The sequence below is a fragment of the Cryptomeria japonica genome, chromosome 1, assembly GCF_030272615.1.
Source record: "Cryptomeria japonica chromosome 1, Sugi_1.0, whole genome shotgun sequence".
Classification (NCBI taxonomy): Eukaryota; Viridiplantae; Streptophyta; class Pinopsida; order Cupressales; family Cupressaceae; genus Cryptomeria; species Cryptomeria japonica.
Genome location: NC_081405.1, coordinates 650,998,787 through 651,070,875, shown reverse-complemented (window position 1 = coordinate 651,070,875; position 72,089 = coordinate 650,998,787). Strand labels below are relative to the sequence as shown.

Genomic DNA, 72,089 nt, shown 5'->3' with positions numbered 1-72,089 from the left:
GTCTAGGACTTGACAAACCACATCCTTCGTAACTGGCCCAACTCTGAGAGGTAAGGTGATTGTACCCTTGGATGAACGCTCTTCATCATCATATGCTTTGATAGTAATTTTGTTTGTAGAATTCATAGCTTTGTCAAAATATCCCAATTGTTTAATAGTGCTCAATGTACAAATGTTTAGACTTGCTCCTCCATCTATCAGGACTCGTTTCATTCTATATTTGTGTATGAAGGCTTCAATGTGTAATGGTGCATTATGTGGCTAACTTACAGAGGCATCATCGGTGTCTGTGAATGTAAGGGAGTGTGGAATGGAAAGGTATCCCACCATGGCTTGAAACTGGTCCACGTTCAGATTAGTAGGAACGGCAGTTTCTCTCAAGATTTTGTCAAGAATGGATTTATGTGCAGGGGATATGCGTAAGAGCTCAAGGATGGAGATGAGCGCGGGTGTCTTCCCTAACTGTTCTATAAGGTCATACTCAGGTTTGGTTGATGAGGAGGCGGTGTTCTTGGCTGGAGCACCTTGCACAGTGATTTTACCTCGACGGGTTGTGACATGACATTCAGAGGTAGGTTCAGAAGAAGATCCAACGCCTTTTAGGACAATCCTGGGTCTCCGGGTAGAATTCTCAAATGTTTTGTCCTTGATGATAATGGTAGAGACATAATTGTCCATCGAGATGTGATTGATAGTTGAATCATAGTTGTAGGATGCTCTAGTATAGTTGGTTTGATCCTCTATGGCTTTAGCTTTTCCCTTGTCATGTTTTGGGAATGGTTCCTTAAACATTTCATGTTCTTGATTGGATGAGTGTCCTTCAATCTCAATGTCACCTCTATCAATGAGATCTTGTATGATGTTCTTCAGTCAATTACAATTTCCTGTCTTATGACCCTTGCTCTTATGAAATTCACAATATTCATCATCATTCCACCAATTTGGTTTAACCTTTGGCTCATATGGAGGAAAATTTGGAATAGTGATTACTTTGTTTGCCACTAGCTTCTTGAAAACTGACTCAAGTGGTTCTCCCAATGGGGTGTACTTCCTTCGTGATCTGGAAGTTGTTTGAGTATTCACTTGGTTGTTTGTAGAGCTTGATCCCGAAAAAATGAATTTGGGTCGCACTGTGTTGGCATCAACAACACCATCATTGACTATGTTCTTGTTTTTATTCCAAAATCTTGGCTTGTCTTTTCCTTTAAAGTCATATTTGTTTTCCTTGAATATCTTGATGACTCCTTGTTCAATTAGGACCTTTTTTGTCGCTAAGCCTTTTTCAATGACATCCTTGAAGGTGGACAAACAAGCTTTCCTTAGATCATAGCCAATGTCTTTGTTAACATTTTGTGTGAACATCTCTACCATTTGTTTTTGTGGAATTTCACAAGAGCATCTGCTAGCTAGATTTCTCCATCTTTGTAAAAAATGATGCAAAAGACTCTCCCTCTTTTTGCTTGGTGTTGCACAAAGTAGTGACTGATATGTCTGTCTCTATGTTGTAGGAGAAATGTTGAATAAATGCCTCTGCTAAGTCACCCCATGACTTAATTCCAGGTGGAAGTTGAGAGAACCATTCCATAGCTTAATCACCTAAGCTTTGTGGGAATAATCTCATCAAATATGTCTCTTCTGAAGCTACCTCAATGCAAGCTGTGAAAAATTGTCTTATGTGTGCCTTAGGATCCCCTTTTCCTCTATACTTATCAAATTTAGGCGTCACAAAGTGTGTAGGAAAAGGAGGCATTGGAATGCTCTTGTCAAATGGATAAGGACATATGTCTCTCATTGTGTATGTTGGCTTCGGTGTATTTATGTCCTCCATTTTCTTTTGCAAGTCCCTGATTTGTTGCTCCAAATTGTTCTTAGGTGGAGATCGACTTCTTGGACCATACCCTATGCTTGAGGCACCAATTGGAGGAGGAGCATGTTGCATATATGGATGATATTGATCATACACATGTTCATATGGAGGAGGTCTATAGTGATGCTGCATATATGGACCACTTGGTATAGATTCATGTTGAGGAACGAAATATCTATTTTGTCCATGTATACCATACTCTATAGGCATGTCATGTTCTAATGTGTTGCCCCCAAATTTGACGCGTGGTTTCCTTGTGTCCAAATTTTGAGCATGCCTTTGAATATCCAATTGCTTTGGTGGTTGATCCTTAGCATTGATATGTGATTGAGCATATTTCTCTGCATAAGACTTCCATAATGGTCTACGAAGGTGAGTATCATATGCTTGACCATGTGTATGTGGGACCTCTAGTTTTTGAAACAAAGATGATGGTGATTCAGGCACAAGATGTGGTCTTCTATTGCCTCCACTATTAGGCCTCCTTTGATCCATGTTGGAGTGAGGTTGTTGCAAAGGTCGATTCTCTAGTATTTGAGACATGTCAAAATCATGAGGTATCTTGGCTCCACTTTGTGCCATCATTTGTAAGAAGTATTGTCTATCCCTCCTCATTATTTCCTCAACCAATCGATTGAAACGGGGATCCATAATGGATTCTTCCACTTCTGCTGAATGTACAAAAAAGTTGTCCATATTGTCATTGTGTGTATCATTGTTGTTTGTAGTGTCCATGTTCTCAACATTTAGAATGTTTCTATAGGCATCCATGTCAGGTAATGTAGTATGATCAGAATTGAAAAAGATATCATTATCATACTCATAAGAACTCATGTTTGCGGACTCTTGAGCCTCTTTAGTTTCTCTCCTAGATTTTTGAAGAGGGGTTTCAACCATGAACTAGGTATTGACCGAGATGTGTGAGACTAGATGAAAATGGAAAAAGTATGGAAGACCAAGAGTTGGATGGAATGTAAATGAATCTGAGGTGTACTTGCAATGTCCAAAGTGTAAGACCAATTATGTATGTAGTAGAGTAGGTGTGACTTCCAAAGAGAGGATAGTTTCTCTTGATGAGGTAAGTTGACCTTGACTCTAAGTAAGACCAAATGAAACCCAAAGGTGATAGACCTTGATGAGGGACCACTTAGCAAAATGTTGTTGTATGTAGTGTGTTGACAAAGTATAGTGAGGACAAGCAAGTGACCTTTTGACTCAAGTTTAGACAAATGTGAATGTAATGTAAGGTGTAAAGCAATGATGGATTTTGTGAGACCCAAAGACAAGTTGAATGCTAGATGAAAACCTGGAGAAATAACCTAGGAAGCTCAAGAATTCTGAAACTGATTGCTCTTGTTTGCTGGACTATAAAATTTTTCCAATTTGTGAAGTTGTTGGTTGTGACCAAATCTGAATGTTTGACTATTTTTCGTGACAAGAGGACACAATGTTGATGAGGACTCAATGTTTGCAAGTGTTTAGACTCAAAATGACTCCAAGAAAAGTGTGTTGTTTCATGTAAAAATGTTTTGCATACACTTGAAGACATAAAAGACACAATGTTTTGCTGTTTGGTCTTGAATGTTTTGAATGTTTAAAATAAGTCAAGCACAATTCTTATGGCTGGCCAAGACAATAGTTGTTGATCCCACATGAGGTTTTACCCTCAAGGCCATGCTATTCAGAGCGGATACTTAGATGCTTGACCTCACTGGCTCCACCCTCGGCACTCACTTCTCGGGTCAGCCAAGCATCAGTCCCCACGAAAACTCCCCGTGGCGAACTTTGTATCTCTACTAAGAACCGTATGTGTGTGGGCCGCTACCAGAGGTCCGACCTCTTGCCCCAACAACTAGAAGGATTTGGGCTTCTAAAACAAAAAGGTGCTAGTAAGGGCATCCGCTCGTGTGGCCATACATGTGGCACTTTCAGCTCTATAAATACAGAAGGCTCCCAACCAGTAGGGGTTACGCCCTACAACTGATCAAATAAATTTGATCAAATGGGTTTATGGGGAGACATAGTGTCGGTATGAACTAATCAGCACAGGTTATCCATAGTTTTCACCATGAATACAGTTGTTTATAGTGGTTCAAAAGAGGTGGGTTTTCCTCGCTGCCACTTGGGTCGTTCTCTTCTCACTAGTAGTCCTAATGACCATACGGGAAGACAGACCCTCTAAAGATTAAACAAAAAGAGCCTATTGCTCAAGACACAAAAGACAATGATTCAATTTTAATGCACCAATTGAAGTGTTTGCTAGTCTATGAAAACAAGGCACACAATAAAAATCCAAAAACCCTTGCCAAGGACCTGCAACAAAGATTTATTAGTAGTTTGGATTGTTTCAAATGATCACCCCTTCCTGCAAGCACACAAGTTAGGTAAATTTTAAATCCAAAAGACTTTGTGAAATAGGGGCCTTCAACAATGCGTTTTGTTGACCAATTCAAAGATCCGATTCATCATAAAAAAATAGCAATTGTAAAATTTCAAGAGATTTCCAGAAATGTAAGAAAATCCAAAAAAATTGCTAATTTGCTCAAAAAATTTGCTAATTTGCTCCAAAAATTAATTTTTTATGAAAAATCATAAAAAATTCATATAAAATGCAAAATCGATCCAAAAAATCTGAAATTTTTATTAGAGAGTCCTGATAGTCTTCCCAATTCGTATAAAAAAAATTCTGCAACAAATCCAAGCAGTTTGTGAGATATGAGTAAAATAATGCAAAACCCTAATTTTCAAAGATCTAATTTTTTAGGAATGATTTTTCATCAAATTTAAAATCAAAAAGAATAGATCCTTTGTATAATTCTTAGATATTTCCAAAAATGTAAGAAAATCTGAAAAATTCGCTAATTTGCTCTCAAAATTAATTTTTTATGAAAAATCATACAAAATTCATATAAATTTAACAAGTGATCCAAAAATTCTAAAATTTTTACTGAATCTTTCTAATACTTTTCCTAATCTGCACAAAAAATTTTATGTCAAAATTCGAAGCCGTTTGTGAGATCTGATTAAAATAAGAAAAAACCCTAATTTTTAAAGATCCGATTTTTAGGAAAATATTTTACATCAAAATTAAAATCACAAAGAACAGATCCTATGTATAATTATGAGAGATTTCCAAAAATGTAAGAAAATCCAAAAAATTCTCTCATTTGCTCTCAAAATTAATTTTTTATGAAAAATCATAAAAAATTCATAGAAAATGAAAATGTACTTCAAAAATTCTGAATTTTATATTGAGAGCTCTTGATACTTTCTTCAACCTGCAAAAACAATTTGGTACAAAATTTCCAAGCCGTTTGTGAGATATGATCGAATCTCTCCAAGATCTTGATTTTGTGTCCAAAACCCTAGCTGCACAAGATTATTCTCCAAATTGTTTTACAAAACAGCAATATAGGGTTAGAAAAATCTGCAAAAAATATAGATCTAACAAAAATCTATGTCCCACGGGGCATGCCAAAATATATATGGTGAAAATGGATAACAATAATAACGATATTGAAAGGCTAAATGAATTCAACCACAAAACCCTAGCCTAACAACAACAAAGATCCACCATAACATATGAAGATTACCTAAGACAATGCAAATCAAATGAAATCACAAAGATTATACCATCACATGTCCAATAGGGTTTGGATCTTTATTCTTCCTATCTCCATTGATCTTGTTTGATGTATTTGCTCTCAAATTTTATGTGCACAAGAGCTCAACAAAGAATGGAATGTGGTTGCAAGTAGGATCGTAGTGTAGTCAAGTCATTAAGATCATTGATTAGAATACATAGAACGATTAGGGTTTGATAATGAAGGAAGCATCTCCTTATATAGAAGACATTATATGAAATGGAGGGATAAGATTGAGAGGTGTAAAAGGAGGTCGGCTATGATTAGAGGGTAGGTAAAAGAAATAATAAAATAATGAAAGGGGTAGGTAGTGTATGAATTAAGAGATGAATGACATGTGTCATGGGTAGAAAAGACTAATGAATTAATTAAATAAATAAATATTTATTTAATTAATAGAAGGAGTGTGATCAATTAAATAAATAAGATATTTATTTAATTTAGGAAAAGGATAATTTAAATAAATAAATGTATTTATTTAAATGAGAAATAAGGCTAGAAGAGGATAAATGAATTAATTAAATAAATAAAAATTTATTTAATTAATAGAAGAATTAAGCTTAGATAATTAAATAAATAAAATATTTATTTAATTAGACATGACAATTTTGGGTGTCTACACATTGTATTGGATTTAATAATCCATTTTCTAGTCAATGTGACTCTTTATTGAGCAGTGAGCTCTATGCTGTTGGCCTGCCTGCATGTGCAGGCCCCTCATTGTAAGTAGTATTTATTCATTGGCCAGTGAGTAAATATTGTGGGTCACAAATCCCACCGAGATAAGTAGTATTTATTCATTGGCCAGTGAGTAAATATTGTGGGTCACAAATCCCACCGAGATTTTTCCCACACCGGGTTGCCTCATTAAATATCTTGTGTTATGACATGTTTCTATGTTGTCTCTATTATTTCTGTTTATTGCAATAATTCTTATTTACCGGTACATTGTTTTGGGATGCAAAGTTATTAATAAGTTTAAATATTCTGTAAACCGGTTAGACACTAATTCACCCCCGTCTCAGTGTCTTTGGGACTATTATTGAATCTAACAGTCAATTAACCTGTAATGATATTGTTGATATTGTTGTTACAATGTTGTTCTATAACTGATAGGTGAGTTTGTGGAGTGAACCAATATTGATATGTATTAGAGAGTTGAACCAATAAACCCTACTTATTGATTTGATAATCCTAACCGATTAAGTTTGGTGAATTGGTTATATTGGTTTATGATCTGATGATGAGCGGTAATGATTATGACATGTATGATTATTGTATGAAGATGGTTTCAAAGTGATTATGGCGCATTGATGTAACAATTTTTGTCTAGGGAATGAGAAAGTATATTGCATGTAATGCAAAGCACGTGATGAGTTATAGAGTTCAATGAAGCGGTGATCAAGGAGCGGTTGAGGTTTTCTTGATTGATGTGCAGAGATTTCTATGTAATCCAATGGTCATACTTGAACCGACTTGTTTGTAATCTCTATGAGAGAATTAGGTTTTTGTTGTGTTACCAACCTAATTGATTTGTTTATAAGGTCGATGAGTTGTTTAGTTTCAGAGTTGGCAAAGTTTTAGTTGAGTGTGTGGTTGCCAAACCAGATGATGTATCTGCAATTTGAGTAAAGGCAGACAGGAGTATGAAAAGGATCTGAACAAGCAAGTGTAGTGCTATTCAAACAAATCAACAAACTCATGTTGTTTTCTAACAATTACAGCAGATTTAAATCCCCTAACCGGGTAAGCTCTAACAATCTTGGTGCTATTCAAATCCTCTAACCAGGTGATCCATTAGCTTGGATTTCAAATCCTCTACTGAAGTTACTCCTTATAGGGTATTGCTTCTAACAAGGCATTATAGTCAATCCCTTAACCGAGTGGTCCCTAACAAGATTTGTTCTTAACAGGACTTTTGTAAAGCTTTAACAAGCTAGGCTCCTAACAGGGCGAACTTCAGAAGAGTTCAGATAGTTATCTTGTGAGTCTCATCTCACCGTGGTTTTTCCTATTTGGGTTTCCACGTCAAAAATATTGTGTCAAGTGGGGAATGTTTTTGTGGTTATGTTCTTATGGTTGATTTTCTTAACTACTTAATCCACTTTGATAAATCATGATAAGCGGAAGCATTGTGAAATGAAATTTTACTTATGTCGGTAAAAGCATTTGGATGTTTATGAGTTTGAAGTTGTTTACTATTAGTTTGTTGTAATAGTCAATTGGTTTATCTTGAAGGTTTTTATCTTGACAGTGACATTGCATTGATAGTTCTATGTTTACTTTGAGAGATTGATTTTGAGATTGGTGAAGTTAGTATCGGTTTTTCTATCTACTGATTCACCCCCCCCTCTCAATAGTTGACCAGATTCTTATTCTTTTATCATACCATCACAACATACCCTGCATATGTTTGTACATTGTTTCAAAGAATTTTCAATTGGAATTAACTTCTCCTCAATCTTTTTCTTCTCTGTCTCAACGATCTAATCAAAAGCGGCTCTCTTATCCTGAGTGAATCTTTCAAGTGCTTGTCGGTTAGAGATCTGTTGTAAGGATTGAAAGTCTTTTGATATGTGCTTAGTGATTACCTTAAGCTTGTCAAAAGGGCTCGCTTCATTTTCAATCTTACATTCCAGGACCAATCTATGTAGAACAGTGAATGATTGATCTATAATTCCCTTGTCTGTGGATCCCTCCTTCATCAGTTTCTGAGCAGCCATCATCATCAGTTATGTGGGACTCGTCTCTATGATGGTTTTCTTTTCTACTAGAGAAGTGTCAGTTGTCAATAATGATGGACTCCCAACAATTGGTTCCCTGTCGGATTCCCCTGGTTTCTCTGATGATTTATCCTTTATTACCTCATCACTTGCACTGGTGGCTTCGCTACTTGGTTTAGTCTGTGTAACTATCGGTTCCTCTCTAGGAACAGTATACACAACCTGTACATTAGTATTCGGAGGACAATTGTCCTCAATGTTAGTATCTTGTACAATGTTCTTAGTATTAATCAGTGTTTCAATATTTATATGTGCATTTGTGTTTATTGGTGGCTCAATTTCCACTATCTTGATATTTTTCAAAACTGAGGGTGGAGTACCCATAATCCCTTTTCCTTTCCCTTCAACCGGGGTATCTACAATGTCAATCTTGGTCTCCGGTGAAGTAAATAATCCTCTATGTTCTACCAAAAATTTAATCCAAGCTTTCTAAGTTTCCTTTATTACTTCATTCATTCTCCCTAGCATCAGGCTAGTTATCCTATGTTTGCTATTAAAAACTTTCTATCTGCAACCTCAATTGCCTTATCCATTTCATCTGGAGTTATACTAACACATATAGCTAAAAGTTCTTGCATTTAATGTGTTTATCCTCTTTCATAGAAGACAACCTTCTAGATCAAACATGTTATATAACTCAGCCGATATTTGATTTTCTATCTCTATTAAGGCTTTCTTGTATATATCTAAGTATGACAGGACTGCTTCCTCTACCTCTCTTTGTTCGTAAACCTCTAATTTATCATAATAAAACTTAACATTCTTCAACATGCCATCTTTAGTTATTTCATCAACAATATCTGCACAAGTTTTGGGTGGTATGATAGTTACATTACCGGTTTCAGGTGCCAAATCAATGTCACTCTTCTTTCTCCTCTTGACAGTATCGGATGCAGCTGTAGGTTTCACCTTAGGTGCTTGCTTCTGAGCCGGTAACTTGATTGTGACCTTTCCAATCGGTTTCTTCTTTTCTTCTACCTTAGGTTCTTTCGGTTTCTTCCTAACAACCCTCTTGAATGCTAACGAAGTGTTATCCTCTAATTTAGAATCTGCAGTTACAGGTTTAATGTGAACTACCGGATCCTTCCTCTTTCTCCCTTTCTCCGGGATAGCATCAATAAGTGCCTTTATGTCCTTTGAGACCTCCTGTACAAATTTGCTTGCTTTTCCTTCTTGCTTTTCCATTCTCTTCTCGTTGAACTATGTTTCAATCTCTAGAGTCTTTTGTTGTGCAATTCCACAGGGCTTCTCTACCTCATCTATTTCTACATCAATTAGCATTTTTGCAAAAGCATCAAGAATCTGTGCATCTACCTCATATCCCATTTCCTCTATCCAAATATTTCGAGGCTTGACTACCTCCATGAGAGTCACATCCTTCTTAACCATGAAACATATGTCAGTAGAGTATTGCTCTACTATATGCTCAAGTATTCTTATTCTAGACCTCATAGATTTTTTAAAAGCCTTGAAATAACCTCATATCTTATCATCTCTATGACTTCCTAATGCAGCAATTGATTGTTTTAACTGTCTTCCTACGGGGATGTCAAAAGACCATTGCTTCCTACAAGAACTAGGTGTATCATTCAGAAAGTATAACATTAAGAAGACTAACAAATTTCCATACAAGAAGGTGCCCTTCTTCTCACCTTTAATCTTTCCTAAGTTGATCAATAGCTCTTCAAGCATCCAACCACAAAGATCTAACTTTACATTTTCTCTCATCATCTTATATGTAGCCAAAATAGATGAACTGGAAACAAAATTCAGTCGGTTTGACTGAGTTACCTTGTATCCTATAACCATGCTACCAAATTTGATGTCGGTGTCGGTGATAGTGCTCACTTTCATCGATCTCTTGTCAAATGTGGCGTTGGTGATCTGCCTCACGAAGTCATTTGACACTTTCTTATCTGGATGTTTCCCTACCAATGGCAAACCATTAATTGCCCCGATGGCTTCCTTAGTGATTTTATAAGGTTTGTCCAGCCATATGAACTCCCTATGAACTATGCTCAGTACATATATGATTATTTCATGCCCACACTCTAGAATATCCAGAATATCTGTAAACCCTAGATCTTCAATATGTTGATATGTCGGTTTAATCTTTTCAGATTCTCCCATTAGTTTATTCATATACATCCCCTTGATCTCTGAAGGTCCTAAGTCCTCTATATGATAGTGAATGTATTCCCTAACATCTTCTACATACACCACTCCCTTTGGAACACGAGAAAATGCTCCAACCAAATCTTCCTTGGTAGCCAAATGTGCATACCATTTGAAAATTGGCCTGGGGCAGTCCTTAACCTCCACTACAGTTGGATTTGCAACAAAAATAGGAACAAAAGATGATCCCACTTCCATGTTTCAAGAAAATACCTTTAGATCGCTCTCGATGAAAGCCTTCAACAAGTTCTTCCAGACGCCGGTATGATCGCTCAAGAAGAAATATGATTGCCTCTGAATAGCCTTTAATCACACTTAGTTACTCTGAATTGCTCTGAATGCAGGGTGATTAACAATGAAGTGTATTCGACCTTTTATCCTTCGACAAAAACCCTAATCTTCCATTGATATAAATGACTGCCGGTGAAAGATATCAGATCTTGCTCAGAATATATCCATGTTGGATAATCCTCTCCAATATCTAGAACATCTTCCAGGACCTCTTCCCAGGGCATATGCAACATCTTCATGATTTTTTCCTACCCCTAAGGCATCTGCCTTAGTTACCAGATAAGCTTAGTACCGGTGTAGGAGCAGCCTCTTCTGCCATATAGGTAACCAGGACATTCCCATCTGATGATTGTTCCTCAGTCTTCCTAACCCATCTCTAAGTGTGATCATGTCGGATTTCACCAACCTTCTCTTTTCCTTTTTCATTTGGTCCTCCATTACTAACCGGTGGATTTATGCTTCTACAAAACTTAGCAATATGTCCAATTTCAATACATGCATAACATGTAACATTGTTCTTCTGAATTGCTTTGCTAAAACTGGTGAAATTGCTTGAACTACATTGATTAGCCATATGTCCAAATTTTCCACAAGCATAGAATTTTACATTCATTCTGCAATCTTCTATCTTATGACCAATTTTATTGCATTTAGAACATTTATCGGGAGTAAACTCAGTGTTCTGATTTGCTCTATTTCTACATTGCCTAGCCATGTGACCAAATCTATTGCAAACAAAACATCTGCCATTGAATTCATAAGCATTGAATTGTCTTACCGGTGCCTTATGGTTTTGATCTTCATTAGCAGTACCAGAACTCTGTCCTTGCTCAAATCCAAGTCCACTGGAATATCCAATCTGCCTCTATCTCTTCAACAACTCATCAAGTTGTGCTGATCTTATCTTGAATTTTTCTTTGTACTCACTTGCAGCGGTTAAATCTTCTCTTAGTATTATCATTTGTCTCTCAAGCTCTTGTGAATTTCTCTAGGATTGTACCAAATCAGTTCTCAACATATCATTTTCATGAACCAACCTACCACATTCTTCAAACTTGTTCCGCAGGGATACAACAAGATTTTCTTCCTTTTTCTTTTTGTCCTCAATCTCCTTAGACATCCTCATAGTTATAACTTGCATTTCATTCTTCCTAACCATGTTCTCCTGACTCAATTTCTGACATTGTTCCTTAAGTGCATTTTTATCTTCATCATCCTAGTTTTGCAAAAGTGCCTTCCTCCTAGCTTGAACAGATGATAGCCTCTCTTGTAGGATAAGAATGAATTCCTTAGCATAATTCAACTCATGTTGTATCTTTAAGTTCTTCAATCTTTCAGCATCATAATCTTCAAGTGTCATCTCAAGTTGCTTCTCCAAATCCATATTCAATGATTCTGGTTTCAGGATCTTCCTCAAGCTGTTAAATTTCCTCTAAGGCACAAGGCTCGAATACCAATCGTTGGAAACCAATAACACTGAGAGGGGGGGTGAATCAGTGTTATACCAGAATAATAGATTTTAACCTTAACAAAACATTCATGCACCAACCGGTATTAAAAAAATTGAAAGAAGTAAAGCAACCAATAAGCTAAACACATAAATGAGAACCATAACACACATATTTATACATGGAAAATCTCAATGAGGAAAAACCATGGTGGGATTTGTGATCCACAATATCAATCCACTGGCCATATGAAGAGATATTACAATATATGATGGGCCTACACTTGTAGGAAGGCTTATAGCCTAGAGCACACTGCTCAATCACAATAGGAGCCTCATTAACTACATAAAATTCTAGACAACAATCCAAAGAAATGTGAACTGCTAAGATAGCATCTTCTATGCCAGAATACAGTTCTGGTTTAAGCTTTGTCTGTTCCGATTGAAACCCTAAACCTCTTTACCGAAATAACCCTTACAATAAATTCCTCACATACATAATCTCTTTGTTATATCTCGCATCATATTACATTTACATATCCATTACATTGCATCCCTATCATTATCTTTCTTATTCTAAATGATCTAATCAATCTGCCCTGTATACCCTATACAAATTTATGCCTTATGTTGGCTTACAAAGATATACACAATACTAGATTACATGTCGGCCATATATCATAAATGAATAAACATTAAAATAAATTGTCGATGTCGGATCCAAGATAAGTCGGCCTCCAACCCAGATAACCTTTTCTATACCATGTCGACCTACATTGTTGGTGACCAAAGAAATCTTTTTGTCTTGCCAGTGTCGGTGCCAGTGTCGATGTAGAATCTGTGAAGTGCCTACCGGTACATCATATGAAGCCGGAACCCAAAATCATGTTGCCATCAATGACAACATAGTGAAACCAACCAATAGAATGTCAATTGCCAACAAATTCAAGATCAATTCTCTATTTTCAACAATCACAATCAATCACAACAATTACAAATTTTGAATCTTTGTTCCATTTGTAGGTTACCAATGCAATATCTGAGAGTCATCATACCACAGAGAAGAGAAGAACAATGGAAGCCATATGCGATCATGGAATAGGAAGTTTTAATTGAATATTTTATATTCCCATTGCTTTTTTTTGCATTATTTTATATATATAGTTGTAGAATATCAAATGAATCTACTTACTAATCCTTGAGCATACATATGCAATTTCTTATTATGTTGAAAAAATACCATATAAAATCATGGCCAGCATTTTACAAACATTTGGTTGGGAAATTAGACAACATTATTTAGAAGTGCAACTAAACATTCAAGGAGACATTCAACTAAGATTGATTCTATCATTAATCAAAGATACTACAAACATTACAAATGATTATTACACACCTAGATCATTACAATACATATATACCTCTACATAGAACTAGAATTTGAAACCCTAAGCTTCTTGAAAGTATCACTATTTTGCAGGCTTTGCAACTTCTCTTTCATCACTCTTCTCTTTTTCCTTTGTCCTCTTCTACCATGAAGTTTTTTCTCTTTTTTATTCATTTTCCAGTTTCCAAATGGAATTAGAGCACATGAGAGATCAAGAAGTCTTAACCTTTGGCACAATGAATCATGTGTAGACAAGTGGACTCGTCAAATATGATTTGGGCAACCAACAAAGTATGATAAGATGTCACTCCAACCCATCCATGTCTAGCATTGATGAATTTCAAGTTTGAGTGCAAGGAAGGAGGAAATCACCAACAAAATCAATTATCTGAAGAATGATTTTGATAAAGGATGAGCTTGCAACCCAATCATAAGATCCCTAACAAGAAAATTTAAGACCCTTTTGCAACACCCAAGAATCAAATCTACTGCTTGGAGGATTTTTTGTGCATTAATGGAACTTTTGTATTGAAAATATGTCTTCACATGCCTGTGATAGGAGTTTGAGGTCAAGTATTTTATCATGCCATATAAGAAACCAACAAAAATCCACATCCATGAAGAAACTACACCCATTGGGGGCAAGGCCTTAGGATGTCACTGTATCGCTTGTCAGAAGTGGAAAAAATAGGAATAAAGGAATCCCAATAACCATGGGTCAAAAAGTAAGAGGATGCATTAGGGGTTAGAGATCAGGCCTTCAATGAAATAATATCTTGCATTGGGAAGAGAAAACTTTGATTGTCAAAGGTCAAAAAATAAATCTTTGATTTTCCTTATTCAGTGGAAGTGTCTTTTAGTGTACTTGCAACCAATGGAATTGGAAAATCAATAAACTCTTGAGTTTGATAAGGCCTATGATAGGGTTAAGTGGCATCTCTTGCATAAAATTATTATAGCCTTTGCTTTTAATCATGACTGGGTGGATTGGACTTTGAGTTGTGTTACTTCTTCCTCTTTCTCAATCCTTCTCAATAGTGAGCCATCATAGCTATTTGGGGCTTCTAGGGGTCTCTATCATGGGGATCCTCTATCTCCCTATTTGTTTATTATTATGGAAAAAGTCAAGGAATATTCATTGGATCTTGGGTTACCCAAGGTTTGATTCAAGGTTGGAATTGGGATAATGGTTTTCTCATTCATTATCACTTACAGTTTGTTGATGATACTAATTTAATGGGTGTAAATCAAGTTTAGGGAGTAGAGAATCTAAGGAAAACCTTAGATGTTTATTTGGCTACTTTAGGACAAATAGTCAATAAGAATAAATATTCTATATACTTTTTTAATACTCCTGAGCCTATTTAGATAAGGATTGCCAATATTTCTATATTTCAAATCAAATCCCTTCCTTTGGTTTATCTAGATATTCCTTTGGCTATGGGTGGACAACTTAGGGGGTACTAGCAGGAGCTATTGGATGTTACATTGAAAGTTCAATCACTAGACTCATAGATGACTCTCCATTGCAAGAAGGGTGATGCTTTTGGAGTCAGTGATTTAGGTTCTCCCTATTTATGGGTGCTTTGTTCAAGTGGCTCCTTCATATTTCATTAGGGAATTTGATTCTCTTTCTAAACAATTCCTCTAGAGTGGCAATTTGCTTGCTTCTAAGTGGAGCTTGTTTAAGTGGGAGACTCTTTGTTAACCAAAGGGTGGTTGTATTGCTTGCAAAAATACCCTAGAGAAACTAACCATCAAATATGCAATAGAGATGAACATTTTTTTATTTAAAACATCTACTAATGCAACATAATCAACTAGCTACTCATATGCATTTAACATCCATTAATAATATAAACAATTAACCATGATGAACATATTCACCAAAGTACTATATGCAAGTGGAAATAAATATAACTCTACAATTAATATTCCCTAGGGTATCTAAACGTCATTACCTAATCCATCCATAGAGCATAATCAAATTAAGAATATACCATCATAAGCATAACATCATCATGATTACTATCATCATCTAATGCATTTTAACTCAACTATCATTATCTCTTTCATCCATACATTAGATTCTTTGCTAGACTACCTATCATGATTCCATTCCTAAGAATGCAAAAGTCAATAACCCCTTAGATTCATTTTAAAGCACCAATTCCAAATGTTCCTAATCCCAATCACTTATTCAACATCCTAGCATCGTTATCCCGTTTCCAATACTATTTACCACATTACTAATCCATTTCCTTAATCATCATAGACATTCACATAACACTAAATACATATCCATAGAACCAATTCCATTAATGAGCATTATCCAAGATACAAAAAAGATACATCATTATGTTCACCTGATATATCATCTACCATTTTACATCAAGGAGCATAGCTCTAAATACATCATGAATTATACACATATATATGCCATATGAATTATAATACATCAATTTGCTACAAGTATCCTTCCATAGCTGAAGAGAGAAGATTCCACATCATGCATAATAGCATCCAATGAAGAACATCCCAATAAAAGAAGGCATCAAACCACCTGACCATGTGGACCCACAAGGAACCACCCCCCGTTCTAAGAGATGACACAAGATCCCACTCACACTATAGATCTAGGTTGACACATAACAACCAAGAATACAATCAAGACCACATAACAAGGTTGAATCAAAGAGCAAGATATAACTCAATACCTCCAGAGGCAACACACCAAATTAAGATTCGAGGTGTTAGGACCTAGATGTAGGGAAACGGTTTCATCGCAAGCAATCATAATGGGAACCTAGGCACTTGTCTTGGCATCCAAGATGCCCATGTAGAGCCATCTCAACCTTGAAGGAGTAAGGGAGATTAGCTTACCTAGGTCACCAAGGTCTACCCAATTCTATCCTGTATTGCCACCCTTGGGCAATGGCATTGGGGCCACCATGTCCATTCCTTATCTTATTAAAATGAATTACTAGTAACCAACCCTTCTAGAATTAATTAATTAAGTTGTCACTTGATTACAAGATAAACTCCTAATGAGATATTCTGGCGGTCCAAACCTCAGGTAACCTGTTGTCTACTCCTCACAACCCGAGTCACTCACTTAGAAGCCCATTTCCCCTAGCATGCACCTAGACCTTAGGGTGACAACACATAAAAACATAATTTAACATGACCAAGGGCTCTCTATAAGACATAGCCTGTTTATCCAAGGTTCTCAATCAGATAAATAATATCAAATGCCATCATAAAAGCCTCATAAATAGTACACAATCAAATCCACAATATCAAGATTATATCCAATATGAGCCCGAGTAAATAATTACAAATAATCCAATTCAGTCAATAAACCAGTCCTAGGATAGCTCATGAATCAAAATGACAGCCTCTGGAAACTCAAAATCCAAATATTAAAGGCTTATATCTGACTCAAAAAGTCAAAATAGCCTCAGACATGAAAATAGAGTAGAATAGCGCACTTGACAGATTTTGTGGCGCATATGATAAGTTCTCCAAACCTTTAATGCCCAGAATGACACATTTGACATATGTTATGGCGCTTTTGATAGGTATAATGGTTCCTATAACACATACTATGGCACATATAATAAATTTGGTAGCACCTATAGCATATTAACTAGCACATTTGACCCTTTTTGTAGTGCATCTAAGACAAAGTTCTAGAAACTCAGAAAATGGAACTCAGACATTCATGAATTAAAATAAAATTGAACTAAGACACAATCATGGTCTCAAATCGACCCAAAAGAGACATAATATCAATTAAAAACCCAAGGACTAGATAATCACTCAATCAATTATCGAACATAGCACAATCAAAATACTATTCACAACACGACAGATACAAAAAATTACTGAAGCATTCACAGAGAGTCGTTCACAACAAAACACAACAATAAATCACAAAATACCATAGTCTCCTCTCATGAAATATTTATCAGTTTTATATTATTAATCTTATTGCAAATTCAATATCCCAGCCCCGCAAACAATCTTTACACAGGCACAAAGCAAACATGCTTTCAAAATCAAATGCACAGAGGAGAGCATCCAACTTGGAAAATGAAGAGAAGGTCTAAGAAAATTGATGAAGAGCAATCCACAGCCAAGTCAAGCTCCAACAAACCCAAAATCCTCAACTCATAGAAAACAACAATAGTATTCCAAAAAACTCACATAGGCCAACCCCACAATAATCATAGAGAAACCAATAAATAGAGAAACAAACCAAAATCATGGAAAAATGTTGGCCAATCAAAATAACAAATTAAAATTATTTCTTACCAACCCTTATGCAAATACCAAGGCAAGAATATGAAATATTATTTAATTTACCCCCAAAATATCCGGCTAATAGTACAATAGGGTAGGTAAAATAAACAATATATTAATTGTAGCGTCCTAAAATTGCGACACTTGCAATTTTGACTGCATTTGGGTCTTCACGATGGCGGCGCAACGTTGAACCTGAATGGAGACCTCGAAACCTGCTTGTGACACCAAAAACTGCATTTTTCTGCACCTTGGCATGATCCCTCCTTGCACCTTGCTGTCCCGGGAGGTGGGACCATGGCGCCCAGCGCCCTGGTCCCTGGCCCTATTTTGGGCCCGGTCTCTTTTGGGCATTGGGTCTTTAAGTTTGCAATTCGGGAAATAATGTTTCCTGGTCGGCCTAAGGTCGGAAAAATCAGTCTCTCAACCCTAATTGACAAGTATATAAACTACTTTTCCTCTCCTAGAAAGGGAGGAAGGAAATAAGCAAGGGCAAGACGTGGAAGCGATATTCAAACATTCAAGCATTCAAGCATTCCTTCAAGCAATTGAGCATTCTAAGTCTCCATTCAAGGCTAAGTGTTGCATTCAAGACAAGGATTCAACCATTGAAGAGGAGATCACATACAACATACAACATACAACATACATTACACCTTCGCATGTAAGAATACAAACATTCTTACAACAAGGTATCAGTACTTGTTTACATTACAAACATTTACATTTACAGCATTCTCATTTCTTGGTTAATTCCAAAACCGGGGTTTGACCTAAAGGCAAACCCCTAATCCCTACCCCCCCAATCATCCTCTCTTTTCTGTGTGTAGGTTGCAGGTACGCGGCTGTAATTGAAGATCTGGAATCCTTGTGCAGAGACGAACAGGTCCCCCTTCGTTTCGCGGATTTTTCGGAGGACCGTGTGCACGTCGGGCGCCATTGTCCTGTCAACTTTCGCTCAAATTTGTAGAACAGCATCATCTCGACATTTTACTGCTAATTCCAGGTCCGCAGCTTCATCCCGTATCCCTATCTCTGTTTATAAGCGAATCTTTCTTACTTTACATGCATTCCTAGTTCAATCTTTCTATCTACATTCTTTACAAAAGAGGGTATCCTTGATGTCTTAACCCTTGAAACTCATTTAGAATCCGTTCCTGCATTGTGTGGGATTGGATCTTGTGGGTTTCAACTCCTCTTTTGAATGTAAAGTCCCTCCTAAGTGAAAACCATCAACCCTAGTGACCTCCTCTCTCCTTGGAGTGGGGGAGAACAACTAGGGTTCGATTTTTCCGCTTTACATTTTGGTGAACCCGACGTGAAACATCCTAATTCTGATTATTCATGGTTAGATCTAAAAAATTTGCTTCCTTAATTACATTTTTTCATGTTTGATCTTGTGCAAATTTTAGAGGTTGATTGCATAAAAACCCTAAAATTTTCTTTTTAGTAATTAAACTTGTGAAATGTTTAATTGTTAATGCTTGTTTCAGATCTACCCTTCTATTGCAAATTATCAATTCATATTTGTGCTTTAATTCTGAAAATTAAGTGGTTAAATGTCAAAACTCTAAAAAACCCTCTTGATTCAGCCTTTGACTGATAATTTCACTGATCAAAACACCTCCAAATCGGCTGTAACTTTGGATTCCGCAATAAAATCACAATATCTCTCATCCCTGAAAATTTGGAAAAAAGTTGCGAGGACCGTGTGCACCCCAAGCGCCATCGTCCTCAACATTTTTTCTGAAATTTCGGGAGCTAGATCTTACTGTATTTTTCTGCTAAAATCCAGAATTTTGGCTGATTTTATCAATTCTAACACTTTCAAAATTAAAGTCAAAGTTGGTCTAGTGATTGCTTGGATAAAGGCTTATAATCATCCAAAAATTGTTGAAATTGAAATTTGTATCAAAATTGTGTTTCTTACTGTAGCGTCCTAAAATTGCAACACTTGCAATTTCGACCGCATTTGGGTCTTCACGATGGCGACGCAACACTGAACCTGAATGGAGACCCCGAAACCTGATTATGACACCAAAAACTGCATTTTCTTGCACCCTGGCCTGAACCTCCTTTGCACCCTGCTGTCCCGGGAGGTGGGACCAGAGCGCCCTGGTCCCTGGGTCCTATTTTGGGCCCGGTCTCTTTTGGACTTCGGGTCTTTATGTTTGCAAATTGGAAAATTATCTTTCCTGGTCGGCCTAAGGTCGGGAAAATCAGTCTATTAACCCTAAATGACAAGTATATAAACTACATTTTCCTCTCTCATTTGGATATATAGATACATACATGAGGGAAAAATCGTGAAAACTATACTCAAGCATTCAAGCATTCAAGCATTCCTTCAAGCAATTGATCATTCTAAGTCTCCATTCAAGGCTAAGTGTTGCATTCAAGACAAGGATTCAACCATTGAAGAGGAGATCAGGCACAACACATTACATGCTACAACATACAACATACAACAAACAACAACATCTATACCTTCGCACATAAGGATACAAACATCCTTACAACAAGGTATTAGTACTTGTTTTACATTACATTTACAGCAATTTCTCATTTCTTGGTTAATTCCAAAACCGGGGTTTGACCTAAAGGCAAACCCCTAATCCCTAACCCCCCAATCGTCTTCGCTTTTCTGTGTGTAGGTTGTAGGTACGCGGCTGAAATTGAAGATCTGGAATCCTTGTGCAGAGACGAACAGATCCCCCTTCGTTTCGCGGATTTTTCGGAGGACCGTGTGCACGCCGGGCGCCATCGTCCCGTCAACTTTTGCTCAAATTTGCAGGACAACGCCGTATCGACATTTTACTGCTAATTCCAGGTCCCCAGCTTCATCCTATATCCCTATCTCAGTTTATAAGCGAATCTTTGTCACTTTCTATGCATTCCTAGCTTAATTCTTCTATCAACATTCTTTACAAAAGAGGGTAGCCTTGCTTTCTTAACCCTTGAAACACATTTAGCATCCAATCTCGCATTGTGTGGGATTGGATCTTGTGGGTTTCAACCCCTCTTTTGAATGTAAAGTCTCTCCCCTAAGTGAAAACCATCAACCCTAGAGTGAATCTCCCTTCTCTCTCCTTGGAGTTGGAAGAGGGGAGAGCAACTAGGGTTCGATCGCGATTTTCCGCTTTACATTTTGGTGAACCTGACGTGAACATCCTTTCTGATTATTCATAGTTAGATCTGAAAATTGGATTCCTTGATTACATTTTCATGTTTGATCTTTTGCAAAATTTTAGAGGTTAATTACATAAAAACCCTAAATTTTCTTTTTAGTAATTAAACTTGTGAAATGTTTAATTGTTAATGCTTGTTTCAGATCTGCCCTTCTATTACAAATTATCAATTCATATTTGTGCTTTAATTTTGAAAATTAAGTGGTTAAGTGTCAAAACCCTAATTTTTGAAACCCTCTTGATTCAACCTTTGTCCGACAATTTCACTGATCAAAACATTTCCAAATCAGCTGTAACTTTGGATTCCGCAATAAAATCACAATATCTTTCATCCCTGAAAATTTGGAAAAAAGTTGCGAGGACCATGTGCACTCCGAGCGCCATCGTCCCCGACATTTTTTCCGAAATTTCGGGAGCGAGATCTTACTGTATTTTTCTACTAAAATCCAGAATTTTGGCTGATTTTATCAATTTTAACACCTTCAAAATTACAGTCAAAGTTGGTCTTGTGATTGCTTGGATTAAGGCTCCTAATCATTCAAAAATCATCAAAATTGAAATTTTGTGTCAAAATTGTGTTTCTTACAGTCCTAAATCTGAAAAGTGTGTTATCATTCATTCGAAATTTCAGTGATTTATTCAAATTTTCGCAATTTGTGACTTTTGAAATTAAGTGCTTAATTACAACAACTTTGATTTACCGCTTTCAGAATTGAATTTTGCGTGAAATTGAGTCAATTTTCAAATTTCAAAACTTGCATTGCTGTTGGTATTCCCTCTAAAATCATAAAATTCAAAATTTTAGTTTCCCTCTCTTTTTCAAAATTCAAATTCTGCATTTTTCGACAATCTTGGTAGGGTTCAATGTTGAGATTGCAACTTTAATTTGGCCTATCTGCAGATCGTAAAATCACTCAATTTTTTTCAGGTTAGCTGTAAAATCATCATAACTTTCATCCCTGCAAATTTCGAAAAAAGTTGCGAGGACCGTGTGCACTCCGAGCGCCACGGTCCCGGACATTTTTTCTAAAATTTCGGGAGATTGTCCTGATTGTATTTAACAGCTTAAATCTAGAAGATTGGCTGGTTTTACTGAAATTTGCTACCTTTAAAATTCAAAATCTTCTCTCTCTCTTTAGTGCATGAGTTTTACAACAATAAGCCCTACTTACACTATTCCCGTTAGACGAAGCCTTAGAATTAAGTCTTTCCAAGGTTTAATTACTGAGGAGATGGAACCTAATTTGAATGGCCTTTTTAACGAGGACATGGGTAATTCCTCTAATCCTCTTAATGATGAAGAAGCTCTCCATGAGGTTTCTGTAGAACAACTTTCAAAATTGGATAACCAATTTGACGATTTTCGACAATGGATGTCTCAAGAATACCCTGATAGTCAAGCTCTTCCTTTAATTGAGGGTCTAAAACGTATGCTTCAAAGTGATAAGAATGGAATTGATATTTTGCGTGGTATTGCACACATTGTGGATTCAAATGTGATGCCTATGAAGAGTTGTGCTGAAACCTTAGGTTATACACAACCTCCTACTCAAGACAATCATTCTATTCCTTTGACGACTCCTATTGCTAGTATACCTACTTTTACATCAAACATAATGACTACTTCAACACAAGACATTCCTCCTATGATCATCAGTCATGGGGGCAATCCCTCTTCTTCAATCAACCCTCTTCCTTCATTCAATCCAACTTCTTCATTCATTCCTTCAGTAAGTGTTCCTATTACATCTTCAGAAATGAACATGACGCAAGGGGGCAATTCATTTAACCATTCCATTCCTCCTTGTAGTGTTCCTCCTGTCCAATCATCTCCTATGACTAACTATCATAGAGTCCCACCACCTTACTCTTTACCTTCTTTCAATAACATAACACCTCCATCTCAATCTAACACATCTAATATGAATTCTTCGACTGAAGCGACCATTAACAATCTTGCACAAACTGTCTCTTCTTTACAGCAACAAATTGCCTCTATGAATCAATCTAAGTTTAGTGTGCCCACATTTGATGTTGCGAGCCACTTTCTCTTGACATTGTTCGAGCTATTCCCCCTAAACATGTTGAAATCCCGCATCTGGAGCTTTATAATGGTAAAGGTGATCCTCTAACACATGTTAAGATTTTTCAAACAATATGTACTGATTTTGCTTATGACCAAAGGTTGCTTGCAAAACTGTTTACTAGAACATTAAGAGACAAAGCCCTACAATGGTATTGCTCGTTGCCTTCCTATTCTATTACTTCTTTCGAACAACTTGCAAATGCTTTCATTCAACAATTTCAAAACAATATAAGTCCTAAAGTTACTTTGATTGATTTAATGCATTGTAAACAAGGTGTTAAAGAAAAAGTGACTGATTTCATTGGTAGATATAAGCATTTGTATGCTCAAATTTCCTTTCCAGTGCCTGACAATGATATTCAAAGAATCTTTATTTCTAATTTACAAAAAGACATTAGAGACAAACTCCTGTTTTCTGAGTTTACTTCTTTCCAACAGTTGTGCGCAACTCTTCACAATTATCAACTGACTGTGAGTCAAATGGAACAATCATATCCTATGGCTCCGAGTGATAAGGGTGATAGTAGTCAACAACCATTTGGGAAGTTTAAACCGAACAGAGATTCCATCAAATTCAATGAAAACATCATCAACAACAATGTGAATGCAGCATCAGGTGTGCCTCCTATTTCTAAATTTTTCAAGAAAAAAAGAAAGTATACTCCTTTGAATGAATCATTGCATAGTATTATGAATAAGTTATTGGAACAAAATGTGCTTACTCTTCCTCCTATAAGGAAAATTGATCCCGCAAAGATTACTTCACCTTATTTTGATAGCAAATCTTTTTGTCACTTTCATCGTCAGCCTGGGCATGATACTGAAAAATGTTTTTCTTTAAAGGGTAAAATTCAAGATTTGATTGATAATAATACTATCTCTGTGTCTGGAGTGAATGATAAAGGCAACACATCTGTAGCTCCTCCTAACCAAAATCTTCAGATTTTTACTGATCCATTACCTTCTCATACCTCTAATGCGATTGAGGCTAATGATTCCTCTCTCTCATCTGATGGTCTTGTCTCTATGACTCCGAATGTGATTAACTTTGTAGAGCAGCAGAAAATCCCTAAAGAACCTTCCATCACATTTGATTCCAGTGAAACTATCAGGGCACCTGATGGTCCTTTATATATAGTTGCAAAAGTCAAAAATACACCTTGCCGTGGAGTGCTTATTGATCCTTCTTGCATGGTTAATGTCATTACTAAAGAATTCCTTTTTACTTTGCAATTGAATCAAGTTATCTATGATAAAACAAATGTGGTTGTGAAACTATTTGATGCATTTTCTTCTCCTGCAATTGGTTCTATTACATTACCTATTGAGGTCTGTAACAAATCCCTTGATGTGGACTTTACTATTATTCCATCTTCTGAACAATTTTGTGTGAAGCTAGGCTATCCTTGGCTATCTTCCATGAAAGCTATTGCTTCTCCTATTCATAAATGTTTGAAATTTCCCCATAATGGTGAAATTGTTACTGTCAATCATAGTCTCTTTAAACCAGCTGAAAGAACCTCTAGTGTTCCTATTGATTATTTTTGGCCTAAACAATTCCAATCTCTTCCTCCGCGAAGTGATCATCTTTTTAAATCTTATCAAAAGTGGAAAAAAGACATGATCCTATCTCTAAGTGAACCTAGAACACCCAAACTTGACATTCCTATCATTCTTGAGAAGGAAGTTCTTCCTTTGAAAGATAAAACTAATGTCTTTCCTCAAGAAGATTCCTCACCCATTCCTATGGATGTGACTGTGCCTATATCTAATAAACTTCCTAAGAGTAGACCTATACCTCCTCGTCATGATGGACTTGGTCTCCTTCCTAAACCAAAAATTCCTCCTTTATATGGAGCAGTTCCTCCTCCTTCCTTTTATAGAGAGAAGAGACCTTCCTCTTCTCCTATTGTTCAACCTAAGAGACCACAACCTAAACACCCAAGTGATAAGGATGAGAACATTCCTCCTCCTCAATCTTCTCCACTTCCTACTAAGACTAGACGAAATCGTTCTGCACGTGAACGCCGACGAAAGCGTCGTCTTAGAGCTCAAGCGGCTGCTTCTCAAACTTCGCAATCCCCAAAAACACCTTCAACAAGCATTATTCCATTTTCTCCTCAGCCGACAATTGAGCCAAAATCTCCTAAACATAAGATGCATGATGGTCTTGATCCTGTGCGAGTTAAAGATCCTATTTTTATAAATCTTGATGATGATATGGATGAAAATGTTATTCATGATGCAAATGTTACTCCTGTTCATTCTGATAGTGAATATGAACTTGTTGATATTGATAACCATTTATCTAATGAATTTTCTAAAGCACTTATCCTAGCTCCTAGACAAGAACACCGTGGCTTGGGATATGAACATAGCCCTTGTTTGGATCTTGTGATAGCTCCATCTGCTGTGTTGGATGTTCCTCCTCTAGCGTGTTTCCTACCTTCCCGAAACATTGACCAGCAAGATCGGGGGGTAGATGACGTGCTAGACTAGTTTCATTAGCATAGCAGATTCTCTCCTCCTCTCTTTCGTTACTTCCTCTATATGTTACTCTCATTCTTCTATTTGTTGTCCTTAGTGTTGTCTACTTGAGGACGATGCAAAGCATTGAGATCTCTCGATCTCTCTCATGTTGACTCAAAAGACACATGTGTTCCCTTCTTCTAGGTGACCTTCCTTGATTGGGGAATGAAGAACAATTATGCATACATACATATGATATACATGAATTATCATATAGCATACTGACCCCGAGGAAAGCGAAGTCACCTTGTGCTTTGTGTTTTGTGTCTATTATCTTTGGGCTTATCTCACACTTGGGGGCTAAATCCTTGTGATAACGTGCTCCTTTCTCATTTCTTATATGTATCACTACCTTAAAGCAATCACCCCCGCTGAGGCGTGTGCGATCGCTTTAACGTAGGGGGGCATACATCCCGTTCATATCTTTTCAAGATACTTGAAAATTTCTTGACAAATTTAGCTTTGCCTTGAAAATTTTTGATATCTTTCTTGCATGACTCATAGTGAGGGAACCTTACTACTTACAGTCATGGTTCTCCCCCGTGATCTTCCCCTTTACTTTGTCAATCGAAGTCGTAAGATCCTTAGTCCACTGGGGGCTTGGTGTATCTTGCCTCCTTGACGTGGTGAAAGTCTTTCAATGTTGTTTCCTTGTACTTTACCGGAAGTATGAGCATACGCCTATACTCCCGCTAAAGTGGGGGCTAAATGTAGCGTCCTAAAATTGCGACACTTGCAATTTCGACCGCATTTGGGTCTTCACAATGGCGACGCAACACTGAACCTGAATGGAGACCCCGAAACCTGATTATGACACCAAAAACTGCATTTTCTTGCACCCTGGCCTGAACCTCCTTTGCACCCTGCTGTCCCGGGAGTTGGGACCAGAGCGCCCAGCGCCCTGGTCCTTCAGGACCAGGGTGCCCAGCGCCCTGGTCCCCCAGGACCATGGCGCCCAGCGCCCTGGTCCCTGGGTCCTATTTTGGGCCCGGTCTCTTTTGGACTTCGGGTCTTTATGTTTGCAAATTGGAAAATTATCTTTCCTGGTCGGCCTAAGGTCGGGAAAATCAGTCTATTAACCCTAAACGACAAGTATATAAACTACATTTTCCTCTCTCATTTGGATATATAGATACATACATGAGGGAAAAATCGTGAAAACTATACTCAAGCATTCAAGCATTCAAGCATTCCTTCAAGCAATTGATCATTCTAAGTCTCCATTCAAGGCTAAGTGTTGCATTCAAGACAAGGATTCAACCATTGAAGAGGAGATCACGCACAACACATTACATGCTACAACATACAACATACAACAAACAACAACATCTATACCTTCGCACATAAGGATACAAACATCCTTACAACAAGGTATTAGTACTTGTTTTACATTACATTTACAGCAATTTCTCATTTCTTGGTTAATTCCAAAACCGGGGTTTGACCTAAAGGCAAACCCCTAATCCCTAACCCCCCAATCGTCTTCGCTTTTCTGTGTGTAGGTTGTAGGTACGCGGCTGAAATTGAAGATCTGGAATCCTTGTGCAGAGACGAACAGATCCCCCTTCGTTTCGCGGATTTTTCGGAGGACCGTGTGCACGCCGGGCGCCATCGTCCCGTCAACTTTTGCTCAAATTTGCAGGACAACGCCGTATCGACATTTTACTGCTAATTCCAGGTCCCCAGCTTCATCCTATATCCCTATCTCAGTTTATAAGCGAATCTTTGTCACTTTCTATGCATTCCTAGCTTAATTCTTCTATCAACATTCTTTACAAAAGAGGGTAGCCTTGCTTTCTTAACCCTTGAAACACATTTAGCATCCAATCTCGCATTGTGTGGGATTGGATCTTGTGGGTTTCAACCCCTCTTTTGAATGTAAAGTCTCTCCCCTAAGTGAAAACCATCAACCCTAGAGTGAATCTCCCTTCTCTCTCCTTGGAGTTGGAAGAGGGGAGAGCAACTAGGGTTCGATCGTGATTTTCCGCTTTACACTTACAGTCCTAAATCTGAAAAGTGTGTTGGCATTCATTCAAAATTTCAGTGCTTTATTCAAATTTTTGCAGTTTGTGACTTTTGAAATTAAGTGTTTAATTGCAACAACCTTGATTTCCACTTTCAAAATTGAATTTTGCGTGAAATTGAGTCAATTTTTAAATTTCAAAACTTGCATTGCTTTTAGTATTCCCTCTAAAATCATAAAATTCAAAATTTCAGTTTCCCCCTCTTTTTCAAAATTCAAATTTTACATTTTTCAACAATCTTGGTAGGGTTCAATTTTGAGATTGCAACTTTAATTTGGCCTATCTACAGATCGTAAAATCACTCAATTTTTTCAGATTAGCTTTAAAATCATCATAACTTTCATCTCTGAAAATTTCGAAAAAAGTTGCGAGGACCGTGTGCACTCCGTTCGCCACGGTCCCGGACATTTTTTCCGAAATTTCGGGAGATTGTCCTGATTGCATTTAACAGCTTAAATCTAGGAGATTGGCTGATTTTATTGAAATTTGCTACCTCTAAAATTCAAAATCTTCTCTCTCTCTTTAGTGCATGAGTTTTACAACAATAAGCCCTACTTACACTATTCCTGTTAGGCGAAGCCTTAGAATTAAGTCCTTCCAAGGTTTAATTACTGAGGAGATGGAACCTAATTTGAATGGCCTTTTTAACGAGGACATGGGTAATTCCTCTAATCCTCTTAATGATGAAGAAGCTCTCCATGAGGTTTCTGTAGAACAACTTTCGAAATTGGATAACCAATTTGATGATTTTCGACAATGGATGTCTCAAGAATACCCTGATAGTCAAGCTCTTTCATTAATTGAGGGTCTAAAACGTATGGTTCAAAGTGATAAGAATGGAATTGATATTTTGCGTGGTATTGCACACATTGTGGATTCGAATGTGATGCCTATGAAGAGTTGTGCCGAAACTTCAGGTTATACACAACCTCCTACTCAAGTCAATCATTCTATTCCTTTGACAACTCCTATTGCTAGTGATGCCCTCCTAAATGGCACAAGATTAGTCTAAGATCAATCAACACAAAAACATACAAACCATTAGTGTTAGTCAATCGAAAACTAATCTAAAAAGGCATACCAAAAGAGAGACTATAAGCATGCAAGCATATTTAACTATCAAAGCAAACATGATGAGGCATCTCCAAATACCTCCTAACATACTCCTAGTTCCTTCTCCCTTGTTCCTCTCCTCTCCAAGTTCCAAAATAGTGTAGCTCTCAGCAGCTTTTTGCACTATGGATGCTTATGGAGGATTGAGATTGTAATATAGCTCTAAATGTGAAATAAAAAGCTAATGCTAATGCTAAAATGATATATTTTAACCAAAAGACAAAAGATTAGATTGTTTATGCTAAATGCTCTCTAAAAATGTCTATAGCCTAAATGTATACAAGTTTTCAGGATCTGGATTATGAAGGAATGGGCTCTATTTATAGGAAAAATGGAGCAATGGATGGCCAGGATTGAAAGGTTTAATCAAGGGTCAAGCTTGAAAGTTGGGGATCCATGTGCACAATTTGCACCAATGAAATGGTGACAAATGTCAACACAGGATTGGGCTGAGAAAAGAGGTTGGAGGCATTAAAGGCCTGAGAAGACTTCATGGTTATCTAAAGGCTAAGGGTCAAGTCTAAATTAGGATTACCCACTGGATTAGGAGTTAATCCAAGGATAAACCTTTGTGCAAATGATTAAGAGATAATCATGGTCAAAGCATTGAAGGCTTGATGAGACCCTTGGGTTGGGTAGAGGTTGAGTCAAAACAAATGTCTTAACCATGTGGGAGAGTTGAATTAACCATTAATGGTTATTGGAGACTTTGTGGATTAAGTGGTTGAAAGTTGGAAGCCTTTAATGGTTTTCAAAGACTTTGGGGTTTTTGGTGGTTGAAGGTTGAAAACCTTCAATGGTTATCCAAGACTTTGGGCCATTTGAGAAGTGACTCCATTTTGCTTAGGAATGTGACAATAATTAGGGGATGGATTAAGTTAATTAGGAAGGGGTTAGAAGAATCTAGAAGGGGATTAGATTTTGCAAGTGGATTTGGTGGGTGAGGGAAAATAGGATTTTATTTAAAATAAAAATTCATTTATTTCAAAATGTGTGCAAGTTGCATTTGTAGGAAAATGCAAGTGGGGTGGGGATAATGATTTAAATAAATATTTTATTTTATTTATTTAAAAGAGGAATAGGGGGATTTAATTAAATAAATAGATTTTATTTATTTAATTAATGGGAATTTGATTTTAATGAATTAATTAAAATAAATTGAATAATTTATTTAATTAATAGAAGAATGTTTGGGGATGAATTAATTAAATATTAATTTAATTAATTGATGGTTAGTGGATTTTTAATCAAATAAATACGAAATATTCATTTAATTAAATGGACAGATTTGTGTGACTACATTTGCCCCTCTTTGAGACAGTGTGGTTTATCGCATTGTTTCAAAGAAAGAAAAACTGGTGTGAAGAAATGCCCCATAAAATGTAAATTTAATGGGTGGTATGCCCCCTCGAGAGATGGGCCGAATTTTTTTTTTTTTTTTTTTTTTTTTGAAAAATCGGGCGATCTCTCGAAAAAGAATGAAAAGTGGAGGGGATGTAGAATAGAAGAAATTAGAACTAATGATGAAAGAATAAGAGAAAATGGAGTGAATATGAAGAAACAACAAGCCAACGAGTACCCTGAGGTCATGCAAGAGATACAGTGAAAATGTGGTGGGGTTTGGATTCACGTCGGGTTCACCAAATGATGCCCTCCTAAATGGCACAAGATTAGTCTAAGATCAATCAACACAAAAACATACAAACCATTAGTGTTAGTCAATCGAAAACTAATCTAAAAAGGCATACCAAAAGAGAGACTATAAGCATGCAAGCATATTTAACTATCAAAGCAAACATGATGAGGCATCTCCAAATACCTCCTAACATACTCCTAGTTCCTTCTCCCTTGTTCCTCTCCTCTCCAAGTTCCAAAATAGTGTAGCTCTCAGCAGCTTTTTGCACTATGGATGCTTATGGAGGATTGAGATTGTAATATAGCTCTAAATGTGAAATAAAAAGCTAATGCTAATGCTAAAATGATATAGTTTAACCAAAAGACAAAAGATTAGATTGTTTATGCTAAATGCTCTCTAAAAATGTCTATAGCCTAAATGTATACAAGTTTTCAGGATCTGGATTATGAAGGAATGGGCTCTATTTATAGGAAAAATGGAGCAATGGATGGCCAGGATTGAAAGGTTTAATCAAGGGTCAAGCTTGAAAGTTGGGGATCCATGTGCACAATTTGCACCAATGACATGGTGACAAGTGTCAACACAGGATTGGGTTGAAAGAAAGGGGTTGGAGACATTAAAGGCCTGAGAAGACCTCATGGTTATCTAAAGGCTAAGAGTGAAGCCTAAATTAGGATTACCCACTGGATTAGGAGTTAATCCAAGGATAAACCTTTGTGCAAATGATTAAGAGATAATCATGGTCAAAGCATTAATGACCTGATGAGACCCTTGGGTTGGGTAGAGGTTGAGTCAAAACAAATGTTTTAACCATGTGGAAGGGTTTGAGTTAACCATTAATGGTTATTGGAGACTTTGGGGATTAAGTGGTTGAAAGTTGGAAGCCTTTAATGGTTTTCAAAGACTTTGGGGTTTTTGGTGGTTGAAGGTTGAAAACCTTCAATGGTTATCCAAGACTTTGGGCCATTTGAGAAGTGACTCCATTTTGCTTAGGAATGTGACAATAATTAGGGGATGGATTAGGCTAATTAGGAAGGGGTTAGAAGAATCTAGAAGGGGATTAGATTTTGCAAGTGGATTTGGTGGGTGAGGGAAAATAGGATTTTATTTAAAATAAAAATTCATTTATTTCAAAATGTGTGCAAGTTGCATTTGTAGGAAAATGCAAGTGGGGTGGGGATAATGATTTAAATAAATATTTTATTTAAAAGAAGAAAAGGGGGATTTAATTAAATAAATAGATTTTATTTATTTAATTGATTTGTATTTGGTTTAATGAATTAATTAAAATAAATTGAATAATTTATTTAATTAATAGAAGAATGTTTGGGGATAAATTAATTAAATATTAATTTAATTAACTGATGGCTAGTGGATTTTTAATCAAATAAATACGAAATATTCATTTAATTAAAATGGACAGATTTATGTGACTACAGCTAGTATACCTACTTTTACATCAAACATAATGACTACTTCAATACAAGACATTCTGCCTATGATCACCAGTCATGGGGGCAATCCCTCTTCTTCAATCAACCCTCTTCCTTCATTCAATCCAACTTCTTCATTCATTCCTTCAATGAGTGTCCCTATTTCATCTCCACAAATAAACATGACGCAAGGGGGAAATTCATTTAACCATTCCATTCCTCCTTGTAGTGTTCCTCCTTTCCAATCATCTCCTATGACTAACTATCATAGTGTCCCACCACCTTACTCTCAATTAATACCTTCTTTCAATAACATAATACCTCCATCACAATCTAACACGTCTAATATGAACTCTTCGACTGAAGCGACCATTAACAATCTTGCACAAACTGTCTCTTCTTTACAGCAACAAATTGCCTCTATGAATCAATCTAAGTTTAGTGTGCCCACATTTGATGTTGCGAGCCCACTTTCTCTTGACATTGTTCGAGCTATTCCCCCTAAACATGTTGAAATTCCGCATTTGGAGCTTTATAATGGTAAGGGTGACCCTCTAACACATGTTAAGACCTTTCAAACAATATGTACTGATTTTGCTTATGACCAAAGGTTGCTTGCAAAACTGTTTACTAGAACATTAAGAGATAAAGCCCTACAATGGTATTGCTCGTTGCCTTCTTATTCTATTACTTCTTTTGAACAACTTGTAAATGCTTTTATTCAACAATTTCAAAACAATATAAGTCCTAAAGTTACTTTGATTGATTTAATGCATTGTAAACAAGGTGTTAAAGAAAAAGTGACTGATTTCATTGGTAGATATAAGCATTTGTATACTCAAATTTCTTTTCCAGTACCTGACAATGATATTCAAAGAATCTTTATTTCTAATTTACAAAAAGATATTAGAGAAAAACTTCTGTTTTCTGAGTTTACTTCTTTCCAACAGTTGTGCGCAACTCTTCACAATTATCAACTGACTGTGAGTCAAATGGAACAAGCAAATCCTATGGCTCCGAGTGATAAGGGTGATAGTAGTCAACACCCATTTGGGAAGTTTAAACCGAACAGAGAGTCCATTAAATTCAATGAAAACATCATCAACAACAATGTGAATGCAGCATCAGGTGTGCCTCCTATTTCTAAGTTTTTCAAGAAAGAAAGAAAGTTTACTCCTTTGAATGAATCATTGCATAGTATTATGAATAAGTTATTGGAACAAAATGTGCTTACCCTCCCTCCTATAAGGCAAATAGATCCTACAAAGATTAATTCACCCTATTTTGATAACAAATCTTTTTGTCAATTTCATCATCAACCTGGGCATGATACTGAAAAATGTTTTGCTTTAAAGGGTAAAATTCAAGATTTGATTGATAATAATACTATCTCTGTTTCCGGTGTGAATGATAAAGGCAACACATCTGTAGCTCCTCCTAACCAAAATCTTAAGATTTTTACTGATCCATTACCTTCTCATACCTCTAATGCGATTGATACTACTGATTCCTCTGTCTCACCTGATGATCTTGTGTCTATGACTCCGAATGTGATTAACTTTGTGGAGCAGCAGAAAATCCCTAAAGAACCTTCCATCACCTTTGATTCCAGTGAAACTATCAGGGCACCTGATGGTCCTTTATATATAGTTGCAAAAGTCAAGAATACACCTTGTCGTGGAGTGCTTATTGATCCTTCTTGTATAGTTAATATCATTACTGAAGAATTTCTTTTTACTTTGCAATTGAATCAAGTGATCTATGATGAAACAAATGTGGTTGTAAACTATTTGATGCATTTTCTTCTCCTGCAATTGATTCTATTACATTACCTATTGAGGTCCATAACAAATCCCTTGATGTGGTCTTTGCTATTATTCCATCATCCGAACAATTTCGTGTGAAGCTAGGCTATCCTTGGCTATCTTCCATGAAAGCTATTGCTTCTCCTATTCACAAGTGTTTGAAATTTCCCCATAATGGTGAAGTTGTTACTGTCAATCATAGTCTCTTTAAACCAGCTGAAAGAACTTCTAGCATTCCTATTGATTACTTTTGGCCTAAACAATTCCAATCTCTTCCTCTGCGAAGTGATCATCTTTTCAAATCTTATCAAAGGTGGAAAAAAGATATGATCCTATCTCTAAGTGAACCTAGAACACCCAAACTTGATATTCCTATCATTCTTGAGAAGGAAGTTCTTCCTTTGAAAGATAAAACTAATGTCTTTCCTCAAGAAGATTCCCAACCCATCCCTATGAATGTGACTATGCCTATATCTAATAAACTTTCTAAAAGTAGACCTATACCTCCTCATCATGATGGACTTGGTCTCCTTCCTAAACCAAATATTCCTCCTTTATATGGAGCCGTTCCTCCTCCTTCCTCTTATGGAGAGAAGAGACCTTCCTCTTCTCCTATTATTCAACCTAAGAGACCACAACCTAAACACCCAAGTGATAAGGATGAGAACATTCCTCCTCCTCAATCTTCTCAACTTCTTACTAAGACTAGACGAAATCGTTCTGCACGTGAACGCCGACGAAAGCGTCGTCTTAGAGCTCAGGCAGCTGCTTCTCAAACTTTGCAATCCCCAAAAACACCTTCAGCTAGTATTATTCCATTTTCTCCTCAGCCGAAGATTGAGCCGAAATCTCCTAAACATAAGGTGCATGATGGTCTTGATCCGGTGTGAGTTAAAGATCCTATTTTTATAAATCTTGATGATGATATAGATGAAAATGTTATTCATGATGAAAATGTTACTCCTCTTCATTCTGATAGTGAATATGAATATGTTGATATTGATAACCCTTTATCTAACAAATTTTCTAAAGCACTTATCCTAGCTCCTAGACAAGAACAACGTGGCTTGGATCATGAATATAGCCCTTGTTTGGATCTTGTGATAGCTCCATCTGTTGTGTTGGATGTTCCTCCTCTAGCGTGTTTCCTACCTTCCCGAAATATTGATCAGCAAGATCGGGGGGTAGATGACGTGCTAGACTAGTTCATTAGCATAGCAAACTCTCTCCTCCTCTCTTGATCTCTTTTGTTACTTCTTCTATGTGTTATTCTCATTCTTCTATTTGTTGTCCTTAGTATTGTCTACTTGAGGACGATGCAAAGCATTGAGATCTCTTTTGGTCTCTCTCATGTTGACTCAAAAGACACATGTGTTCCCTTCTTCTAGGTGACCTTCCTTGATTGGGGAATGAAGAACAATTATGCATACATACATATGATATACATGAATTATCATACAGCATACTGACCCCGAGGAAAGCGAAGTCACCTTGTGCTTTGTGTTTTGTGTCTATTATCCTTGGGCTTATCTCACACTTGGGGGCTAAATCCTTGTGATAACGTGCTCCTTTCTCATTTCTTATATGTATCACTACCTTAAAGCAATCACCCTCGGTGAGGCGTGTGTGATCGCTTTAATGTAGGGGGGCATACATCCCGTTCATATCTCTTCAAGATACTTGAAAGTTTCTTGGCGAATTTAGCTTTGCCTTGAAAATTTTTGATATCTTTCTTGCATGACTTATAGTGAGGGAACCTTACTACTGACAGTCATGGTTCTCCCTCATGATCTTCCCTTTTACTTTGTCAATCGAAGTCGTAAGATCCTTAGTCCACTGGGGGCTTGGTGTATCTTGCCTCCTTGACGTGGTGAAAGTTTTTCAATGTTGTTTCCTTGTACTTTACCGAAAGTATGGGCGTACGCTTATACTCCCGCTAAAGTGGGGGCTAAATGTAGCGTCCTAAAATTGCGACACTTGCAATTTCGACTGCATTTGGGTCTTCACGATGGCGGCGCAACATTGAACCTGAATGGAGACCCCGAAACCTGCTTGTGACACCAAAAACTGCATTTTTCTGCACCTTGGCATGATCCCTCCTTGCACCCTGCTGTCCCGGGAGGTGGGACCATAGTGCCCAGCGCCCTGGTCCTTCTGGACTAGGGCGCCTAGTGCCCTGGTCCTTCTGGACTAGGGCGCCCAGCGCCCTGGTCCTCCAGGACCATGGCGCCCAGCGCCCTGGTCCCCCAGGACCATGGCGTCTAGCGCCCTGGTCCCTGGCCCTATTTTGAGCCCAGTCTCTTTTGGGCATCGGGTCTTTAAGTTTGCAATTCGGGAAATAATGTTTCCTGGTCGGCCTAAGGTCGGAAAAATTAGTCTCTCAACCCTAATTGACAAGTATATAAACTACTTTTCCTCTCCTAGAAAGGGAGGAAGGAATAAGCAAGGGCAAGACGCGGAACCGATATTCAAACATTCAAGCATTCAAGCATTCCTTCAAGCAATTGAGCATTCTAAGTCTCCATTCAAGGCTAAGTGTTGCATTCAAGACAAGGATTCAACCATTGAAGAGGAGATCACATACAACATACAACATACAACATACAACATACATTACACCTTCGCATGTAAGAATACAAACATTCTTACAACAAGGTATCAGTAATTGTTTACATTACAAACATTTACATTTACAACATTCTCATTTCTTGGTTAATTCCAAAACCGGGGTTTGACCTAAAGGAAAACCCCTAATCCCTAACCCCCCAATCGTCCTCTCTTTTCTATGTGTAGGTTGCAGGTACGTGGCTGTAATTGAAGATCTGGAATCCTTGTGCAGAGACGAACAGGTCCCCCTTCGTTTCGCGGATTTTTCGGAGGACCGTGTGCACGTCGGGCGCCATCGTCCCGTCAACTTTCACTCAAATTTGTAGAACAGCATCATCTCGACATTTTACTACTAATTCCAGGTCCGCAGCTTCATCCCGTATCCCTATCTCTGTTTATAAGCGAATCTTTCTTACTTTACATGCATTCCTAGTTCAATCTTTCTATCTACATTCTTTACAAAAGAGGGTATCCTTGATGTCTTAACCCTTGAAACTCATTTAGAATCCGTTCCTGCATTGTCTGGGATTGGATCTTGTGGGTTTCAACCCCTCTTTTGAATGTAAAGTCCCTCCTAAGTGAAAACCATCAACCCTAGTGACCTCCTCTCTCCTTGGAGTGGGGGGAGAACAACTAGGGTTCGATTTTTCCGCTTTACATTAATTAACCCAAAGGGTAAAAAGAGAAATATTAATATAATCAACCAATTAAATAAATAAACTAAGGCACAATAAACAATAAGGCCTAATTAAATAATTAAACCATAACACCCAAATAATATTAATGCCACAACTTAATAAATAAATAATAAATAACAAATAATCCTTAATATAAAATCATTAATAAATAATTCTTAATAACAATCTCTCATCAATTAAATATTAATATCAACTATTAATTTAATTTATTATTATAAACTATATGAGCCGATTAATTAATAATTAATCAACCAATAATCAAAACACTTCAAAAGAATCCAACATAGGATAACTCAAGAGACCACTTGACGCTAAACAACAATATACACTAGGACACTAAACTAACAAGGGTAATCAACTTAAACCTAGAGTGTAGAATGGGATTCCATGTCGCCTTCGATCAACTTGCCATTTGGATGAAGACAGGCTTAGACTTATGAAGCCAGGTGGAGTCGATGTCTAATACCTGCAAACCTATCACCACCAATACACATACAACAACAAATACAATAACATATATCATGAATGATCAGGCAAGTGAAGAGATTCACAACATCATATCACACTTGCAATGAGTGATATGACATCATCTCTATCATGAAGACACTAGTAGGGCAAGTGCACCAAGATGGAGGACCAAAAAGGTGCCAAATTGTTTTTTGGTCCCCATCAAGCCCTTTGGTGCACGCCTAATAAGGCATGCACCCTATTTGGCACATGCCAAATAGGCTTGGCATGTCGAACTTGAGGTTTGGGCATGCCACGCGCCAAATGCATTTGCATTTTGACAAGTGCATTTTCAATTTGGAAATTGCAATTTATCCTTCTCTTCTAGCTTCTTTATCTCTGAATATATACATAAAACATAACATTTAAGTATAAGAGACAAATAGAAATGTGACTTATACTTTAAGTTATGTTTTATGTATATATTGTCAGGATGTTTGAGAGTGGTTCTAGATCTCTAGGAGTTATAATGAAGATTCTAGTTTTTAGAGTATTTATATAAATTTCAGACAATCAATTTTAATAATTAGCATGCTCGTATCAACATTCTCTCTCTCTTGTCTCTCCTTCTCTTTCCCTATATTCCCCCCCTCTCTCTCTCTTAGGTATCTACCTCTCTTGCACTTGGTCTTTCTCTCCCTCTAGTCCTCTCCCTCAACCCCTACCTTCCTCCCTCTCTCTCTCTCTCTCTTTCTCACTCTCTCCCTCCATCCCTCTCTCTCTATCTCCCTCTCCGTGGTTGATGGAAATAAAGGAAAATACTAGGGGAGAGAGAGAGAGAGAGAGAGAGAGAGAGAGAGAGAGAGAGAGAGAGAGAGAGAGATCAATTAGGAGAGATGGAGGGAGGAAGGGATGGGAAGAGAGGGAGAGATCCAAGGGAGACATAGATTAAGTGAGAGAGGGAGGGAGGGGTTGAGGAAAAGAGAGAGCCCAAGTGAGAGATATGGAGAGAGGTAGGGGCTAATGAAAAGAGAGGGAGAGACCTAAGAGAGAGAGAGAGAGAGAGGCAATTTGATGAAAAGAGAGGGAGGAATGTAGGGGTTGAAGGAGAGAGAGGAATGGGCTGAGGGAGAGACATGAGAGAGATAGAGGTAGGAAGGGAACCCATATTGATGGAAGAGAGGGATATACTATGAAGAGAGCCTAAGTGAGAGAGGGGGAAAGAGAGAGAGGGGAAGGTAGGGGTTGAGAAAAAGAGAGGAAGATACTTGAGAGAGAGAGAGAGATATCCCTACCTTCATCCCTCCCTCAACCCCTCCCTTCCTCCATCTCTCTCTCTCAACCCCTCCCTTCCTCCCTTCCTTTCTCTCACATGGGCTCTCTCTATCTCTAGTCTCTTCTTCTCTTTCCATCAACCTCTAGTCTCTTACTCATTTTGCATCCCTTACTCCTTCCCACTTAGGCACTATCTCTCTCTCTCTTAGGTTAGGCTTGGGAGGGAGAGAGGGAAAGAGAAAGGGAATATGAGAGAGAAAGAAAGAGTGTTAGAGGGAAAGAGAGATAATTGAGAGAGAAATAGAAAGGGGGAGAGGGGGGGAGGGGGAGAGAGAGAGAGATAGAGAGGGAGGGAGGGGGGAGGGAAATAATGGGAAGGAGAGAGGAAAAAATAGAGAGAATAGGAAAGAGAGACACCTAAGAGAGAGAGAGAGAGAGGGGGGGGGAGGGAGAGAGGGAAAGAGAGAGACTTGAGAGAGAAAGAGAGTTAAAGGGAAAGAGGGAGATACTTGAGAGAGAAAGAGAAAGGGAGGGGGAGGGAGAGAATGGGACAAAGACACTTGAGAGAGAGAGAGGGGGGAAGAGAGAGATAGAGATAGAGGGTGAGAGGGAGAAGGGGGTTGGGAGGGAGAGAGGGAAAGAGAGAGAGACTTGATAGAGAAAGAGAGTTAAAGGAAAAGAGGGAGAGAATTGAGAGAGAAAGAGAAATGGAGGGGTAGGGAGAGAATGGAACGAGAGAGAGAGAGAGAGAGAGAGAGAGAGAGAGAGAGAGAGAGAGAGAGAGAGAGAGAGAGAGAGAGAGAAGGTGTGTGTGTGTGTCAGTGAGAGAGGAATAATGTGTGTGTGTGTAGAGAGAGAGAGAGGGAGTGAGGGAGATATAAAGACACTTGAGAGGTGGATGAATGGATTGTGTGTGAGAGAGAGAAAGGGAGAGAATGAAATATAGACACCTAAGAGAGAGAGAGGGGGGAAGGGGACAAAGAGAGGGAAAAAGAGAAAGAGAGACATAGAGAGAGACTTGAGAGGGAGAGAGAGAGAGAGAGAGAGAGAGAGAGAGAGAGAGAGAGAGAGAGAGAGAGAGAGAGAGAGAGAGAGAGAGAGAGAGAGAGAGAGAGAGAGAGAGAGAGACCTGAGAGGTGGATGGAGGAATTGTGTGTGTGTGTGTGAGAGAGAGAGAGAGAGAGAGGCAAAGGGAGGGGGAAGGGGAGGGGGAGAGAGAGAGAGAGAAAGAGAGACATGGGGAGAAACTTGAGAGGGAAAGAGGGAAAGAGAGAGGGAGATAGGGAAGGAGAGAGAGACTTTAGAGAGAAAGAGAGTTAGATGCAAAGAGAGAGAGATGTGAGAGAGAAAGATAAATGGAGGGGGAGGGAGAGAGTGGACAAAATGGGACAAAGACACCTAAGAGAGAGAGAGGCGAAGGGGGGGAAGGGGAGGGAGAGAGGGAAAGAGAGAGGGGAAAAGGGAGGGGGAAGGGGAGGGAGAGGGAGATAGAGAAAGCAAGAAAGAGAGAGATAGAGAGACTTGAGAGGAAAAGAGGGAAAGAGAGATGGTGAGAGGGAGAGAGGGAAAAAGGGAAAAAGGGAAAGAGATAGAGAATTGAGAGATAAAGAGAAAGGGATGGGGAGGGAGAGAGGGAAAGAATAGGATAGAGACACTTGAGAGAGAGAGAGAGAGAGAGAGAGAGAGAGAGAGAGAGAGAGAGAGAGGATATATAGAGAGATCTGAGAGGTGGATGGAGGGATTTTATGTGTGTGTATGAGAGAGAGAGAGAGAGAGAGAGGGGGGGGAAGAGAGTTAGAAGGAAAGAGAGAGAGACTTAGAGAAATAGAGGGAGGGGGAGAGGGAGAGGTACACTTGAGATGAGAAGAGAGAGATAGAGAGATAGAGACCGAGAAGGATGGAAACTTAAAAGAGAAAGAATGGGAGAGAAAGAGAGAGGGAAAGAGAGTTAGAGAGAGAAATAGAGAGAGAGGGAATGTGACGAATAGAGGGAATTTAAAGTTAGAGGGAAAGAGAGACACTTGAGAGAGGAGAGAGAGATAGAGAGATAAAGGCTGAGGGAGAGAGACTTGAGAGAAAGAGAAAGGGAGTGGGAGGGAGAGAGAGAAAGAGAGATATAGGGAAATAAAGAGAGACTTGAGAGAGGAAGAGAAGAGAGAGAGAGAGAGAGAGAGAGAGAGAGAGAGAGAGAGAGAGAGAGAGAGAGAGAGAGAGAGAGAGAGAGAGAGAGAGAGAGAGAGATACTTGAGAGAGGGAAAGAAAGAGAGATATCAAGTGAAAGAGGGAAAGAGAGGGATTGACCAAAGAGAGAGAGTGGGCGAGGGAGATAGGAAAGAGAGGGAGAGACCTAAGAGAGAGAGAGAGGTAAGGGTTAGAAAGAGAGAGGGGGAATGCAAGGAAGACACCAGAGAGATTGTGCTGATATGAGCATGCTAATTACTAAAATTTAACTAAGTTTGAAATTTATATGAATACTCTGAAAACTAGAATCTGCATTATAGCTCCTAGAGATCTGGAACCACTCTCAAACATTCTGAAAATATAACTTAAAGTATAAGAAAGGAAAAAGACAAATAGAAATATGACTTATACTTAAATGTTATATTTTATGTATATATTCAAAGAGAGAAAACTTTGTGCTCTTAAAGATGAAAAAATTGCATGAAATACATTTGGCGTGCACCTTATATGGCGCACACCAAATGATTTTTTAAATTTTTTTCATTTGGCGTGCGCCAAACGTGTTGCCTTGGAAAACACCAAGCCAAGGGCTTGGATTTGTCTTGGGCATCCAACCCAAAGGCTTGGACGCCCTTCTCAAGCCTGAGACATGTTTTCTAGCAAATATTGAAAATTGTCTAACTTTTTTCTTTGTGCTCTCTATCAGGTTTGCACGTATTTCAATGCAATTAAAAAAAACAATACAATCGTCAAGCTCTCTCTTAGCTATCCAACCATATAATTATTTTTAAATTTTGATAATGTTAAGGTCTTAATCCATAATTTCTTTTGTTAGTGTGTCCGATTTTTGTCAAAAACCAACATGTCATATTTTGGCCATAGATTTTTACCCGTTTATCGAATTTTGAAAAAAAAATACATTTTTAGAAACTAGACTCCATTCTACACAATTTAAAAAAAAAAAAAAAATTTATTAGTTTTCACAAATTTTGGAGGGGAGCACTCTCAAATTTATGTGTTTTAGGATGTGTCCACCTCAGAAATTCGTAAAAATTCAAATATTCATAAAAAAATTAGCCGAAAAATCCGGCATAAACTTTCTCACTGGAGTGATTTACAAAATTCTAAAAAAAATTGACATTTTAGGGGCACCACATTTCATGCTATGTTATTTTTTTTCTGAAAAAACAGGACCAATAAATGTGGTGCCCCTTTTTGAAACCCTTAATCTCCTCCATTTTCAAAACAAATTAGTAGTTTAGAAAGTAGATTCAGAGCACTTCAACTTTTGTTCTTGTGCATCTTCAAATTTTGAGTGTACCTATCTTCAATTTCTCGTCGAAGTTCAGACTTTGTTGAATTTATAAAAAAAGTGGCATCTTAAGACCCCTTTTTGGTCCCCCATCTTTGTGCACTTACCCAATAAGAAAATCACAAAAACCAAGCACTATCATAGTCATCATATCATTTATAGCTATGAAGTGAGGTTAGTACATAACAAGATACCATCTAATCACCATAAGCAAATACGAACCACACATGTAAAATGAATACATATAGATCATCAAATAAGAGTCCATGATTATCATCATCCACATGAAATCATGATGCCAAATGCAAATACAATACGTCTATCATCAATAATAAAGCATCCAAATCATAAATAAATCCATAAACATCTATCAAAAGCATCACAAAATAGTCTAAGCTATATCAATATAGTCTATCGATGCACAAAAAGAAATATGAACCAGGGAGGGCACTACAGTGGGGGAGGGCTTGGTCTTCATTCTACAACTTTGAATGGGCAAGTTCTAGTTGCTAAATTGTATTGGTGATAGTGCACAATTCAAAATTAGGTATGGGCTAGAATTCTTACTAATAATAATCTCATAGGGGTTGACAATTTAGATGTTCCCCGATGTCGCCTAGAGGGGAAGGGATATGTGATTTGGCGTACTATAAAGTTTGGAGCACAATTAATCAAACATGGGATTTTATGGATTTTTAATAAGGACTCTCAAGCTCTATTCTGGTTGGATTCTTGGGATGGTCAACCCCAAATCTTCTTAGTCTACTCGCACTTACAATCCCTTTGTGATAGATTTACTGGAGCTGGTTGGAGAAAGGTAGCATACTATAAAGTTGTTCAACATTTGGGAAAGGTGGATACTTGTAGATGGAAAGATCCCCAAGAATGGCTAGCTAGAGGATTGGAGGGAGATCGAGAAGACTTATCTCAGATTCTTGCTAGTAGGGAGTGTAATTCCCTTATTGGGAAGTAAATTTTGGCATTGGGTCGAGATCCAATAGGTAAGTACTTGGTGGCTTTGGGGTATTTGGAGCTAGACAAGTAGATGTATGTGAGGGTATGAGTTCCATGGTGGAAGCAAGTGTGGAACAAATTTTCTTGGCCCAAATGTAACTTTTTCTTGTGGTTGGTTGTTCAAAATAAATGTCTAACTTGGGATAATTTATGCAAGTGTGGCTTCCATGGACCTTCTATTTGTGTGTTGTGTCTTAATAGTGAGGAATGTATCCCTCATATTTTCTTTCATTATTCTTTCTCTAGGGAGATTTAACATCTTTGGTGGGGAGTTTGGAATCAGGCCCTTTTGCATGCATCCTCATTGGTTGAGTTTTGGAGCCATTTGTAAAAGCCTCTAGTTAAGACCTCTTATCTTCAGGTAGCCTGGGTTCTTGGGCCTAGTTTAATTATATGGCATCTTTTTTTTGACATGAATCATAGGATTTTTCAGGAGGCCAAATTAGTTGTTCAACAATTGTGGGGGAAAATTGTTCACTCTATTCAGGAGACTATATCAGCTAATTGTGATTTGTCCACTGCATTAGATCTTACTGATGTGGGTATTTTTAGAATGTGATATTTTTCATCTTAGGGAACTATTACTTCTATTGGGCCAAGATGTAGATCGGCTAGACAAGCTATGAGGTAGATTGATTGTGTGGGTTAATGGCTTCCTCCTCCTCAAGGAGTTTTCAAAATAAACATCAATGGCTCTTCTAGGGGAATCCTAGTCATACTGGCATCATCAATGTTGGTAGAGATAGTTCTGGTGGTGTTCAATTTTTCTTTTCCATTTACAAAGGGCTTCATACAAATAACTTCATGGAGGTTCTTGCCATCTTGAGGTTGTGGAGAGAAGTTGTGCCCTTAGGTGCAAAATATTGATTCACAGGTGGTGGTGAATATGCTAAATGAGTAGCATCTGGATGAAGCTAATTGGGATTTATTTGTGGTTATTAGATATATTCTAAGGATGAGTAGGTCTTTAGAATTTGTAACCTTTTCTCACATTCCTAGGAAGTGGAATAGAGTAGTAGGTTGTTTGGTGAAATGAGCTTCTGAACGTATGCAAAATTGGAAATTTCTGGATAGGTGTGATTTGTGTATGGAATGATCTCATTTGTTTGAGCAATTAGTTGTGGAGGATAGGAATGTTTAATTGTTTGGTCTTTGTGGGCCTATTGACCTTTCTTGTCATGTAACTCTATTTTATATTTAATAAATTTTTACCCCTTTTACATCATCTACACTTTTCCTCACGCCTTAGATTTTTTCATGAAATTGTGCCATTTTATCAATACTTTCAACAAGTTAGCAAATTGGTGAACCGATGAACTTGCAAACTTGAACATCTCCTTTTTCGGCCATTCGATGAGTTCACAAACTTTCTAAAATTTTGTTTGGTGAAATGGGGTGTCGATAAAACTCATTGATAGAACCAATTTTCAGCAAACACATTAGTGCACTAATTGCTTAACTTATTGATAACTTTGAGCTTTCATATCATTGCCATGCATCTCTTTGACACTTTCTCCTTTAGCTAAATTAGATTTCAGTGAAGTCACTTGTCCATGAATCAAGAAAATCACCAAAAACTCCTTTCTTCATAGAAAGGAAAGAGAAATTTTTAGCTCAACACTAAAATTATTTCAAAAATCAAAAGACTTAGGCAAATTACAAAGTAAAGCCTTGATAATTAGGGGTTAGGAAAAATAGATGTCAGGTGAAGTGGTAAGGATGAAAAGGAAAATTTGATGAATCGATAAGCGAAATACATAATACAACCAAATTTTGAAAGGAAGAGATTGGGTCTTAGGGTTTGCATGAATAACATAATAGAAGGAAGGGAACTAAAACCCTGGAACATTGAAACCACATTAGTTAGTCAAAATTTGGGTTTGGCAATTAGGGCATTTGGCTAAGGTGATCTATATGAGATTTCAACAATACAAAAAGACTTCAAATTTGTCAAAGTTGTACTTGCACTATATAACTCCACCAAATTTGTTGAAGTTGTACTAGCACTATATAACTCCACCTAGTTGAGCTACTATATGATTCAAGTATGAAAGAAAGGTTCATTTCAAGAAAAAAAATTCTATAAGTTTTTTGCTATAGGAGGCACCTTCAAGATGGAATCAAATTTCCATGATTGAAAAGGTAGCACACCTATTTGTATATTACCCATGTGTCATACTATAAAGTTGCTTGGGCCTATTTAGGGGGAGTGAAATGTAAATGAAATATAGCCTTACCCAACACTATCATGGACTTTGCCACCTAATGAATGAATCTCATTTATTTTTGCCCACTTGTAAAGTCTTACTTAGAGGGAACTTTATAGAAGTAGACAAGATAACAATACACATTTCACTTTTTTTTTAAATAACATCAATCACATCATTTGGAATATGGAATTCAATAGATTTACCTCATCCAATGCTTCTTGGATGACATATTCATTGATGGTTATCCCCTACCATGTATTGATAGTGTCAAAGTCAAAGATGTTGTCATTATTTTTCCTAATTGGTTTTTTGCCTTCCTCTTTGTCTCTAGAATTACTAGAATGACCAAGAAAGGAAGGTAGGCCCCTATTTGAAGAAATGGTTGATGCAATCTAATCAGTGGTTTAGACAATGATTGGATTAGATTGATGCATGTGGCCCCGACTCTCTAGCACTACAAGAGCATCAATCATAAGAACATAGCCCATACTTTGAATATGTTCAAATGGGGATTGACAATAAACCATAGCTCTTATAAAATAAGATAGATCCATGAAGACTCAATCATTGCAATAAACTCTTAAACTCTTATGATGAATAACTTAACAAAATCCTTACCCCCAAAATATTTAACCCTACAAATGACTATAACAAAATCATAACTCTTAATTATCAAACTTTATTTTTTTAAACCAACTTTATAAAAAACCAACCTAAAGAAACATTTCTTATTTTCTAAACTTAATTATAAAAAGATTAAAAGGCATTTCTTATTTTCTCAAACTTAATTATGAAATTATAAAAGGACATTTCTTATTTTCTTAAACTTAATTATAAAACTATAAAATGTCATTTCTTAAACTCAATTATAAAGTACAAAATTACTATAATATCTGTCGGAGGGATAAATGAGAATACTTCGCCGTGGACTCCTCTTGGAACTCTTATTGGGTCCCACAAACTTTGCTGTACTAGTAATTTAGAAAAGTTCACTCCATTATCATATCCAACTTTTTATGGGACTACAAAAAGTCCTCAATGTGAATCAGATTGCCTCAAGCATTGCCTTTATTCACAGTATGGGAACCGAGGCTCTAGCCCTTCTCTATGTATTTTCAATACCAATGCATTTTGTGGATAAAATATGACCATTTCTAACAGTTCTGGTTAATTATGTTACTGAATGTCCATCTCATATACCCACCATTATTTCCTTCTCAGCGAGCAATTAAAACTTTCTTTGAAATTCATGTAATTGCTCAACGCCTACACAATCACATTCATATTCAATGGGGCTGTTTACTAATACACCAGTGGCTTCTGGTCCAATTTTACCTGATCCCAGTTGGTGGATGCAAAGAGATTTTACAAGAAAATATCATGCACAAGTTTTCCAACAGGAGCTGGCCTTTAGAGAGAGACTTGCTCATATGTATGCTTCTCCATCAAGCCATGAGGTTTTGTATCATTTTCTTTTCTTTTTCTCTCTCTTTTTAACTTACTCCCCTAGTGGTCTATATCAATTGAAACAGAGACGGACGCAATGGGGCTGTTGTGATTAGTGTGATAGTTTAACTGTGTGGGAAGAACAGTTTTCAGTTTACTATCTATTCTTCAAACATTTTCATTCAAGTTTTGTATGATTACAACACCAAAGTTGCAAATCGCACCTTGGTTTTGCAATGACAATGAAATTGGGTTATGAGGCTTTCTCAATTTTCTCAGCAGTTACTATTGGGTAGATTTAGAAGCATCGTGAAATAGCATGGCCCTAAGGGACATGTTTTTGGCTGCCATGCATTTCATTATTACCAGTGAAGTGTGCCATTACACTAACTACATTCCTTAGATGTAAAATTTTGGAAAAGATAAGCAACATTTTTAACTTTTGCTGATTTTTAGCTGTTGAGGCGTAAGGGTCAGATCTTAGTCCAAAAGATGGACTTAGGCTACCCTGGTGACCCAAGATTACCTTAAATTGCAGGAGAAATCACCTCAAGGCTCCGAACCTCGGAAAATCAACTAGTATCGCATGTGCATACCCAACAAAGAATTTTTCCTACCCAACTGGGAGAGGGCTCAAACACATTAAACATACGCTGTGATGCTGCATGGCAGTGGAACCTTCTCTGATGCATTTCGCTCTTTCCAGCCACGACAGGGAAATTTTCCTCTGAAACATGGGTTCACCTATTTTTTAGCGGCAGAGGTTACGGGTTGTCATTAGTCATGGCGTGGTGCAAGCTTGAATCGCCACATTAAGATTTGTAAATATGGGTTACCCTCTGAATGTACCCCATAATCATTAGGCCACATTCTCACTCTCAATTGAACTATATAATCATTAGTCCACAACCTCACTGCATGTCTGCTGGAGTTATGGGCTACTTTATTTGGTGAGGTAGTTTTGAACCTAGGTGACGGGTCCAACTCATACAGATGTCATCAATTGCCATTACACTGCAATTCCTTGAGCTGTTATATTGTATTCTTAGCACTTTTTAAGATTGCCGTTTCACACGAAATCACCTGCAGCTGCATTTTTGGAGCAGTAGTGCCATCCATGTGACCCCTCAGTGCACAGAAAATACACAAAGGCACCCAAAAATGATACCTAGCATATCAGAGATCTATATATTGATTAATTGGCTCTATGGCTTGTAACCACATACATTTTTAGACAACGTGAGGGGTAATCATACTGACATATAGCACATCAGATGTTACTTGCAAATGAAACTTCATGCATGATCAATCTATTGTACTTTTTGAGCTAAAAAGGATATTGCGTGGATAGTATAGAAGACTTTTAACCTCCATGAGGTCAAGAATAACCTATGGGACAGTGGATTCCGCTGTTTTAGCATTGTGAAGTACCGACCTTCTGCCACTTAGTTTAATAGCGAGCTTACCCATTCTCTCCACCCAATCTTCATTCAATAGATCTTGAAAAGAAGTTGCTGTTAAACTATTTCTGTAGCTGACCCTGATGTCATTGTACGCTTTGCAGTCTAGAATAGAGTGCATTTCAGTTTCTATAACCCCTGCAGTGTTCAGGGTACAGACCTTCCTTTTCCAAGTTTCTTTTGGCCTTTTGCACCTCCCCATTTTACACTGAAGATGATGCAAGTTAGTCCTCAGCCGGTTAATGAGAATCTTTGACCTCCATGAGATATTGGCCTCTATATAAGCCTTTTGCTGTTGGTCCATGCTGGGATTAAATTCATACAATAATGTTTCTCCTTTTCCCCAACTGTCTTCGCCCACATAACCTTGTGAAATTTCTCCACAATGAAAGCCTTCGTTTCTTTACTATCAACAACACCTCTAGCCAGAACAGTGTTTGATGTCAGAAAATGGAAATTTAGTTTGATACAGAGAGTTTCTGAAAGTACGTTAAGTCTTGAATAATTTGGTAATTTATTTGCCATTGTTTTTAAAGTATTATTACACATTCAAGCGAAATTACTGTTGGTTTTGTCAAATAAATAGCTTTAATCTTAAATTTATTCTTCCTAGTAGATTACACCCTTGAGATATATATTTCTTTTGGATTGAAAATCTGAGACCAATACTTATGTAAAAGCTTCAATCTCCATTCAGCTCTAAATTGTGGACTACCAAACAACACCTCTAACCAGAGCCGTTTTTTATGTCAGAAAATTGAAATTTAGTTTGATACAGCGAGTTTCTGAAAGAAGGTTAAACCTTAACTAGCCCTGGCTTGTTTTGCATAATTGGGTAATTTACGTGCTCTTATATTTAAAGTATGATTACATATTCAAGCCAAATTGCAGTTGGTTTTGTTAAATAAAAAGCTTGAACCTTAAATTTATTCTTCCTAGTAAATTACACCCTTGAGAATTATCCGTCAGATATAATAGTGGATTTAGTTTGCAGGGAATCATCCTTTTAATCACATGCTGGCAATTAATTAGAGAACCTTATTGTGTTCACTTTGACACCTTCCATGCTCCATTCATAATTCATGGATGTTCCTGTTTAAATTGATATGGAAGCTCAGAAAGAATTTTGTATGATGATATTTTTTGTTAATGACACCTCACATGCTCCATTTATAATTCATGGATGTTCCTGTATAAATGGATATGGAAGCACTGAAATATTTAGAATTTTGTATAATGACTTTTTTGTTAATGAAATATATGTTGATACGGAAGAGTAATTACAGTGAAAGAGGGCAGATATATAATCTTGCCAACCATTTTCAGAATAGCCTCTTATTACATAAATACTAATTTTTTAGCAGCTAAGTTTTAGTAACAGCAGAATAAACAGCTATGTACTACAGTGGTTTTTACATTGAAGATGATGGGGATTTAAAAATGTTTCTTGACTTCAAAGGGGAAGTTTTTTGGGACGAAGATTTTGGAACAATTTTCAATGAATAAATTTGAAATTTCCACTATTTTTATGAAGTTCAATTAGTTTTTTTTGGATTAATCTGAGACCAATACTTATATAAATATTAATTGTAACTTTGGACATATATTTGGGGGAAGTAGTTGTGATTAGATTCTAGCTTAGTTTATAATGGCCTTTTGACTATTACAGTGTGATTTGGTTGAGATACTGGCGTTTTAATTTATTAATTTGAAAATTGGGAGTAATATTAATTCTAACTTTGGATACTTACGATAGGGGCAAGTAGTTGTGATTAGATTCTAGCTTAGTTTATGTTGTCTTTTGACTCTTATAGTGCAATTTTGTTAAGACACTGGCAGTGTAATTTATTAATTTTAGCGTGAATTTAACAATCTAAGCTTTATGATGGACGATAAACTCATTTTCACTGCAGATGAACCTCTGTTCTGAAGATTCAACACACATCTGGATCCTCTGATTTCGCAACTCATATTTTCAGATTGGAACTAGAATCACAGGATAGAACTTTGGATTATTACTTACAGTCATAGTTTTTCAGAATGAAAAGATTACACACAGTCTCACAGCCATATTATAACTCAGAAACAAATTAGGGTAAGATGCAGAGAAATATATCCAATAGAACATACAGCTCAGAATGTTAAGTCTCAAAAACCAGCAGCTACTTTGTAGAGAAGATCATGTTTCTCTTAGCAGAGAACAGTCAACCGAGCTCTCATTTATATCTGATTCTAAATGAATGCAGACTGGTGGGAGCTGCTGTATTTAATGGGTGGTTACATCATCCTTCCCATCTTTTAAAAAAAGTCTGAACCAAGTGTTGTTGTAGTCAAGTAAACCAAGCCATTTCATTAGATACATCTTATAATTCTTGGATCTTGTATCAACAACCTTAGTGTCAAATATCTTTCCAGTGTACTCCCTTTCTTTTCCATGGCATTTGATTGGTTGAATCTCCTAATATGTTCTCAACTTGAACTCGACATTAAATACAGGACTGACATCAAATTCTTCAAGCAAATCTATCAAATAGTCATTCTCACTAATTTTCTTTAGTATCTTGTAAGGGCCAAGTTTCGTTGGCTTTAATTTTCTGTAAGTTTCTTGAGGATTTCTCTATTTATGCAAGTAAACCATGATTTGCTCACCCTCTTGATGCATCTTTTCTCACTTATGCAAGTCTGCCTTTCTTTAATATTGTTCGTTGGTTACTTGCAGCTGGCGATTCATATATTGCTGCACATCTTGGACATGCCTCACAAAGCCTATTGCATCTTGGCTAATCCATTTCCCTTCAGGAAGGTCAATGAGATCAACCACCACCTTACAACTGTTTCCAAAAAAACCTAGAATGGAGACTTATCAATAGACTTATTGATGCTAGAATTGAAAGTAAACTCAGCCTGTGCTAAAACCAGATCCCACTGCCTTGGATTGTCACCAATCAGGCATTGAAGCAAATTACCCAATCTCCCATTCGCCACATTTGTTGGCCCATCCATTAAAGGGTGATATGCTGAACTATAATGACTGTTTTTGGTAAAGCTGTCTCCACAAAGTACTCAAAAAGTGACTCAGAAACCTGGTCTCCTAGTTGTTAGTGATAGTACTGGTCAGTCAATGCAAGCATACAATTTCTTTAAAACACAATTAGCAATGTTACTTGCATCAGTAATCTTTTTGAACAGAATGAAGTGAACCATCTTAGAGAATGGGTCCACAACAAGAAAAATAGAATATTATCTCTCTGAGTACAAGGCAGTCCAAACACAAAATCCATGGAAATGTTGATCCACAATCCCTTAGTTAGTGTTAAGGGTTTGTACAAATCTGTGTTTTGTTGGCCACCTTTGGAAACTTGACAAACTTTACACTTAGAAACAAACTTATTTACATCTTTTTTAGTTGAGGTCAACAAAACCTTTTACTTACCAAGATGTAATTTTGTCCCTTCCAAAGCATCCACCCAAGCCATTTGATTATACTTCCCTAATCAGGTTTCCCCTCATAGACCTTGTGGGAATACAAAGTTGGAGTAATTTAAATAGAAATGCATTCACCAATAAATATTTATTAGAGAACTCATTGCTTGTTATAGTAGGATTGCTGAGTGCATCTCTAATTTTTCTGGATTAGGGGTCAGTTGCATATTCTCCCTCCAGTTCTTCAAACTTGATTATCTAATTTGTCATTGAGACATGTAGGTGATCCCTCCTACTTAAAATATCAGCCACCATGTTAGTTTTGCAACTCACACACTACATTACAAATTTATAACTTTGTAGAAAGGAGACTTATTTGGCATTTTTGTGGGATAATTTGGCTCGCAGTTGATGTATTTCAGCACTTGGTTTTTACTCAACAAGATGAATTATTATGCAATAATTAGTGCCTCCGCTGTTTCATGTCTGAACAATAGCATACACTTCTTTATCATAAGTGCCATACCTCTACTTTGTATCATTTAGCTTTTCACTAAGGTAGGCAATTGTCTTGCCTTCTTGACTCAATACACCACCGATGGCTAACTGCTAAAGCATCACACTTGATGGTAAATTTCTTCTTATCGAAGTCTAATAAAGCAAGTTTTGGAGTTTCTGTCACATTTCTTTTAAGACGCTCAAAAATTCTCTCAATTGTTTTAGTCCAAGAAAAAGACTTTCCTTAAGTGCAGTCAGTCAATGTAGCACATATCCCACTGTAATTTCTAATGAATCTCTTATGAAAAAATACCAAACCGCAAAAACTCTTGGCCTCTGTAATATTTTGAGGGATAGACCATCCAAGTATAGCACTAATATTTTCAAGATCCATGTTTACCACTTTTACTGAAATCACATTTCCAAGGAAAACTAACTTGTCTCTGCAACTTCACCTTTTTCGAGATTTACAATCTACTTTTTCCTTCTAAGCATATCAAACACAATTTGCAAGTATATAAAATGTTCTTCCATATTCAAGATTTAAATTAAAATGTCATCTAAAAAGATTATGATAAATTTCCCAAGGTAGGGCCTAAATACCTGGTTCAAGGTGCACATAAAAGTGGTAGGGGCATTATACATTTTGAATTCCATCACCAACCATTCATATAAACCATTCTTGGTCTTGAATACTGTCTTCCTTTCATCCCCTTCTCAGATCTTGATATGATGGTAACCACTTCTCAAATCAACTTTGCAGAAAACCTTAGCACTAGCTAAGTAGTCTAGTATGTCATCCACTCTAGGTAGTGGGTACCGGTATTTTAGTGTGATCTTGCTGATGGCTCTAGAGTTCACACAAATTCTCCATTTGCCTCCTTGTTTAGGTGAGAGCAGAGTTGGTGTGGCATAGGGGATTATGTTTTCCATTATGAATCCTTTTTCTAACAATTTGTTGACTTGCCTTCTCATTTCCTCATTTTCTTTTGACAAAATCTGTGTGCAGTTTTGTTGGAAAGCTTTGATCTGGGCACCAAATCAATATGGTATGTGATACCTTGTGAAGGAGGTAAATTAGCTGGTAGTTCTACTAGAGTTATATAAAAGTACTCTATTGAAAATTCTTGCACTTCTAATGGGAGTTGGATCCCACCAATTTTTCTTGCTCCTTTTGAGCAGGGGTAGGTAATAAGCTGCTCTCTCAATTTCTTTACAGAATTTTTTAATAGCTCATTGATACAAGTGACAAGGTTGACACTTAATATATCTCTTTTTCTTTCCAGGTTTTAAGAGATTTCTCCTTCCTTCATGTTGTGCCTCATGTATTCTCTCTACCATGTTGGGTTACATTCCATTCATATTGCTAAGGTCTACCTAATAGCAAATGAGAAGCATCCATTGGCACCATGATGCACAACACCATCCACATTAGGGCCCAATTTTGAAAGCAACAAGGCAAGCTTTATCTACAAGTACACTATGATACTTTTTAAACCAAGAAAACTTATAAGGGTTATATTTTGGGATGCAAGCAAGCTGCAATTTATTAATCATTTTTTACCCACCAAATTGTTGGCATATCCAACATCTATGATCATTTTGAACTCTTTGCCCTTACACTTGCATTTTCATTCAGAAGATGCACTTCCTCTTCCAATCAGCCTCTGAAATTTCCTTGTATTTGTATATCAAGTTTCATTGCAACATCAAGTTTTCTCCTATCTCGTCTTCTACTTCCTTGTTAGGGTTTCTTGTTCTTCTCCTTGAGCAACCATTTCCCTTCTGGGGTTTTGAGGGCAAACTACGGCCTTATGAGCCTCATTACATATAAAACATCCCAGGGGCCTCAAATCTTTAGATTATAATCATCCTCGCCCCCTACCTCGAGAGCCTCCCCATTCTTGGAGGTTAGCTTTCACATTCTTTTCTTCTATATCTTCACTCATGGCATGTTTGGAGGAATTTGCTTTTCCTTTGTTATAGTTGCTATCCCTCTCTTTACTTACCATTTTGCTTTTACTGTTCAGTTTATTTTCTGCCTTTAAGGCTTATTCATATGCCTTATGAACTGTAGGTACCTTCACTAAGGCAAGCTCATCTTCAAGTTGAAACATAAGGCCATTGACATATGTGGCACCTGCTTGCCCTTCATTATTTTGTATATCAGTTAGAATTTGAAGCATCATAAATTGCTCAGTATAAGTTTTCATCAACTGATCTTTTTGTTTTAAGTTCTGAAATCCTTTCAATAATTGTTTTTGGTAATCAGAAGGTAAGAATCAAGCTGGTAGATGTTTTGGCATCTTAGACCTTAGTCTTATTTATCCCTTTCTTGTCTTCCTCTGGAACTTTACAACTTCTCCCACCATAGAGCAACATGAGACTTCAATTTGGCTGGTGCAATTTTCACTCTATTAGGATCATCCTCATTAATGTTTTTCATCTCGAAATACTTCAACTTCCAGACTTAGTCTAGGAATAAATTTGGGTTGACTTCACCTTTAATTTTGAAAGTTTAAAATATTGACTTTCACCTTGGAGCCTTGTTTGGTGGCAACTTCAATGAACCTCTCCATAGGGTATACTGCCGAGGCTGCATTTATTGGGTCTGCCTGTTCCTTGTTGGACTCATCTAGATGTAATTTGGCCTCAATGCCTTCTAATCTTCTGAGAGATTCATCATTATTTTTTTCAAGAGCCTGCATTCCCGTTGCCTCTTATTCCCCAGTTCATGTGGATTCTCCTCTAGGCAATTGCAGACTGCTTTGATACCAAAACTGATGCAAACGAACCTCTGTTTCTGTAGATTTAGCATGCATAGTTAGATCCTTTGATCCTGCAACTCATATTTTCAGATTGGAAAGTAGAACCATACAATAGAACCACGGGTTATTACTCAGTCATATTTTCTCAGAATAAAAAGATCACATACATTTCTACTGACATCTGATAACACAAACAAATCAGGGAAAGATACAGAGAAATATATCCAATAGAACATGCAGCTCAGAATGGTAAGACCCAAAAGCCAGCAGTTAATTTGCAGAAAAGAGTACATTTCTCTTATTAGAGAAGAGTCAGCCAAACTCTTCCTAATCCTTAATGAACGCAGACTGGTGGGAGCTGCTGTATATAAGAGTGGTTACATCAGTTTTAATACAATTTTATACTAATCTCATAAGGCAGATCTGGTATTCTGGCATTTTCAGATTTAGAAGTGTTATAACAATAACTGAGACCTTGAAATCTGAAGAAATTTTCATTGTTTTTGATTAAGGTAAAACTGGTTTTGAAGGGGATCGAAACCCTTTACATCAAAATGCTACCAAAAACCATAAGACAGAAAAGCCCCGGCAGCCAACAATCAGAAAAACAACAGCAAAATGACAGTGACCAAAACAGGAACACGGGCCCAGACCGACTTAGTGTAATTCCTTTAGGATTCTAGCAGCAACCAGATCCTTCTGAAGAAGATGTTCATGAAGATCCATAACATCTTGGATGACCTGGGAAGGGTCACCCACCAATTTAGCCTGACTCCGAGTCCTGTTTGAAGGCCCTTCCGTCTTAGCAGCAACCTGTTTACCTTGATCAAGAAATTTTCATTGTTGTGTTTTTGAAGTCAATAATTATGATTTTGAATGCCTTTCCAAATGCTGAAGCCCTTTTAATGTCAAATTTATGTTGTATTTCACTTAATTATTTTAAATGTCAGATATTGAAGCCTAAGTTCAGCATTACAGTTAAAACCTTACATTCGTATGAAGTAAACTCAAAATTAATTATTAATTTGTTCTTTTATGTATTACTTCAGCTATTGCAGCAGGATTTTAGTAAGAGCTCAAACCAGATATTGCAGCAAGAGTATAGTACGAATCTGCAGTGGAATAGTTCAAAGTCTCCTGATTCAGTATTGCCCAAGCAGCCAGGATGGTCTTCATTCTGTGAGGTCGACTCCAAAACAGAAGTTCTTGAGAAATGCAATTTCATAGACAAGAAAGTGTTGATGTCAAAAGAGCTGAAAGAAGGCTCAGATAATGGAAGGGAAGAGAATTTAGAACAACAGAAAATACAAACAGAGCAGCAGCAACAAGAGAGAGACATTAGTGATGATCTTGAGAAACAAGAAAAATCAAGGAAAAATGATAGTATACCTTTCAATGAATGTCAAATATCATTGAAATCAAACCAATTAACAACTGAGGAATGTCTCACATGCAATAAGGTATTCAAGTCTCAGAAAGATTTTGAATCACATCTTGCTGAAAGAAAACATGCCAAGCAGTTGTCGCAAATAATATGTGTTCAAGCTTTATCAGAAGTCAAAGATGGTAGTAAGAAATGTGAAAATGCCGGTGAGAAGAAATTGATAAGTATTGACTCTAGATTACTGGTCAAGGATAATGTGGAGAAAATATTGGAAAAAGAACTTGATGAGAAGGTTAAATATAATGGGGATTTGGTTGCTAAAGAGGACAATGTTGGTATGAAAGAAAATGCAGAACTGAATGAGCAACAACAGATAATGGTAGGTGCTATGCCATCCAAGCTATGGTCATCAAATTATGTTACAGGTGATGAGCAGAAATGTTCTGAAAAGCCTGTTTGGAAGGCCAGAGATGATAAGGATTTGGGTCCTAAAATTAATGAGGTTGATATGAAAGAAAATGCAGAGCTGATTGATCAACATCAGATGAAGGAAGGAAATTCAAAGCAGCAGAAAGTGCAAATTGAGCAGCATCTGACAGAAGATAGTTCAAATCAGCAGAATCCACAAATAGAGCAGCAGATGGTGGAAGGGGGAATGCCCTCATTGAAATCAAACCAATCAAGAACTGAGGAATGTGTTGCATGCAATAAAGTATTCAAGTCTCAGGATGATTTTAAATCACATCTTGCTGGAAAAAAACATGCCAAGCAGTTGTTGGAAAGAGTAAAATGCATTAAAGCTCTATCAGAAGTCAAAGGTGATAGTAAGAAATGTGAAAATGCTGGTAAGGAGATATTGATGAGTATTGACTCTGGATTACTGGTCAAGGATAATGTGGAGAAAAGATCAGAAAAAGAACTCGTCGAGAAGGTTAGATATAATGGGGATTTGGTTGCTAAAGAGGACAAGGTTGGTATGAAAGAAATTGGAGAACTGAATGAGCAACAACAGATAATGGTAGATGCGATGCCATCCAAGCTGTGTAAAAGGTCATCAAATTTGAGCGAATTAAGGATTAAAAATTGTAAGATATCTTATGTTAAAGGTGATGAGCAGAAAAATTCTGAAAACAAACCTGTTTGGAAGGCCGAAGATGATAAGGATTTTGGTGCAAAAATTAACGAGGTTGATATGAAGGAAAATGCAGAGCTGATTGATCAGCATCAGATGAAGGAAGGAAATTCAAAGCAGCAGAAAGTGCAAATTGAGCAGCAGATGGCAGAAGGTAATTCAAAGCAGCAGAGTCTACAAATGGAGCAGCAGATGACAGAAGGTAATTCAAAGCAGCAGAGTCCACAAATGAAGCAGCAGATGACAGAAGGTAATTCAAAGCAGCAGAGTCCACAAATGAAGCAGCAGATGACAGAAGGTAATTCAAAGCAGCAGAGTCTACAAATGGAGCAGCAGATGAAATCAAACAAATCAAGAACTGAGGAATGTGTTGCATGCAATAAAGTATTCAGCTCTCAGGAAGATTTTAAATCACATCTTGCTGGAAGAAAACATGCCAAGCAGGTGCAAAGAATAAAATGCATTAAAGTTCTTTCAGAAGTCAAAGATGATAGTAAGAAATGTGAAAATGCTGGTGAAAAGATACTGATAAATATTGACTCTGGATTACCGGTCAAGGATAATATGGAGAAAAGATTGGAAAAAGAACTTGTTGGGAAGGTTAAATATAATGGGGATTTGGTCGCTAAAGAGGACAAGGTTGGCATGCAGGAAAATTCAGAACTGAATGAGCAACAACAGATAATGGTAGGTGCTATGCCATCCAAGCTATGTAAAAGCTCATCAAATTTGAGCGAATTAAGTGTTAAAAATTGTAAGATATCTTATGTTAAAAGGGATGAGCAGAAAAGCTCTGAAAATAAACCTGTTTGGAAGGCCAAAGATGACAAGGATTTGGGTTCTAAAATTAACGAGGTTGATATGAAGGAAAATACAGAGCTGATTGATCAACATCAGATGAAGGAAGGAAATTCAAAGCAGAAGAAATTGCAAATTGAGCAGCAGATGATAGAAGGTCATTCAAAGCAGCAGAATCCACAAATGGAACAGCAGATGATGGAAGGGGAAACACCCTCATTGAAATCAAACCAATTAAGAACTGAGGAATGTGTCGCATGCAATAAAGTATTCAACTCTCAGGATGATTTTAAATCACATCTTGCAGGAAAAAAACATGCCAAGCAGTTGTTGCAAAGAACAACATGTGTTAAAGCTCTATCAGAAGTCAAAGATGATAGTAAGAAATGTGAAAATGCTGTTGAGAAGATATTGATAAGTATTGACTCTGAATTACTGGTCAAGGATAATATTGAGAAAAGATTGGAAAAAGAACTTGCTGAGAAGGTTAGATATAATGGGGATTTGGTCATTAAAGAGGACAAGGTTGGGATGAAAGAAAATGCAGAACTGAATGAGCAACAACAGATAATGGCAGGTGCTATACCATCCAATCTATGTAAAAGATCATCAAATTTGAGCGAATTAAGTATTGAAAATTGTAAGTTATCTTATGTTAAATGTGATGAGCAGAAAAGTTCTGAAAACAAACCTGTTTGGAAGGCCAAATATGATGAGGATTTGGGTGCTAAAATTAATGAGGTTGATATGAAGGAAAATGAAGAGCTGATTGATCGACATCAGATGAAGGAAGGAATTTCAAAGCAGCAGAAAGTGCAAATTGAGCAGCAGATGATAGAAGGTAATTCAAAGCAGCAAAAACCACAAATGGATCAGCAGATGTTGGGAGGGGGAACAACTTCCAAGGAATATGGAGAATCATTGAATTCAAATCCATTAAAAATTAAGGAATGTGTGATGTGTAATATAGCATTACAAGTTCAGGATGCGTTCGAAGTACATCTTTCTGGAAGAAAACATGCTAAGCAATTGAAAAAAATGGAAACAAAAGTTGTTCGGGAAGTTGCAGATGACAGTGATTTTGATACTAAAAGTAACAAGGTTGGTATAAAAGAAACTGATGAACATGAGCTAGAGCAGATGAACACTAGGGGAGTGTCATCCAAGGTGTGTAAAATGCTGTCAAATGCAAGCCAAGTAAGCATTGAAGAATGTAAGATATCTAGAGAAAAAGATGATGTCGACATAAGTGATAAAAACAAACTTGTTTGGAAGGTTAAAGATGATAGGAATTTGGATGCTAAAAGAAACAGGGTTGATATGAAGGAAAATGCAGAGCTGAATGAACAATGTCTGCTCAAGGAAGGAAATTCAGAGCAGCAGAATTTTCAATATGAGCAGAAGATGAACGAAGGAAAATCAAAACAGCAGAAACTGCAAATGGAGGAGCAGATGAAAGAAGAAAATTCGAAGACACAGAAATTACAAATGAAGCAACAGATAATGGAAAATGGTTTACGGAAAAAGCAACATGAACGTTTGACTTCAGAACAATTAAAAGTTAATGGATACATGATGTGCAATACAGCGTTAAACTTTCAGGGGGATTCTGAAGCAGAACTTGCTAGAAGAAAACATGCTAAGCAGTTGAAAAAAATGGAAAACAAACTTGTTTGGAAGGTTACAGATAAAAGGGACTTGTGTTCTAAAACTAACAATTTTGTTATGAAGGAAACAACAGTGCTGAGTGAGAAACAGCATATGAAGGGAATGAAGGAAACAGCGGAGCTGAGTGAGAAACAGCATATGAAGGAAGGTTGTATGTCTTCCAAGATATGTAAAAATTTATCAAATGCAAGCCAATTGAGCATTAATCAATTTAAGATACCTATAACTAAAGATAAGGTAGACAAAGGTGCCATAAACCAACCTGTTAGGAAGGTGAATCAGCAACAATGGATGAGGAAAACAAATACAAAGCAACAGAAACTGCAAACAGAGCAGCAGTTACAAGAGAAACATAATTGACAATCTTGAGAAAAGAAAAGCTAGATGAAGGGAGGGTGTATACTTTCCATGGAACATGAAAAATCATCCAAGTTTCAGATAAGGGATGTATGATATGGAAAGTTTCAGATAAATATTGAATTATATCTTTCTGCTAAAAAACATATTAAGCAGCTGAAAAATATGGAAAGTAAAACTGTATGTAAGCTTAAAGCTGACAGAGATTTGGGTACTAAAAGTAGGATGTTGACATAAAGCATAACACAGCTGAATGATGATTGATATTTTCTTTTTATAAAAGACAAGCAAGACACCTGCTCCAATTTTGATACTTACTGAAGGCAGAAATTAGCATTTAGTATTTCTAACTGCCATTTTTTGTAGTAAAAATAGTTTGTGTTTTCTATATCTAGTCAAAACACTTGATAGAACAGATGATTTTGCTAATTGCCAATTGTCTGTATAATTTTTCAAGTTGTTTCTTTCGAAACATTTTATGTGTTTTTTGTTGCTCAGCATTTGGATGGGCACTTTTTTCAACACTTTTAGAAAATGCTTACTGTTGGAAAGTTATTTTTGACTGTCAAGATACAAGTCTAAATAAGAACAAAGGTTTTGCTCTCTTTGGAAATATCTTGTGAAATTGTTGAAAATTGAAGTTATATGCCAGGGGTATTAAGTTTTGGTATATCATGATAACTTAATGGCTATGGAATATGAGTATATGTAGTGTTATGTCTTGCACTCAAATGTAAAATTGTCGGTATCATTGTATGCATTTGGAGTGAATGAATTGTTTAAACATTAATAATTAGAAATTGCACATGAAGTTGCAATAGGCATGCTGATATGGCTTATAAGTTGAGCAATCCCCATTATGGAATTATAAGTTAAAGGCAATTCCCAATTGATAAAAAAAGATATGCATTGAGAATTTGTTGATGGATCAAGTTATATACAGCTGAAATTGTTAAGGTTCATAATAATGAGTATATTTTTTCCTTAAGTTTGCAGATTATTTCTGCAGATTATGTTATTTTGTTTTAGGGAGTATTTATTGGTTTGATGAGAAGATTTAGGAGTCTTTAGAGCAATAAGTACAAAATATTATATCATTTTGCTTATGAGAGTAAATTTAGCTATTCTTATAGGACCTTTTCCACCTCTGCCATGTGAAGCAACAAGCATCCACGCTGGTTTGAAACAAACTTCACAAGCAGGAAAAAGATTGACACAAATCGAGATGGTCAAAGAGATAAATATTTTGAAAATAACAATACAAATAATGATCAAACCCATCTATCTTGATGCAAGTACGGGCAGTAAGAGGATAGCCAAGCAATCATTACAAGTAGGGGGTCATACATGTGGGAATAAGATGATAAATTATTGAAAATCGAAGCCTGTTATCTTCAATTAGGTTTCAAAAAGGCCTTCCCACCTATTATCTTGGTTGCTGGACATAATACTAATTAACTCTTGTTCAACCTCTAGCTTTGCAAGGAGGTCAGCAGGTTTGTTCCCTTCTCCTGAAAATATGAATAAAAGAAATTGTAAACTACCCTGCAAGAATTAGGGCCATGATCAATGCATAATTGAACTACCAATTAGGCACATGGCCCTTCTTATACCCTAAAAACAATTTTTGGTTCATTACATTGACAAGCTTTGAGATGCCAATATTTTTTTCCATTCCCAGCCTCTCAACCAGGGAAGGAATCTCTTCTTCATTCTTAGTGCAGGTGGAAAATAAGAGTGGACGTCAACCAAAATCCTAATTTATCATGAATCGGTAGGCTAGCCCCAACCTTCCCAAGTTACCATGTGAGGTGCCACTAAAATTTGATTTTACAAAGCCATGGGCAGGTTGATATCAATGAGCTTGCTGTCAAGGCTTATTCTGATTTGGATGACAGTCAGCTTTGTCAATTTGAATGTGAGACCACTTGTTAAGAATGGTTGATTCCCAAGCCAAATAGCGTTTGGCTTTTCCAATTTTCCTTGGACTAACTTGTTCTATGACAACACCTTCCAATCTGACCTTCAACTTATCCAAAGCCTTACCTACTTTGTCTAATCATACCGTTGTTAGGATAAAGAACCTTGCTTCTTTCTTCAGATCCTTAATGTTCTATAACACCGCTGTCTGTGGGAGGAAAAGAAAAAAATGTGCATTAAGAAAACCTACACCAATGATGTAGTACATATTGTGCATCTTATTTTTAAACATGTGGGTGAACAAGAGCTGAGTTGAATGTTTTCTATCAGACTCTCGTAGGTTGTCCATCACCTGGGCATTGGACGTCATTTCTGAGATACCTGATTTATTATGCTGCACATAATCCTAGTCTCATTTTCATATGCTGAATTCATTAATTGAAAATTTTGATTTATAAGCATTATGTATTCCGTTACCTTTTATGAGAGGTTTGATTGATTGTTTCAAAACTCAAGTGGTTGTAACTATAACAGAAAAAATCAATCCAACAGAATTACTAAGTTGAGATGATAAAAGTAATATTGCAATCTTGTTTTCGTTACAACATCCTTTGGTTCACTATTTTTAAATCTAGCTTGAAAATCAGCAATTTCAACATGGATATTCCTTATTACGGTTAAATTAATTTGCAGGACATAGCCCTTTGCATCCATCTCCATAAAATTTTCCTGGTACTCAGTATTACACCTTAAAGGGAACAAATGGACTCCTTATTTTGGGACTGTCAAATTATTCATCAAAACGAAAACAAGTGGTCAATCTATGTGTGAAACTACAAACTCATATTCTGTTCGAAGCCATATCCAAGCCCATACTGTTATTGAATCGTTCAAGGGGCCATTTTTATGCTTCCTTGCTCCTACCTTGCCCAGGCTTAACTTCGATGCTCTGTTGAACTTTTTCTTTTCCATTTTTGATAAGTAAATGAAATTCTATGTGAAGGAACTGATCTCAGCAGATAGCGATATACCATGGGCTCCATAAGTGGTAGACCTTTCAGTGTATAAAGTTGATGTTAAATAAAATCCTAAAAATTCCGAATACCAAAAAGTTGCCTAGAGATTCCAGCTAGAGAGCCCATTACATGGCACAAGATGACCGATTGTTTCAAACTATTCAAAAGGGGCTAAAATCAAATAAATTAGGGGGACAATTATAAAACTATGAAAGCTAAAAAATTTAAAGACATTTTGTATTTTTCAAAAAGCTGCTAGCAAGTAAGTATGTAGCTTAGATAAATCATAAAACAACACTCAGAACAATAAACCGGAGAAACAAAAATCTCCAAAACTCTCGATTATACTTGATTTTTTTGTGAATCTGTCTTGCAGATGATTCCCCCCCAAAATCTGGTCTATTTAAATAATTGTTGAGTGCAATTTTCAACATTTTTTTTGCATTTAAATTACATTTGAAACCTTAATCAATCTCCTATCAACTCGAGAAACCTTCAAAACTTATGAAATGGTGAAATATTTTATGAATAGCACAGTTGTGCAATATTATTAGGGCACAAGTACAAATGAGAGCTCATCGGGGCATGCATATGGTGCATTTGAGTCAATTTTTTTACTGTAACACTGAGAAATGGTATCTTAATGTTATGACAAATGAATGGTCTATTCTCCAAGTTTATATATACTTCATATTCTGTCTAATTTATCATGGTTTAATATTATCTATATTCAGATGTTAGGATTTCTATCAATATAGTCAATACACTGTGTCACATGGTTTAGTTTTGTGTCTACTTCTTATCTATGTTGAATGTTAAATAAAATTTTCAATGTGCAAATCACAAGGATCTTTCAATTTAAATTAAAAGATAAAAACTTTATATCTATTTTATTTTGGTGAGACTTCCATCCAAAGAGAGTATTTTATTGTTTTCGATTAAGAAAGGAGCAAAAAACAAGAGTGCTGACCCTTAATACAACAACCTGTAGGTAGTAAAAGAACAACAAACTAGGGGAGCAAGCCCTAATAAAAACAAGGTCGGACAGGGGAAAAGGAAAACACCTGTCTAACAATCAACAACCTTGACCCAACTCAAGGAGGGGGGGAGACACCTGAGCCTTGACAAGGAGGGGTTTGAGGACTTCCCCTTCCGCCAGCAACAAACCACAGTCCAGGCGATACTATCATTAGGACCATCAAGAGAGAGATCGAGCGGAGGGAGGACCCCGCAAAGTTACAATCAATAGCACCAACAGAGTGTTGTTGCAGATTAGTAGAAAACTGTTGCAAAACAGTAGCAATTTCCTATAGAGAAACAACATCAAGAGCAGAATCAGTAGGAGTAGAGAGAAGCTGCAAAATAGGGGCCACAAAAGTTGAATCCTTAGTGACAGAAGAAGCCACAATAGTGGCATCAACAGCAACAGTAAGAGGCTATATCATCCCGGGATGAGAACTCATCCTCTTGAGAGGAGTCAACCAAATCAGAATCAACAACAAAGATAGTTAGGTGATCAGCTGTAGCATCCTTCCACTAGGTAGCAGAATCTTTGTGACATGGAACAGAGTAGTCCAAAGCTAAATGACCCATAGAGAAGCATTTTCGTCAAGGAAAGGGAAGACCCTCAAAATCCAACGGTTGTGTCCAAGGCCTATCCCCAACCATAAGAACCACATCCCTTGGGAGAGGCGAAGAGATATCAATATCGACTAGTTATGACAATTGAATGGTCTATATTCTGAGATTATATTTTAGCTTGTTGTGTCTACTTCATAATTTATGTCTACTTTATCATGGTTCAATTTTGTGTCTATTTCTTATCTTGATTTTATACACAACTAAATTGTATTGTGGAGATTGGTTAATTATTTGGACCAAATAACATTTGATGGTCTCTCTTTTTCCATAGTGATAACCTTGTAAATTAGTTCTGTGGAAAGAAATAATCCATATTCTTGGCTAAATGGCTTGAATTTTAGTGCTAATTTAGACTCTCTATCATATGATTGCTTTTCTTGATGAGTGTGACAATGTTATAATTTCAGTTTTTTACATAGTCTCAGTATTAGAAGTGAAAAGGTAATGTTATGTGTAGATCATCTTTTGTCTTCATAACATTTTATCATTCTCTCAAGTTGTAGTACAAAAATCCTTGGCTGATGTCCAATCTTTGTGACATCAAAATCTTGGTCATTGTGATTTTGTATGCCTATTTTGATATGATGCATATCTATCCTAAAATGTGCTTTGATTCTATCTTCTACTTCTACTTTATATGAGTTAGTACTTTGACTTAGTTTGAAGGTTTAGTTTAATAGTAAAGCTTTTGAATGTTACTTGGTTTTGTACCTTGAATCTTTGAAAATGCATAATTCGTGCCTATTTGACTCTATCTATTATGAGAATGGTTTCTCTTTTATCAATTGATTACATTTTAAATCTGGATGATATAATCTTCTAAAACGTTTTTTCCTATCATCCTACTAGGATGCGAACATGTTTATTGTAATTGTTTTGAAATCTTACTAAGTTTTCAAAGTTTTCTAGAATTTGTTATGATAATGTAGTCTCTATGATCAAACATTCTTTTGATATTAATAATAATTTGGAATGCAGGGTTGTTAGAAACATTTTATCATTCACTCACATCATACAACAAGATTAGATGTCCACTCACATACCATTCAACTGTTTTATTGTTAGCTTAGCAATAACTTTATCAACTTCACACAGAACTTACCAAAGAATCATTTAATAGCAAAGCTTACATACTACACCGCATTCTGCTATTGTAGACAAACTTTTCACATGGACAATTCATTGGCTAAACTCTATCTTATTTGCTCTCTATATCTCTATGCTATGGAAATACCTTTAAATTTCAAAAACTAGTAGCTCTGATCTCTTTTTCAACATTTTTAAATTTATTCAAAATCCGATTTAAATTCTGTTTTTTTTTCAAAAAATCTTATACTTTTAATTTGACGATTTTTTCCCTAAAAGATTTTCGCTACTATGAATAAACAATGCTTAAAATTCCGCATACATAAAAAAAGACTAGTCTTTGGTGAACTCTTATACTAATAATGACTTCTCATATTGCCTGTGAACTCTAATGCTAGTAACGACTTCTCATATTGCCTTTGACACTTCCCTGATAGGAAAAAACCACATGCAAAATTTACTAATTCAAATCATTCCAAAAAGGCTGGGAATTGTTCTTGGCATCTGGGTCAGACAGACTAAGAAAAAGAAACATTTTCACCTGAAAATTGCATTTGAAGGTGCCACATCTTTCTGCTGGTGATATTAAAGGCCTGTCTCTTTAAACATGTTCCGTCGCTGTCAGTCATTGATTGTTGGTCTACAAAAAACCTTTATCTTCTGCACATAGATTTCATTCCAACCTTATCCACATTGTTGAATTAATTCTCAGATTGTTCCTGTATCCTTCCTTCTCATTCCCCATTGTTCGTTCTATCATTTTTATCCTCTTTCATTTTCTTGGGAAAGTGACAGAACTGTCACTGGCAATTTTGTTATGGCGTCTGGTAATATGATGAGAAGTCAAGAGAATTGACATGGTGGGTCATGGGTGTCTCAAGAAGTACTTTTATATCTATCCTTTTGTTGGCCCTTGTATGAAATTTCACTCTCTATTTGAAGCTTTTGTGGATGAAGTTCCATGAAAAACCCTTGTTACTCCTATTAAGCCGTCACCAGATTCAGATATCTGATCAGGTATTTGTGAATCACTATATGATATTGTAACTTCACATTTCTCAACATGTTTTGATTTGTCTATCAAAGTTTGTTCTCTTATGACAGAAATTGATACTCCATTGCCAACAAATTTGTTAAACTGCTTGAGGCTTCCCACTGTTATCTTGAATGGTTTGGCTTAGGAGTCTTTCTAAGACACTTTGAAGATTGACCACAAGGTGATTTTTAAGCCTACTAAGAATATATTCTTCTTCAAATCTTATAGCATTTAGGGAACTCTCACTTTACTATGCAGATATCTCAGTGCAAAGGTCAGATGCTTTAATTTGAGTAGTATTACTATAGACATCTAGATTTTGTCATCTTAAAGTTATCTTGTCGATTTATTAATGTAATCATACTAATTCTTTATTATCATATTAATTAATTAATTAAATCCATTTAAATCTTTCTATTATTATTTTATAATTAATTAATCATTATTAATTTTATTTTTTTATCAAATAAGAGAACTAAAACAAATTACAATAGAAAGATTTCCACATAGTCATAGCTATCAATGTAAAAGAAAAGAAAAACTCAAGATGGTTTTACGCTATTCCACCAACCCCATGAAATAAAAGAGTTTGTGATCCAAATAGAATTTGCAATCTCTAAGGGTTGAAAGGGAAAGATGAACCAGAAAGACATCCGAGATCCAATATGCATCTTCAATATCCTATGTTTTTTATACAAACACATACTACTGAGCCAATAAAGTGGAAACATACATAGTGAATTTCCCATCAATTAACCCTTAGAGGAAAGATAACGTAGTTTATAGATCTAATAAAATTTGCTAGCATAATAGCATGTAATCAACACTTCAAGAACATTAGAGAAGAAGAATAGAAGAAAGATAGACAAAAGAGAAGAAACATTGATATATGTGGGGGAAACCCTTTCAGGTAAAATACCCCACCCCAAAGCATCGAACCAATATATTAATTTGCAAGAATTGTTATAATACACAGTTTGCAAACTCTAAGCCTTTATATAAAGTCTACATCTTGCTCCTTTGGAGGAAATCCGACAACATAACCTTGCAAAGAACAATTCTCCTCACTCCTATCTCAAACCCGTACAAAAGACATACAATATATAGGGATTTACAGGTTTGAAGTAGCTTATAGACCAAGCCAAAAGAGGTGGCTATCCAATTCCTTGTGGCACAATTTTCCGAGACCTCTAAGCATGCAACAAACACTTGTCCAAGATTCTCTAATCCCTTTCACATGCCTCTAAACTTGTGTGCTTCATTTTTTGTCATAACAGGTGAGACAAATTCTCTTACACATCTTACAATTGTCATAGAATCTATCGTAGTCGATAACCCTTACAATTGAAAGAGAATCTATCACTACTATACTTATATTTAAAAAATATATGTAAAATATGCTGAGAGATATCTTATAATAGAAGAGAATCATCTGTAAAATAAATGTTCTTCTAAAATACTAAGCACCAAGAATACAAATCAATTAAAGTTGTGCATGCAAAAAGCTGTGAATCTAGCTAGAGACAAGTGGCGAGGGTTCTATTTTATTTGGAGTAATAAAATAACACCTCCACACAAGTTGAAACGTGGCATATTTCATGCATTTACCTGTCATTTGCATGTCAAATTGTTTCAAAAATGGATTTTTGTTTACAAACATTTTGATGTCATTGTAGATGCCTCTCGGCATAATAACTAACTATAAATAGTTGATTCTCTTACAACTCGCTATAACCCAACTTAGACACCCATATTCTCTCTGCGAGATATCTTCTAACACTTGTCAAACCTGTCATAAGAATCCAACATAATTTGTCATACAATAATGGCTTGCATAGGTTTATAAGATGTTGATAAATGACAAAATATTTCTACTAAAAAGGGATGCCTACTTTCACATGTAGGGACAAAAACACATCCTTGTCATCTTCCATGTCACCTACCAACATGAAGACAAGTCATCGTGCCATTTTACACCAGATGAAAAAACATAATGAGCAAGAAATTATAATTTTTAGGCATTAAATAAATAAATATAAATACAAAGCTAGGAATCTCTAAGGTTGAGGCACCTTAATTCCCAACAATGACTACAAGTAAATAATTATGAATAAGTTGAAAAAGTTGTTTAGATATATCTAAAGTTAGAGATTCCTAATCAATGATATTCCAATTGCGATCAACATCAGATGCTCATTTAGCCAAGCAATCTACAACAACATTCCAATCTCTATGAATATGAAGAAAGAAAATTGAATCAAAATACAGAATGAAATAGAGGATCTACTCAACAAGAGATGTTAACCTCCAGGAAGACTCATGCAACTTCGCTTTATCCAAAAAGGAAACTAGAATAATATAATCTATTTCAAAAACTAAATTAGGAGTTGACATAGAAGGATGAGCAAGATAGCTCAAAAATTCGATAAAGAAGTGACATTCAAATGATATACCCATTTTTTTCTAAAACACATTTAGAAGGACCTTGAAATATTTCTTTCTAATATTATCCCACGTGGGGCATTGGGCCTGACACACTCGATGAAAGATTATACTTGGGCCAACTGAATTTATTCAATTTTTTCTTCATTGGAGAAAATTTCTATTCACCTTTCTTATGCTCTAAAATTTGATATCCAATAGCAACCGAATAGTCTCCTTTAGGTTCATGACACCATGCAAGAATATTTGTCCCCTCTAAGGAACAACAAGGCCGATTAGTAAAAATGGAATCGAGAGCAACTTGGGCTTTAGATGTTCCTCCTCTAAGCCAACTATTGGGGCCCTTCTAGTGAAATATCTAGGAACTACCTAGATGGATATAATTCTTTAAATACGATACTTTTGACCACCCTTCATCTTGAAAAATTTCACTCATGGTCAAAGGTAGGGGAAGGATGAGAGGATTGGGGGATGTAGATCGAACGAATTAGTCCAAAAAAAAGAGTTCTATTACCCTTTTTGACAATCTAGAACAAACCTTCCTTAACAATATATCCCCCCTTCATAACCATAGAACGTTTCTTGACTAGGACTCCATCAAGGGAATATTCTCATCAGAAACTCCTCCCAAATACTTGAAATTAAGGATCCTTGTTTAAGGTTGCTTCAAGTTCTTACATTATCTATAGTATAATTTGGTAGCTAATTCTTGATAATTGAATTCACATTTTTCAAGCCCATTGCCACTTTAACTTCTAGGACCCTAGACTTTGCCCCAACTAACTAAATTCCATTTTTTGGACTCCAATTTTTTGCCAATAAGAATAGTGTCGATTTCTTTGAGAAAAATATTAAGGGTTGATATAACTAAAAATCTATAAATAAGAAGAGCTTGCAAAACTAATTTTAAAAGCGTCGACAAACCATCTAAAGATAACCACCTACAAATTCAATGACATAGTTGTCATGTAAAATCTATCCAAAATTATTTTCCACTTATCTTGTTCTAATTTCTGGGGAATCCCTAAATAATCCAAAGGTAGATTCAATATTTTAAAGTGGGGAATATGTGTAGTCCTTTGTTGGTTAAGAATGAGAGTAATAAAAAAGAAAACGGATTTATCCTCAATTTTTTTATTCTGAAGTAACACACACACACACACATATGCACAGATTTCTTCAAGTTGATTGCCTCACTAATTTTTGCAACCCTCATTAAAGTAGTATCATTCACAAATTTAAGGTGGGATTGTGAGTCAAATTCCCAAGCCCAAGACCAACTTTGTATTATATCATCAATGCTTTGGTGCTTAGTAAATTTTCCCAATATTTTTGCCATGAAGATGAAAAGGTAAGGAGAAAGGGGATGTCCTTGTTGAAGTCCCTTAGTAGTAGAGAAAAGAGAAGGAAAACCATTGATAAGAACAAAGAAGGATGAAGAAGCCACACAACTAAAGACCCAAAAATCCATTCCAAGAAAGAGCAAAAAGATGATAACACATTCTTCAGAAAAGATGACCTAACCCTATCATATCCCTTGGATATTCAACCCAAAGAACATATTTTTCCCCCTAACCATATATATTCAACCCTATCATTCTCATGTTATTATATTCCCTACCTTAATGAACATAGTTTTTTTGCCTAACCATATATATATGAATGTGATTTTTTAAAACATATGAGATACTAATGATGGTGTATGTTTGCAAACTATTTGTTAATATACCTATGTATTATTCAATGCATGCCAATTGCTTGTAAATTTGCTTATGATTATGAAAGATAGTTGTAGTTGTTCCTAAGCACAAAACTCAAAAATTTGAATGTTTTAATGTTTTCCAACTATTTTAAGAATAGTCTATGTAAGAAATTGGTATTAAAGGTTGGTTAAAATATTTTGGTAAGGACATTACAAATGTGGTTCTACATATGCAATAAATTTGACCTTTATGATGCCAATTTTGGATGCTAAACTAAATATTTGGTGAGCCAAATTTTGATGTAGTAATCTTGCATAGTGGATTGAAAAGAATGATAAAGCAACTTGATCATGCAATGATTTTGTGCAAGTATTTATATTATAAATTGATATACTATTTTAATTGATCCCTTTGATCCATTCTTGGGTTGAGTGAGGTCTTCAAAAGCCCAAAATTAATTAAACAAAATTTCTTGAATATTTTAGCGATCCATCATTGGTCCACTCTTCCTCAAATCTGATGCAGGAGCATCGTGCTAGAATTTTCTAACTGAATGATCACTGATCATGTCACCACATCAACAGGAGGTTGAACTTTATATGAATGATTAATGAGTGATGAAAAGAATTAGTTACAAAAGGGTAATGAAACAGTCAGGAGAAAATGAAATGCTAAAGATTGGAATTGGCCCAATTAGGATGGGCGTCGAAAGGAAGAAGACCGATAGGCAAAGGGAAGGCGAATCTATTGAAATGGAAAGGCCAGAACCGATAGTACAAGAGGGGATTCGGCAGTTAGAGTGTAGAGGCGTTGGGTGGAAAGGTCGACAGGACGACCTTCAAAAACCTAAGCAG

General features: G+C 36.6%; 1 protein-coding gene across 1 annotated transcript; it reads left to right on the top strand.

The window, feature by feature from the left end:
* Positions 1 to 46,488: 46,488 nt before the first annotated feature.
* LOC131050481 (uncharacterized) lies at positions 46,489 to 60,704 on the top strand. Its single transcript, XM_057984672.2, has 2 exons — positions 46,489 to 46,914; positions 56,102 to 60,704. Exons 1-2 carry the CDS (start codon positions 46,747 to 46,749, stop codon positions 60,392 to 60,394), a joined length of 4,461 nt encoding a protein of 1,486 aa, XP_057840655.2. The 5' UTR covers positions 46,489 to 46,746; the 3' UTR covers positions 60,395 to 60,704.
* The last annotated feature ends 11,385 nt before the right edge of the window (positions 60,705 to 72,089 follow it).

Coding starts and splice junctions, on each gene's coding strand:
- LOC131050481 (XM_057984672.2), top strand. CDS start 46,747: ATGGGGCTGTTTACTAATACACCAGTGGCTTCTGGTCCAATTTTACCT. Junction 46,915..56,101: donor CTTCTCCATCAAGCCATGAG/GTTTTGTATCAT, acceptor GTATTACTTCAG/CTATTGCAGCAGGATTTTAG.